This window comes from Marmota flaviventris, chromosome 6 (genome assembly GCF_047511675.1).
Source record: "Marmota flaviventris isolate mMarFla1 chromosome 6, mMarFla1.hap1, whole genome shotgun sequence".
Lineage (NCBI taxonomy): Eukaryota > Metazoa > Chordata > Mammalia > Rodentia > Sciuridae > Marmota > Marmota flaviventris.
In genome coordinates, this window is record NC_092503.1 from 120,798,250 (window position 1) to 120,870,338 (window position 72,089).

General features: G+C 40.2%; 2 protein-coding genes and 2 pseudogenes across 2 annotated transcripts; 1 reads left to right on the plus strand and 3 right to left on the minus strand.

The window, feature by feature from the left end:
• Positions 1-8,373: 8,373 nt before the first annotated feature.
• LOC114099317 (butyrophilin subfamily 1 member A1-like) lies at positions 8,374-21,787 on the minus strand. The gene is made up of 9 exons (XM_027943568.2): positions 21,724-21,787; positions 19,386-19,733; positions 16,296-16,577; positions 15,988-16,188; positions 15,694-15,714; positions 15,579-15,605; positions 14,396-14,422; positions 10,140-10,166; positions 8,374-9,784 (listed from the first exon to the last, which is right to left on the minus strand). The coding sequence occupies exons 1-9, from the start codon at positions 21,725-21,727 to the stop codon at positions 9,141-9,143; spliced, it is 1,581 nt and encodes a 526-aa protein (XP_027799369.2). The 5' UTR covers positions 21,728-21,787; the 3' UTR covers positions 8,374-9,140.
• A 5,606-nt stretch (positions 21,788-27,393) lies between these two features.
• Positions 27,394-28,030, plus strand: LOC139706129 (prothymosin alpha-like; annotated as a pseudogene).
• Positions 28,031-32,200: 4,170 nt separating this feature from the next.
• On the minus strand, positions 32,201-32,932 carry LOC114099318 (protein cornichon homolog 4 pseudogene; annotated as a pseudogene).
• A 2,244-nt stretch (positions 32,933-35,176) lies between these two features.
• LOC114099319 (butyrophilin-like protein 1) lies at positions 35,177-56,418 on the minus strand. The gene is made up of 6 exons (XM_071613825.1): positions 56,400-56,418; positions 55,297-55,435; positions 52,699-53,057; positions 52,511-52,590; positions 36,495-36,675; positions 35,177-35,400 (listed from the first exon to the last, which is right to left on the minus strand). Exons 1-6 carry the CDS (start codon positions 56,416-56,418, stop codon positions 35,177-35,179), a joined length of 1,002 nt encoding a protein of 333 aa, XP_071469926.1.
• Positions 56,419-72,089: the final 15,671 nt, after the last annotated feature.

Genomic DNA, 72,089 nt, shown 5'->3' on the forward strand with positions numbered 1-72,089 from the left:
AGAGCAGCCAATCTATGTGAACAGTGAAGTGGAGCTGGCCTGTGGGATTATGTTCACACTCCCTTCTGAAGTCTGGGGGACTTTGAAGAACCTGGGCCTGTACAGAAGCACCAAGAATCTTCTGGAGAAGTGATCTCTGCTTTAAAACAAAGAGAACAGGGTTTCAAGGATCTACACCATGGATTTGGATGTAATAAATGTAGCCAAAAAAAAGTCTTCCTCTATAAAATCAAACATGTCCCTACAACAAAACTAAAAAGCTCAGAAAAACACTTTGCAACCTTGATCAGTATAACTTTCCAAGAGAAATTCATTGCAAGATGTCTACCTAGGTAACTTATAAATCATAGCAATGTTAACAAAGCTTTACCAATAGTGAGGATGTTAAGCATTCTCTCTGGGATTGGGCAGCTGGTCTACTTGTTAGAAAGATTACTTCTATTTTGTATGGATAAAATCATGTTATCTGCATAGCATCCTTTCTGTTTCAAAGGAAGTGTGTCTGTAGCTCATTCAAAAATAATGTAGTTCATAAAGATAAAAGCTAAATGGAAGGGGGATATGACAAGTAATATTTTTTCTGTTGTTTTTTAAATACTTTATAAGGTAAAAATACTATCTTGTTCAAATACTAAATTATATACTGTTATGGTCATGGTTCTCAGGATGATGTAGGTAGTCACTGACTCTCAATTGTTCACTGTAGTGTATCATTTTTTAAAAATTTTGATTAGGTGTATGACAGCAAAATGCATTTTGATTCGTTGTACACATTGCAGCACAACTTTTCATTTCTCTGGTTCTACACAATGTAGCATCACACCCTAAGTGCAGTCTTACATGTACCTAGGTTAATGATGTCCATCTCATTCCACCATCTTTCCTGCCTCCATAACCCCTCCCCACCCTCCCTTCCCTTTGCCCAATCAAATTTCACCATTCTCCCCATGCCTTCCCCCTCCTTGTTTTAGATTAGCATTCACTTATCAGAGAGAACATTTGGCCTTTGGTTTTTAGGGACTGGCTTACTTCACTTAGCACAATATTCTCCAACTCCATCCATTTACTTCAAATATATGATTTTATTCCCTTTTAATCCTGAGTGATATTCCATTGTGTGTATATACCACAGTTTATTCATCCATTCATCTTCTGAAGGGCATCTAGGTTTCCTCCATAGTTTAGTTATAAATTGAGCTGCTAATGAACATTGATATGGCTGTGTCACTGTAGTGTGCTGATTTTAAGTCTTTGGGGTATAGACTGAGAAGTGGCATAGCTGGGTCAAATGATGGTCCCATTCCATGTTTTCTAAGGAATCTACACACTGCTTTCCATAGTGGTTGCACCAATTTGCAGTCCCACCAGCAATGTATGAGTGTGCCTTTCCCCCGACATCCTCATCAACATTTATTGTTGTCTGTATACTTGACAATTGCCACTCTGACTGGTGTGAAATGAAATCTTAGAGTAATTTTGATTTTCATTTCTCTAATTACTACAGATGTTGAACATTTTTTTTACATATTTGCTCATTGAAGGTATATCTTCTTCTGAGAAGTGCCTGTTAAGCTCCAGCCCATTTGTTGATTTGGTTTTTTGGTTGTTTGTTTTTTTGTTTTGTTTTGTTTTGTATTAAGTTTTTTGAGTTCTTTATGTATCCTGGAGATTAGTGTTCTATCTGACATGTGTGTGGGAATAATTTGGTTCCAAATTGAAAGCTCTTTGTTCACCTCATTGATTATTTCTTTTTCTGAGAAGAAGGTTTTTCATTTGAGTTCATCTCATTTATTAAATCTTGATTTTATTTTTTGCACTTTAGGACTCGTTTTAAGGAAGTCAGAGCCTAATCCATCCTGATTAAGATTTGGGCCTACTTTTTTTTCCATTAGGCGCAGGGTTACTGTACTAATTCCTAGGTCCTTGATCCACTTTGAGTTGATTTTTGTGCATGGTGAGAGAGAGGAGTTTATTTTCATTTTGCTGCATATGAAATTCCAGTTCTCCAGTACCATTTGTTGAAGAGGGTATCTTTTATACAATGTTTTTTTATGATACTTTTGTCTAGTATAAAATAACTGTATTTTTATGGGTTTGTCTCTGTGTCTTCTATCCTTTGCCAGTGGTCTACATGTCTATTTTAGTGCCAATGCCATTCCATTTTTGTTACTATAGCTTTGTAGTATAGTTTAAGGTCTATTATTGTGATGCCTCCTGCTTCACTCTTCTTGATAAGGATTGCTTTGTCAATTCTGGGTCTCTTATTTTTCCAAATGAATTTTATGATTGCTTTTTCTATGTCTATAAGAAATGATGTTGGGATTTTAATTGGAATTGCATTGTATCTGTATAGCTCTTTGGGAAGTATGGCCATTTTGACAATATTAATTTTGCCTATCCAAGAACATAGAAGATCTTTCCATCCTCTAAGGTCTTCTTCAATTTCTTTCTTTAGTGTTCTGTAGTTTTCATTGTAGAGGTCTTTCACCTTTTATTAAGTTAAATCCCAAGCATATATTTTTGAGGCTATTGTGAATGGGGTAGTTTTCCTAATTTCTCTGTCAGGATTCATCACTGATATATAGAAATGCATTTGATATATGGTGTTGATTTTATATCCTGCTACTTTGCTCAATTAATTAATGAATTCTACAAGTTTTCTGGTGGAGTTTTTGGATTCTCTAAGTATAAAATCATGTCACAAATAAATAATAATTGAATTCTTCATTTTCTATTTGTATCCTTTTAATTCCTTTCATCTGTCTAATTGCTCTGGGCAGAGTTTTTCAAGGACTATATTGAATAGAAGTGGTGAAAGAGGGCATCCCTGTCTTGTTCCAACTTTTTGCCATTTAGAATGATGTTGGTCTTCAGTTTAGCATATATAGCTTTTACAATGTTGAAGTATGTTCCTACTATTCCTCAGTTTTCTAGTGTTTTGAACATGAAAGTGTGCTGTATTTTGTCAAATGTTTTCTCAGCATCAAGTGATATAATCATATGATTCTTATCTTTAAGTGTATTGATGTGATGAATTATATTTATTGATTTCCGTATGTTGAAACAACTTTGCAATCCTGGAATAAACACCACTTGATCATGGTGCACTATTTTTTAAATACGTTTTTGTATGCAATTTGCCAAAATTTTATTGAACTTTTTTAAATACTTTTCATTGTTGATGGACACAATACCTTTATTTTTTGTCTATTTTTATGTGGTGCCAGGGGTCAAACCCAGTACACCACACATGCTAGGCAAGTGCTCTACCACTGAATCACAACCCCGGTCCCATTTTTGAGAATTTTTGCACCAATGTTCATCACGGATATTGATCTGAAGCTTTCTTTCCTTGATGTGTCTCTGCCTGGTTTTGGTAACAGGATGATACCACCTTTGTAGAATGAGTTTGAAAGAGTTCCTTCCTTTTCTATTTCATGGAATTATTTGAGTAGTGTTGGTGTTAATTATTCCTTTTAGGTCCTGTAGAACTCAGCTGTGAATCAGTCTGGTCCTGGGATTTTCTTGGTTAGTAGGCTTTTGATGGTATCTTATATTTCCTTGCTTGAAATTGATCTGTATAAATTGTGTATGTCCTCTTGACTCAGTTTGGGTTGATCATATGCCACTGTAGTGTATCTTAACCCCAACCACAGTTTCTCTGCCTTCAGATATTTATCAAAGCTAAAAATCATACTTTAAAGATACATAAAAAACAAAACAAATGGAAACTGTTGCATTTCATGAATAAACATTTAGGGTCACTCCAGGTGAACTGGGCTGCATGAAATAATCACACAGAGACAGAGAAATACCTTAGGTCTTGTGACAGCTCCTCCAACCTTAGGGGGTCCATGGAGAGAGAGAGAGAGAGAGAGAGAGAGAGAGAGAGAGAGAGAGAGAGAGAAAGAGAGAGAGAGAGGGAGAGAGAGAGAGAGAGCACATGCTGAACACTTTTATTGGGAAGAAGCCATTCAAATGAGGCAAGGGGTCAGATTTCAGGGATTGAGTCTACCTATGTGATGTCTGCTGTCAGCAGGTTGATTGACATCTGGGCAGGTCATGCCCATCTCATGAGCTGTATAGGGATCATGGCAGAGCAAGCAAAAAGACCACAGTGAGGTCAGCCCAAACAGCTGGGCAATGTTGGTTCAGTACACTTTGTGTGCTCAGTGCTCATAGTTCACACACACACAGCCCATGGCTGGCTTGCCACATCTCCACATTCTCATCATTCAAGGTCAAGGGGCACTCAATTCCTAAATGGTAGCTCCCAAGAGAAAGCCAAGCTTGATCAAGGCTTCTTTCATGAACAACTTCAGTTGCCCTCAATTTTGTATTTCTGTTGAATCAAACACCCCCATATTGCCATTTGGCACCATAATGAACCAATCTGTATTCCAAGTAGTAACAGGTTAGTTGAAAAGGAAGATGAAGCAGTTAAATGAAATAAGAAAAATACAGTGACAATGGTATGGCCAAGCAATTCTGAGCAACATGATCTAGCATTAATGTCATCACATTCTAAGTCAGACAATATAATTCTGAAGCAAACTGACAATTAATATATTTACATGTAGAAAATACTTTAAAAACCACCAAAAAATCAACATATTTATATAACATTATTGTTAGAGTTAAGCATTTGCTAAGTTGATTAATTTCTCAATTACTCTTTCTGACATGCTGTGAGCAATTCAGCACCCTCCTTTAACAAGTACTAAGTTATTGTAGTTTAGATGCTTCTCTCAAAGTCTAGAAACCACATAAATCATTTAAACAAGGAAAATTTAACATAGACCTACTCATGGCTGAGGCCCTGAATTTAATCCCCAGCACAGAGAAAAAAGAAAAAGAATCGAATAAAAAAAAAAAGGAGTTAACTACTAAAAGAAATAAAAGAAGCCTCAAAAGAATGCAGAAATGGCATATATAGGGAAAAGATAGTAGTACCTCTGGATTGAGGCAGAGTAGCCAAGGAAGGAAAAAAATGTATGACAAGGTCGCCAATGAGACTGAGGTGCAGAATTCATTGGGGAAGATGGAACCATGGCCCACTGGAAGGTTGAAATGGATCTGTAATGCTCCAACTCACCAGGTGTCCTCTTTCATAATACCCCCGCTCCAACATTTGTGACACCAAATGTTTGGAGGTTTCCACACCAATTCTCTGCATATATCACGGTGTCCTATAATTCAATTAAGGAATTACAAGAGAGTCCTACAGGTTAAGTGGAACCCACAGTCTTAAAAGTATGCCCCCCATGTCTTCAGATGACAATCACAAGATGGCTCCTCAAGTTACCCACCTGTTTCTGAAGTTCCTGTCACTGTAAGGAGGTCCAATGTAGTCTCTCCAGTGGCAAAGAAAACCTATACTCAGGACTTTCAGACCCTTGCCCATACCACAGAAAAGAATGTAAGGATGTGTTTGGCTTTAGTAATGAGAGGAAGAGCATCATTAGAAAGTGAAAAGTGAATATAGAAACCCTCAGAGAATAATGTGGGCAATCTCAAGAGGAAGAAGAACCACACCACCAGGGATTAAGGTCAGATTATTTTATAGGGTACAAAGGTAGAATATATGATCCAAAGGGACAGGACTTCCCTGGAGACTGGGAAATATTGAGTAACATGGTTTCCCATTAGGAAATCTAGTCTGCTATGTTGTTTTCATCTGATATTTGATCAGGTATTTGATCCAATCAAATGTTAGCCCCTATCTTTATGAGGTTAGTAGTGTCTTTCTTTTGAAAACTTTTTCCTGCTTTGCTGCATTCCAGAAAATCTATACAGAACTGAAAACTTACAAAGTAATTTTTGAGATTGTTTGGTACATTTTTACCTTTGGTCTCTTTCCTTCCCTTAATATTCTTTGTCCAGGTCAGGAGCAGTACACAAGTTATTGTTCCACATCCCAACAGGCACATTTCTCCTTTAGAGCCTTTTTTAGTATCCTAAATTTCTATCTCATTCCAAATAATCATCTTCCATTCCCATGATCCATTCTTAGATTGGGTGATTTTCTACATACATTTTCTATACAGGCTCAGAAAATCAACAGAAACAACTTTGTTTACTAACCAATTTATTATAAAAGATCTTGTAAAGGATACAGTGAATAGCCAGATGAAATGCACATAGGGTGAGGCCCAGAAAAGCCTGGAGCACAGGAATACCTATCCTGTGGTGGAGTTTGAGAGGCAGCACCCCCAGAAACATGAATACATTGTTGTTCATCAACTCAGAAGCTCCCTCAATATTTTATGGATATTTCATTGTGTCATTATGATTGATCAAATCATTGACTGCTTGCAATTAATTAACTCAACCTTCAGCTCTATTTTTGTCCCCTCTTTCACTTTTTATTCATAAAATTTGTTCCTTTGGTAACCTGCCCCCATCCTGAGGTGACCCAGGGGCTTTCTAAAAATTGTCTTATTAACATAAACTCAGATGGCTGAAAGGGGCTTATTATTAAAAACAATAGACTCTCCCTTCATCTAAACAGAAAATTCCAAGGTTTTTAAGAGATGTTTTCAGGAATCAGGGAGAGAAATCACTTTTTAGGAACCTAGGACAGAGACTAAAAATACAGATAAATACATCAATATAGACATTTCTTACTATGTCACCAAAAGGTGGGCCTTCTGTACACCACCGGAAGTTGCAACAAAAATGGTGGCCCATGCCTGTAATCCCAGCATTTTTTAGCCTGAGGCAGGAGTATCACAAGTTCAAAGCCAGCCTCAGCAACTTATCCATGCCCTAAGCAACATAGGAAATGTAGGATAAGATTGTCTCAAATTTTTAAAGGCGGGGGTTGGGTGCTGGGATTGTAGCTCACTGTTGATGCAAGTGTACAGAATGGGCTTTAATCCTCAGCACCACATTTAAAAATAAACTAAATAAAGGTATTGTGTTCATCCACTACTAAAGAAAACTATTTTTAAACAATATAGTTTTGGGATTGTTGCTAAATGATTAAGCATCCCTGGTAACAAAAAAGAAAAAAAGGAAAGGAAAGAGAAGGGAAAAAAGGGAAGGGAAGAAAAGAAAAGAAAAAAGAAATTAAGAAAGAAATTATGAAAGAAAGAATTAACGTGCCTTGCAGTGGCCCTTCCAGTGCATTGTACCAACAATCTCACATTGTGTCAGATGGCAAAGAAGTGTTTACAAGATCCAGTTCCAAGAACACAAAGAAGACCCACATGGAGTAGATTTGGAACACAAATGCAATGAAATGATACTGGACTCTGTCCACACCTTTGACTTTATTTTTGCATACATTTTACACCATATTACAAACATTTGAACTTCCATAAGACAACAAATCTACATGACAAAGCCACCTGACAAATGAAGAGGTTCTCATCTGTTCCCCTACATGAAGAAAGAAGCACTATCAGTCACTGTACACTACACTGTTATATTATCTACTCTTCAGATTCAGTCAGTCTCAATGAATATACTGTTACCTAAAAGATAACAATTTGTATAGAAAATCATGAATATAAGAAGAGAGAAAGCAAATGGTCAATATTCACAAATATACACATATATGCCACAAGCAAAGAGAAAATACAGAAAGCTATTAAAGTCCTTGTTTCTAGAAGGACTGTGTAATTATATGTACTTTCTATATATCTTTCAAATCCCAAACTGTGTTGTCTCTTCCCCAGTCAGAACAACTGGTCATGATTGTTCACTTGGTAGAGTGAACACATCTTTATTCTTGCAGTTGTAGTATAGACACAAAGTGAGAATGTAAGGAAAAGTCAAAGAGGGTAGCAGGAAGGGGGATATGATCAAAGTACAATATATGCATGTATGAAATTGTCACAATAAGAACCAATATTTTATACAATGAATATATACTAATAGCTTTTTAAGGAGGGGGCCCATTGTCTTATCCTGAATTAACATATCACAACACTCTCAGTGGTACCAGAAATTTACTGAATTATGGAAAAATAGGCATGTTATATTCATCTCAGAATAGGAAGCAGATAACATAAAATGTTGGACTCTTCTCTTAAAACTCCATCATTCATTGTAGTTTGGAACTGAAATATCCCCCAAAGGCTCATGTGTTAAAAGTTTGGTCCCCAGCTCGTGGCCCTTTGGGAGGTGGTAGAAATTTCAATAGGTGGGGACTAGGAAAGAGGAAGGAAGTAGGTAACTGTGACTGTGTCCTTGAAGACTATGTCTTGGCCCCTCATCTATATATTACTCTCTCTCTCTCTCTCTCTCTCTCTCTCTCTCTCTCTCTCTCTATCTCTCTCTCTCTCTCTCTTCTCTCTCATTCTTTCTCCTCTCCTTCTCCTTCCCTCCCCTCTCTCCCCCTCACTCTCTCTCTCTCTCCCTCTCTTGCCTTCTCTCTGCCATAAGGTGAGCCACTCACTCCACCACCTGCTCCCATACATTCTACCTCAGAAATAATGCAGCCAGGTGACTATGGGCTGAAACCTCTAAAACTGTGAGGAAAATAAATCTCTCCTCCTTTAGGTTGATTTTCTCTGTATTTTGTCACAGAGACAAAAAAAAATGAATAACACACCTTTCCATTTCACTGGAAATTTTTGGATAATGAACTGTCATCTGATAGTCCAAATATGCAAAAATAGAACTGAGGACCACGCTCAACCTCAAGGTTCCTCTACACACATGCAGGTGCAGTAATGTAATCTCTCCTTTGTTTGAATTTTTTATTTTGTTTTGTTTTGTTTTTGGAAACAGAGTATCATTATGTTGGCCAGGCTGGTCTCAAACATGTGGGATAAATTGATCCACGTGCCTTAGCCTCCACAGTAGATGGGACTATAGGTATATGCTGCCACAGCTGCTTGAAATACTTATTAATACCAAAAAAATAGGGTGCCTCAGTTAAATTGCACATTCTCTAAACCAGTTACAAAATAGCCAAATTTTATCTTCTGCTATCTGAATATAAGATATGAACTGAACTCTCATAACCACACATCTATCTAAAGTCTTAACACAGAGCAGAAGGACAAGCCCACTGAACAGTCCAAGTCTCATATCACAGGCTTTTTACACAGGGAGTCTATAGCCCCAGAAGTGCCACAGTAAGGGATCACAGACAGCAAGGGATCCTATGTGGACAAAACCTGAGAGTGTCAGGGAAGTAACAGAGATTCAGCCTCTGGGGGAGCTCCATCAACACCACAACCTGAGCTGAACCCCTCCATTGGGGTATTCAGGATTTCCTCCAAAGGAGGAAAATTGTTAAGGGGTACAGGGAGCCCTTCAGACCCACTTTCCATGGAGCAGACGGTCATGGACACAGCTCCATACATAATCATTAAGTATGGAAACAGAGCTCCAGAAAAGGAGGCTGGAGGGAAAGAGAAAATGTGGGACCCATCAATCATGTTATAGAAGGAGACATCCCCTTCACTGTAGTCCAGGAAAACCCCCACCCTGAAAAGATCCTTCATAGAAGATAACCAAGTCTCAGGATTAGTTAGGGCAAAATAACTCTTGTTAACTTTCCCCATGACCCAAAATCCCCTTTGTGGTGATTCCAGGTAGTTGCCTTTTCTCCGCACATCTTTCCTACAGACTCCCAGAGTCCACTTGCTGTGTAATTCATTCTCTATCTCCACTTCCCAGTACCATCTTCCTGATGTGATGCCCTCAAGACCCAACACACTGCATTTTTCATCACAGTACACACAGGGGTCCTTCCAGGTCAGACGCATCTTTTCATGACAAACAGAAAGCCTGTGGTGAGCAGAGTCTGGATCCAGAGTGACAGGCCCTGTTGAGAGAATTATCAGTCATGCAAGGTCCTCTCCCACCCCAAAACAAAGCACACAGCCACCCACCACCTCACAGCCATATAGCTGCCTGAGCAGAGGAGGGGATAATTCTCCTGAGATATGAGTCTTGTAACTCAAGCCCACATCAACAACCAGGAGAAGGAGCCAGAGGCTGATTTGGGGGGCAGACTTGTGACAGGACCCTTGAAAACCAGTACCAGTGTTGTGACCACCACTTCTGCCACAGCAACACCATTGGTGATGCCAGCACCTGAATCACCACAGAGAACTTAAGGAGAAGCCAGAAGCCATGAGGGCAACAGGAGGAACTTCTAGAAGCACACAGTCACTCACAGGCTTGGAACCGTTCCTTCCGCCAATCTACAAAAGAACACACATCTCATGTCAGGGATTTGCAGAGTCCTTACACATCAGGGTCAGCACCCAGTCTTCTGAAACACAGCAATGTGGGAGGAAGAAGGGAAAAATATGTTTGAAAACACTCAGCTGCTGTATTTGTTTCTTACACACACACACACACACACACACACACACACACAACACCCACACTTCCCATGAAGACTAAGCCTAAAGCTTAACACCTCAGGATCAAAATGCGGGAATCAATATGAAAAGTCACTGTTCAGATTTAGCTACCAAATAATGCTTTCTCAAGACAAAGACACACAACAATCCTGAAAACTGGGTTATCTTGAGATACAATTAAGGTTATAAAATTTCAAAGACCTCCATTTACTTATAAAGAACTGACTTGCTGAACTTGTAAGGTTAATTCTAAGCCATGAGTAGAGAATTACATCTAGCTAAGCTGAACTTGGAGGATGACAATAAATCATGAGTGCAGGGAACTCAGAGAAATCTTACCCATTTAGGTGGCAATGGAGAGGGTTTTAAGATGGGAGAGAAAGAAGTTCAAAGCAGGAAACAAATATATCCAGTGAGAGGTCAATACTAGTGACTTTTCTTCCACTTCGCAAAGACCAATAAGAGAAAAACATCCTTACATATGTGGGAGAACCCCAAAATATTGGACCTACTCATTTGCCTCCCAAAAGAATTGCCTGAAGAGTTTCAAAACTTCCAGCTATAATAGAACCCATAATCCTAAACTCCAGAGTGTGTGAATGTGTGAAATCCATGACTAGGCCACTTTAAAAATGTGACTAAGATTCAGGTTCTTGAGCAGGGGAGATTATTCTGGATTCTCTGGGGCAGTCCAAACTAATCTCATGAACCCTTGTGAATAGAGAGAGACCTGTATTGGCTGTATCAGAGAAGCAGATAAAATCACAGAAACAAGGTCAAATCCATGCTGTGCTGCTGGATTTGAAGATGGAAGAACAGGCTCCCAAATGAGAGAATACAGATGGCCTCTACAAATGCACAAGACAACAGCCTCCACAAAGGAACACAGCCTTGTGCACACCTTCTTGGATTTTCTGGCCTACAAACATGTAAGATAATATATTTGTGTTGGTTTAAGATACTAACTGTTTTTAATATTTATTTTTTAGTTGTAATTGTCAATACCTTTATTTTTTTTAATGTGGTGCTGAGAATCAAACCCAGAGCCTCGCACATGCTCGGCGAGCACTCTACCACTGAGCCACAACCCAGACTCAAGCTACTAATTTTGTAGTAACTTGGCAGCAAATAGAAAACTAATATGCCCACATAGATAACACACCCCTTGTGGAACAAAGCACTGGCAGAGAAATGTGCTGACAGAAACCATGAACCTCCCTGTCTCCTGCACTTAGGAAGCTGAGTACCAGGAAAATCTCACATTCTCTGCTAGATGGTGAAAAGACAGGGGCCCAGTGAGCCAGTAAACCAGAAAAGGTCTAAAGATCAGAGGAAAAAGTCCAGTGGCAACCAAGAATCAGTGACACCGACCTTGGACTTTACCTCAGGGTCAGGGGAAGGGGGACCAAGCAATGTGATGAGAACTGCCTTTTCTCAGGAGACACCAACCCAAGAGTCTTATGAACCAGTTCAGACTAGCCTCCTGATGGAGAGGACCTGAAATACCTAGGAGAAAACACATTGTCCCTCTTCCCCCAGCGTCCCAAGGCCACATCAGTCTCCTAAAACCACCATACTCCCTTTTGGGAAGAGGTCAGGAAGGTAGTTGAACAAAGCAAAGTCTACATATGTCGTACACTCCAAAATGTCTTCAACTGGAAAGCTTTTGCCTCCAACATGGCAGAGCCTTAGGAACAAGATTAGAATGATTAACATAATAACTAAACAACATTTTTCTTTCTTAAAGATTTTTGTTTAAATTTGTTCTCCCCATTTCCACTAATATATGTTCAATCACCTACATGGGTATTTCCATCTTTGTTGAGTTGCTTGATAGAATCTAGATCATATAAAATGGCTGAGCAGGCCCAGATGACCCTTGGAGAAAAGTAAACTTTGCTCATTTTTTACTAAGACATTAGTTGAAATTCAATTATAATTTTCTATATAATAACTGACTGAGATTATCAAAGAAGAAGAAAAGAGAGGAAAAGGAAGCAGACGAGGGAGAAAAGGAGAAGGACTGAAAGAGAAAAGAAAACCTTTTGAGACTCTCCAGTGTGTCAAGTACCATGCTATGCACCTTAATGCAGCCTTCATATAATTACAACAGAAAATTTTAATTTATAACTCATTGTTACAATTTCATGAACAAGATGAAATAGAGATTTGTCCACCTCACACTATGCACCTGTCAATATGACAGTGTTGATTCTAGTATACCAATGGTGTTTATCCTTACAAAATAAAAGAGTATGCAAGTGTTACATGAAAACTTATAGACATTAATACAACAGAAAATGGGGAGATGGTTAAAAAAAAGACTACGTGATCCTTCTTTTTAAATAAACATGTCCTCAGGAAAATCATTAAAATTCTCAAAGAGTGTTCCTCAGATATTTGAATTCAAAGCCTCCTTGATGCCATGACTCATCCTTCTCTGTCTCTCACAGTCTATATCCCTGATGCCAAAAGAAACATCCAGAGCAGGAAAAGGGCATATTATAAAATTTAGATGGCAGAGGTACTAAACTCACCCCCAGAGTTAAAGAGTCCTCTGGATTATCTTTCATTGCATAGGAAACTACCTTAGCATATGCCTGTCCTAACTGCTACTGGAAGGTGGAGGTGGTCTCATTATCACAAACTCAATGAGATGATTAGTTAGAAATGGCTTAATGGAATTCACACACACACACACACACACACACAAAATGTATTCACTGAAAACTCTCAAAGATGTATCAAGGAGTTGGTTACATTTCAGGCACACAAAAAACCCACAAATCCTCTTCACACTCAACTCTAACCACCTTGGATGGGATTTTCCATCTCTCACTGCTTCAGCACACCCAAAATGTCTATGTGAATCTTGGGCACTCTACTTTCTTTCTCACCTCCTCTCTCCTCCCACCTCATCCTTTCTTTTCTGATTTGTTCCAACCCTTTCTCAGGTAAACAATATGAAACTCTCCAGGTTTCTCTTTTTATGATCTTCACACATTTAAAAAAATCAAAGACCAACACACAAATGAAAAATTTCTTAAAAGCAAAGAAATAGTGAACATCATAAATTGCATTGTGTTCCTTATATACAAACACAGGTTTTGAATATAATTTCAAATGGTTCACAGATCCCCTAAACATCCTGGACCCAAAATTCAGAACACCAGAAACTCATTTCTCAGAAACCAAGGTGCTTGGAAGAAACCCAGCTAGGACAGCGAGTCAGAGTAGGAGGTGGCTGAGAGAAGATCAATATCCAGAGGACCAGAAAACAAAAACAAAAACAAAAACAAGAAAACCAAACCTGGAGCCAAACAATAGGAATTTGGGGTAAAGGGAATAGAGAACCAAGGCCCCACATTATGAAGATGAAATTCCTAAACTGTCAAATATGATTTCTGAAGAGTTTTGGAGACCAGCAATTCCTATCCCTAGTTCCAACCCTGTTCCATCCAGTCTCTGCTCACAACTGAACTCTCCAGTGTCACTGTACCAACAGTTAAACGCGATTGAAGAACTAAAATCAAAATTTAAAAAGACATTTGGGAAATTACAAAAAATGAAGAATAATAGGGCTGAGGTTGTGGCTCAGAAGTAGAGTGCTCACCTACCATGCATGAGGCACTGGGTTCATTCCTCAGCACCACATAAAAATAAAATAAAGGTATTGTGTCCATCTACAACTAAAAAAAATGTTTAAAAAACTGAAGAGTGTTTAAAAGATAGGAATATGAGGTAACTTCTTTGATCCAAACAGAAGAAGTCCCTGTGGTCTTCCAATGCAAGTTACAATCATTTTTCTCTCCATTTAGGAGAATTTTGCTTTCCTATTGTGCTTGGCTTTAGTTAGTTTGGGCAGGGGGCAGATTAATGTGTGATGATTATGAAAGAAAAAAAAAAACAAGAGAAGTTAAAAGTGTTAACTGGGAGGGGTGGAAAACAAATTAAAGAAGAGAGAGCAGGAAACCTCATCCCATCCTGGGTGGAGGACACTGATAAGGAAGGTCAGAGGTGGATCCAGGAGGAGGGAAGGCCAAGGAAACATCAGAGTTACTTACCTGCATACAGTGGGGCCTTCCTCCAGGCTGAAAGGGAACACACGGTGGTGAGACCACAGCTAAAACAAGCCTGCTCAGCATGAATGTACCTGCCCTGGCCTCCCTCCATTCTAAAGATGAGACTACCCACAGGAGGAGAGAGTCAGAAAGAGATGGCCTCATGCAGTATACAGGGACTGCAGGGTGTTGTGGGAAATCCCCTGGACCATAGATGAAGACAGCAGCTTTACAGGCCAATTGCTGCCATTGCCCCACTGATTTCTATCTGTCAGAAAACCATCTGCCTCAAAACTCATAAAAGTCCATATTCTATTTGTCTTTATTCAGTTTTGCCACTAAGGATAAAAATTATGCTATGTATGAAAATATTTGAGAGAATGAAATATAATTCACTCTGCAATTGTCAGGGGTATTATTATTATATCCAGGATTTTTCTGGCAAAGATATATTTGAAAAGGGGTGGGGATGTACACCGTGGTAGAGGGCTTGTCAAGCATGCACGAGGCTCCAGGTGCATGCCTCAGCACCACAAAATGAAAAAAATAAAATTTAAATTTGAAAAGACACTTGGGAGATTACCAAATATGAAGAATGATTTAGAGACAGCAATGAGTTCTGGGGTAAAACTGCCCAATTTTTCACTTTGGTAAATATTTCTAGACAATAAGAACCAGTTTTCAGGAAGTACTTGGTTCACTCTACCACATTTCCACCTGTGATGAGCAGCCCCCTTGAATTAGCACCTTCAGGAGCTAGAGAAAACATAATCCCTCACTGGCAATTTGTAGGGACACAAACAGACGGTCACACTTCTAAACTTAATGACACCATGTACTTATATAGATCATTTAATAAAATCATACTATATGCCTTTAATCTTTTAGGTGGAGTCCAACAGCTAGATGCATTGAAGGAAAAAAAAAACAAAATAATGGGCAATCCAGGGTTGAAATAAGATGCAGAATTCATGACACACCATGGGTCACCATCACACCCAGGTTTCGAAGCACTAGGTAGGAAATAGCAGCCAAGGTCTAAGAAAGTCCAGGGACCAGTGTTCTGGCTTCCACTAGCTTCCCAGGGATGGGGCCCCACATGTCTGTGCCTAGACAGAAACAAGTACAGGGGACACCAGGACACGGGTAAGATAAGGAAACAAGCATTATCTGGAGAGTCACTTACCAGACAGATAAGCTTCTTTCCTCTGATCTGAAAAACAACAAGAAAGAAGGGAGCTTGGAACTAGAATATGTGCTACCAAGGAAACAGAAAACTCAGAAAGGAAAGAAGAACTTACAGAGGTCTGCCTTGAGTTCATCTAAAAAAAAAAAATGAAAAAAAGTATGAACACCCATCCCCAAGAAAAGGAAAGACTGTGCCTGGAAAAACCTAGGAATAATGTTTCTGTTCACTAGAATTTCTAACTACAAAACCACCCAACCCCACCAGTCTCTAGCTCTCCACTCTGATCTACTCAGTTACCTCCTCTGGGCCCAGGACCATGGGTCTCCCTAGAGAGCTGGACCCCAGACTCTGGCCCCTGTCAGCTGTCCCTCACCACCAGGTCTGCACTTGCCCTTTGCGGTCTTACCAATGGTCTTCAGCACCTCTTCCTTTGCCTGCTGTTCCTGCTTCTTAAGCCACTGCTGATGCTCCTTTTCCTGCCTCACCTGCATCCTTTTAGAATGTGCTTTTCTGATACAATAGCAAGCCCCCAAGAGTAGGAGCCCCAGCATGGTCAGGATCACAGCAAATGCTGGCTTCCAGGGAGAGGCCTGAGGGAAGAAGGGCTCTGTGGCCCAGGCAGACAGCAGGTCAGGGGCACACCCAGGAGACCAGCACACTCAGAGAGGCCAGCCCCTCCCCACAGCTCTGCTGGGAGTGGGAAGCAGCACTGACCTGGGATGTAAATAGCCATGGCCTTCTCCTGGTCCAGGACAGGGTTGAGGACAGAGCAGGTCACATTCCCCACAGAACTGTCTCTCACCACCAGAGTGGCCTCCACACTAAACAGCTCCTCAGTGTCTTGGGTGTGGGCCTCAGAAAGCGCTGGGAACTTCTTTCCACTGAGGTCTCTCCACTGCACCTGGGGCTTTGGGAACCATCCTGAGGCTTTGCACACCACGCGGACTCCATCCTCTTCTGGCCCTTCTATGTGCACTTGGGGATCAGAGCCCATCCCTGGAAGGAAGGAAGCTGTGGAGCCCCAGGAGGCCACCTTGGGCCCTGAGACCCCAGAGTTGCCTAGATATCACAAAACTTCAGAGGGAAGGATTCATGTTGAATTCTGAGAATTCTATGGGAAGAGGGAAGAAAAGGAAGGAGCACAGGGACCCCCACAGGGCAGTGGGCTCTTCTCCCCAATTGTGAGGCCAAGGTAAACAGGAAGAATTTGGTCCCAGGGCTCCCTCCTTGAATCTCACTCTTCTCACTTCACACACTCTCCTGAGACATCTGCCTCTCTGTATATCATGTCCAAAATTATATTGACTGACCACCTTGACTCCTGAATTCTCTTCTCCTACACCCATCTTCCCATGAGTTATCTTTACCCAGTTTCCTCACATACACTTCAAACTCAAAACTCCAAACTGAATTCATAAACGTGGACCACTTGTGATAAAACAAAAATTAAAATCTCCCTAATTCCTCACCCTTCTTTATACCTAGTTCTCCCACTTGCACACACTTTTTACAGCCTTTATCTTCTGCCTCTGGGCCCAGGCATGGGATTTTATTTAGCCAATAAGAAATTAGCTAATGTGACTAGTGCAGAGGTTTGAAAAGCACTTGCACCTTGGTTTTACCCTCTGCCATTTCCACAGGAAGACAATCCTAGGCTACCCAGTGGAGAATGGACTCATGTGACATTGCCTGGTCAACCTGCTACAGCTTCCCTAGTTCAGCCAAATGACCACCTAAAACATAAGCACACCCAATCAATACGCACCTGGTGAACTTTTCAGCTGACTTAAGAATAAAAATTACAAGTAAAAAGCTTAATTCTCCCTGTTGAATAAAAGATTTTATTCTTTTTTCTTACACCATTTGCTTTAGGAAATGTCAATTACAAATAGGTACTTTCTCCTCTTTTGAAATGTTTATATATGATTTTGAAAAGTGGTTAGGTTTCTGCCAGCTTTGTGGCTCAGGAATTCCTTTCTCAAGGACCTGGGAGCCATTTCTTTGAAATGTACACATCAGGGAAGATAGCAACACTTTGCCCCCTTTTTGTGGAAAGATAGGAGCCTAACTTATGTGGGTATCTTGCTCTAAGTTATAAAACTGCTTCCTGTCATAAAGCTGGAGGAGTTTATTTTGCTTCCAGATAAAGCCTATTAGATGACACATATGGTCTCCCAAACAACCAGGTAAATTTAGGATGAGTTTTATGGAACAAGAGTGCTTTGAGCCATCTTAGTTGAGGATTACTCATTGTTCATCTTGAAAACAAATATACAGGAGATTATATATGATTGGCTCTAAAGAGAATGATGAAATTATTTTTCTGGTTGTGTAATACATTCACAGATCACCATACTATGTATCACACTCTGGTTTGATGCTTATTCAGTAATAAAAGTGTTTTCTCCTAGCATGGAAGGGATATCCTGGTTGTAATTATGTTTCTGAAATATGACCAAAGATGTGAGTAAACCCAGGTGAGATAAGCCAAGTTCAGCCCCAATTAGTTGAACTCACTTAGTGCCTGAATTAAATACATTTTTATTGCCAAATGCACCCAAGATTGGGGCTGTTTGTTACACAGCATTATCAGAGCAGTAGAACTGACACATAATTATCAATAGTCCTGCCACGAAACAACAAATGGTTCAAATAAAATCCTGGAAGTCTCTGAACTCTTCTTCTCCCCTTCCAAACTCTGTGCCCACAAATCTACTCAGTTGACTCTAGTTTCTAAACCTGTCTGACCCCTCCTCTCCCATTCCACTGCCATGCCTCAGGTCAGGCACTCATTTTCTCCACATCGTAACTGCACTCCATGCCTCCTTCTTGCTCACCTCCAATCCTCCCATTCACAGCTGCCAACATGAGCATACCCAGCATGGCTCCATTTAGGATTCCCCCTACTCTGCATCCAAACTCCATAACACAGCACACAAAGCCTTTACTGATCTGGTATCTGTCTTCCTCTCCAACACTTGTCCCCAAACTCCACCATCTGAGACACTCAGGGCCCACATACTCAGTTCCAAGAACTATCTGCTCAAATGCAAGTAGCCACCATCACCATGTTGTCTGCCCTCTGCCTTTTCACCTTCCATCCCATCAACTTCCAGGGCTTTTGTGCCAGCCCGGGTGTCCACTCCTAATGATCTCATCCTGACACCTGTGACTGGTGTTAATACACGACCATCTCTTTATTCCAGTATTGCCACTTCTTACCATCCTCCTCCTCACTCCTCCTACCAACCATGATGGCCTCATTATACCCAGAATAATCAACCATACTCCTACTTCAAAGGTTTCATACCAGGTGCTCCCTCTGCATTAAACTCTGGCCCCACAGATATCCACCTGGCTAAATACCGACTTCCTTTGAGCCTTGCTCAGACTGTCAATAAGGCTCTGCCTGAGTCCCTATGTAACACTACAGCTTGTCCTAACTTCTCAGCCCACATCCTGTGCCCCTTTCTTAATTCTATTTGGTCTTTTGTCTTAAATACTTATCACCTTATAACATATTATACTGAGTTATTTATTATAATTTTTCTTCCTTTGTCTCTTGAAAGTAAACTCCTCACAGCTGGGATCTCTGTTACACTGATATATCTCTGGGCACAGGATAAGTCCTGACATATTTTAGATGCCCCTAAACAGTGCTTGTATTGAATCAATGAATAAAAGATGAGTCACTTTTTTCTTTCATTTCACCTATAAAATGTGAGGCTTAATTTGGATGATTCTTAATGTTCCCACCAAACCCAGTACTCCCAAGGTCTCTAGAATAGACATCAAGAAACTAACCTGCCACCTTCACTTCCAAATCAGCCTCTTCATAGAAGCCTCCATGTCTGAAGAAGCAGGTGTACATTCCATTGTCAGAAACCTGGACCTTGTGGATGTGCACAGAAGCCTGCCCTTCTAAAAGGAAGTCCCTCACCAGTGAGGTCCGCCCTCTGTACTCATCCATCTGCTCTTCAGTCTGTTCTTGTTGGTTCCAGTAGATGAACACTGCCTGTGAGAGTGTGGTGCGGAACCACCCCAGTTCCATGTTCTCTGCATTCATGGCTGGGAGTAGGGCACAGGGCAGTATGGCATCCTTGCCCAGCACTGCCACAATGGGGTACTGAGGGCCAATGACCTGGAACTGCTCTGTGGACACAGACATAGGGGGAAGGAAGCTAGAGAGACAGACCAAAAAACAGAGAACACACACCACCAGGTGGGAAGGCTAGGAAAGCTGGGACAGGGGCCACATGAGATGAGCCCTCCAGTCTGATAGATTTGGAAGAGGTCTTCTGATCATAATGATGTGGACAGAAATGATGTCAAGGACAATCCCTCATTGTCTTCTGCTCCTGGTCCCAGGCCCTTCCATGAAGTAATCTCTAATTCAGTGGTTCTCAAGCTTTCAAGCTCCTGAACCACTAGGATGCCTAACAGAGCACACATAACTGGACCCCACTCCAGAGCATCTCATTCACTAGATCTGGGGTGGGCCAATGAATGTGCATGTACAAGAAGTTCCAAGGGTGGTCTGGGGAGCACACATTGGGAACCCCAGGATTAACTTGTCCTGTCTCAGGACAAACCTCAAAACTGACAAAGAGCACACCTGACAAAAGGTCAGCACTCTTTGATCATTCAGTCACACCCTGGAAATTCCCCTCTTCCAATTCTAAATTTTTTACTTCAGTCTATATTTTTCTCCTCCACTGAGGGAGGAGAGAAATACATATGCACTTTAAAACACAGAGTCAAATGCTACTTACTGCTGTGAAAATCCTGCTCTCGTCATTCACAGAAACCCCCATCACTTCATGTTCAAGAAGCAGTTCACCTCACTCTCCACCCCCTTGGTGCTCTTGGGCTTCTGAGGCTACCACATGACTCCTCTGCAGGACATGCTGCAATGGGCCTCCAAAGAGCAACTCTCAAACCCTGTGTCTCTCCACTCTGGTCTCAGCCACTTTTTTTTTTTTTTTTGGTCTGATCTTTTTTTTTTTTTTATTGGTTGTTCAAAACATTACAAAGCTCTTGACATATCATATTTCATACATTAGATTCAAGTTGGTTATGAACTCCCAATTTTATCCAAAATACAGATTGCAGAATCACATCGGTTACACATCCACATTTTTACATAATGCCCTATTAGTAACTGTTGTATTCTGCTACCTTTCCTATCCTCTACTATCCCCCATCCCCTCCCCTCCCATCTTCTCTCTCTACCCCATCTACTGTAATTCATTTCTCTCCTTGTTTATTGTCCCATTCCCCTCACAACCTCTTATATGTAATTTTGTATAACAATGAGGGTCTCCCTCCATTACCATGCAATTTCCCTTTTCTCTCCCTTTCCCTCCCACCTCATGTCTCTGTTTAATGTTAATATTTTCTTCCTGCTCTTCCTCCCTGCTCTGTTCTTAGTTGCTCTCTCAGCCACTTTTAAATCTCAACTGGAGAATGACTAAGATTCCTGATCTCAGTGATCCTTTTAACATGTGAGCTAATCCATGTTGCTGCTCTGCTCAAAGCCTCCACATGGCTTCCCACTTCTCCCCAGGCCTGACAAGGTGGACCCTCTTCCCAAGACCCCTCTGAACTCACCTGCTGCTTCTCTCCCCATGGAATCTAGTCCAACAACACTGGCCTCTGTGCTTCCTCACACCTCAGCACACTGCCAGCTCTGCATGGGCTCCTCCTGCAGGAATCCTTCTTCTAAATGGTACTACAACTCATTCCTCCTTCTCCAGGGTTATGTTCCCATCTACACACCACCTCACTGAACACTGCTGCCTGCCACACCTGCCTCCCATGCTCCTGACTGCCCACACCCTGCCCTGCTGCATTTCCCATCCTGGTCATCTCCTCCAATAAACTTAGGCCTCTCTACCTACTATTACTCACTCTCTCCAACTAGAAGGCAAACTTTATGACAGAATTTCTGTCTGATTCTTTCATAGAATTCCACCTAACAATCAACATTTCATTAATAGTTCAGGAATAAAATGAAAGAATTAATGCTTGCAGCACACACACACAAAAAGGCAAGAAAACAAAAATTGAGGGAAAATATACTTTCAAATGTTTTATATCCTGCTGTTTAAAACCACAAAGTAAGACCAATGGGGACACTCACCCATGGACAGCTGGACAAGGAGAAGCAGGGAAGTGAGACAGCAGAGCAAGGAGCGACTGCAGCACCCTTCCATATCTTTAGAGCTGGGGAGAGAGATGTGGATGAGGGCCAAGACCTGCAGGCAGGAGGCAGGTCCAGCCCAGAGCTCCAGCACCTCAGCATAGAGAGCATGGCTCAGGGATGGACAGCAGTCCCCTGCTGGAGCAAAGCATTTCCTAGTGGCACATCATACTAAGAAGATACTAGGCCCCCCACAACCCTGACACTGACAAACAGCTGAGCCCAGGATCCTTCCAGCTCTTCTGAGAAGATTGTGGTATCAGGAAACCATTAGAGTTCCCTGGTAAGAAAATGTTCCTTTCTTTCCCAGGCCAACTCAGGGCAGCTCTACTCATCCCAGAACACCAGGCTCTTCCATTCCCCATACCTGGGTCTCTGTGGTGGAAGCCATTCCTATATCTCTCTGTTATTCACACACCACTCATGACCCCCCAGAAAGGAGGGCCCAGATTCAGGGCTCTCATCAGGAAGGACATCCAGCTCCTGCTTCTCTCTTGTTCTGCCCCCTAGTTATGCCCAGGTTTGGCCTGGGCAGTGTCAGAGACACACACATCCTCAAGGAGGCTGTGGTGCCCATCACAGGAGCCCAGAACCCTGCCCTGCCTTTTTAGATGTGGAGTTCACCTAAACCTGAATCTCAGCCCAGTCCCTTCCACTGTGGGCTCAGGACATGGTGCTTCATTGGCCGCACATATCCCCACCAACAGGTTTCTCCTTTCCTTATGTTTCTTCAAGAAAGATTTCATCCTGAGAGGTAAGGGACCCTTCCTGGAGACAGAGCATAGAGCTAATGAGCCCTGGTCAGAGAAAAGACCCAAAATCACCTACTGTTTGGAAGTGGCAGGGAGAAGGCAGTCTGTGGTATTGGGAAGAACAAATTCTGGGAGCCAACTTCTAGGCTGCCCTCCAGACTCAGCCACTCTCCAAATGAACTTCTTGGCCTCCATTTCCTTATCTGTATGATGGGCATACTTACAACATCTACCCCCCAAGTTTGTAATGAAAATGAGGTGAATTTATAGTCACTACATGTAATTAGAACAGGGCCTGGGCCCAGAAAATGTTACAGAAATATCATTAAAACAAATGAATATAGGAACAACCCTCATTAAGCTTCTTCTGGTTCTTCCTAGAACAAGACTGTCTCACCTACGCACTCCCACTGCCTCTCACACCAGCTCATCCGTAGCTTCTTTCTGCCACCAGCTTCTCCCTGGTTTCCTCCTCTTAGGTCAGAGGTATCTTCAAAGCCAACTTACCTGCTTCTGTGTTCTCCCACCTATGAAAGGCTGTGACTTCCTGGAGCGTCCCTAAACACAGCAGCTGGAGATAGGTCAGAGTCACAAGGACCCCAGCAGGCCCCAAAGCTGCCCTCAGAATTTGCAGCTGCCCCAAACTGCACTTAGAGCCCTACCCTCTGCTTCCGAATCCAATGCTGGGGTCCCAAATTCCTCATTTCCAAAAGGCAGTTGGTCCCCAGGAATAGGGGGAAAAAGCAGAGCCAGACATAAGTTGCAGTGATCTCTGCAGAGTCTCTGACACGGGGACCCCACTAAGCCCTCCCAGTTAGAGGAGCAACCCCTCTCTGGTTCCTTCCACCATCTAAAGCGAAAGCTTGCAAAGGGAGCCTGGGCAGAGTGTGCCCTGCCCTCTGGACATTGCTCCCTTTACCAGGAAGAAAGCAGCACAGCAGAGCAGCAAAAAGAGGGTACCCACAATTTTCCTGGAACACTGCAGAACAACCCACTTAGAGGTGAAATGCCACAACCACCCCCACAATGCCACCACCAATCCCTGCCCTAAGGGCAAACTGTAACTTGGAAATGTTAGGGACATGATACAAAAAGAAGAAAACAAAATTATATGGAATCCCTACTAATTATCAAGAGCTGTGCTACATAAATTTTACTTATGGTTCTCATTATTACAATTGCAGAGATAAAGCCATGAGCACTGCCATCTGATAATATCAATCTAGTAACTTCCTAGAGGAGGGAGAGGCTAGATGTGCCAGGAGACTGCCTCCCACCACCACATCTCCAGCCCAGCCCAGCCCCCTGCCCCAGGTAACTCAAGTGAGCAAGATCCTGAAAGGGACCTTGGACTCTCAGTTGCCTCAATTACATGGCCAGAAAGCTTATCTCACCCTGACCTGAGCATTCTCCCTCCCAAGGTGCACTTTGCCTTCCATTTGAGGAGGAGGGGGTGGAAGTGGTGACAAAGTGCAGGTCAGGTCTCCTTAAAGAACACTGGCAGAATACCTGACCAGCACTGGCAGGGGACACCGAACATCAGCACTGTCCTCTCCCAGCTCGTCAGGATCGCCATTCACCTGCTTTGACAAGAAACACTATTCAGTAAACTACAAATAATTTTCTTGTATAAACTTAAATGATCCTAATACTAATGAGGTTAATATTAACTTTCTTTTATGACCAACATGTAATAAATACCTCTTATCTTTTCCCATATTAAATGTTTTCTAAATAGCTTCGGATAATAGCCAAAACCATAAAACAATGGTTAATGTAAAATGTATTAAATTCATTGAGATTCTAAAAATGTGACAGTTGATATAAAGTATTTAACTCTCCCATACCCCCAATTCAGTTCATACTGCGGATTGAACACATCCTGAAATATCCAACCACCAGTATCTGAGAGACCTCCTTATGCCTCTCTCTCTTAGTGGAGCCTGGCCCTGGCCCAGCCCCACCCTGAATTCAGCTACTGAGCCCTCCTGACTGGAGCACCTGCCCCATCACCTTCTGCATGAGCGATTCACCTGTTCCTCATCTGAGATTCCAGGGACATAAAGTATCCCTCCCACTAAAGCCCTGAGATAGAGAAGGGTAAGGGAGTGAGGCTAGAGGGAGAAAAATATACATGCCTATAGAGAATTGAGTGAAATGTATTAGACTAATGAAAAGCAAACAATAAATAAAAATTTAAAAGGAAAAGACAGCCAACTGAGAGAAAGCTACCATAAAAAGAAAGGAGCAGGGCTGTGTGTGTGGCTCAGTGGTGGAGCCCTTGGCCAGCACATGTGAGGCACTGGGTTTGATCCTCTGCACCACATAAAAGTAAATGAAATAAAGGTATTGTGTTCATCTACAACTAATTTTTTTTTTAAGAAAAGGGAGGCTGGAAGGTCAGACCTGGCATTTGGTCTGCCTATTAGGAGATGTGACACCAGAACGGACACATGGGCCCAGAGTATCTGAAACATGTTCTCCAGTTACTCCAAGTCAGATCAGTTGCAGAGAGCCAGCACAGGCACTGACCATATGTGTGACCCATCAGTGACCTGGAAAGAATTCACTGATGTTCCCAATCCCAGGTAGGTCAGGCCCATGTATGTTCAAGGGTGAAACAGGTGAGTCCCAGTGGAGGGATTTCAGAACTGGATCATGGAAAAAGGCCTAGAGGTCTCAAAGGTTGACCTCTGCCCCTCAGAGAAGTAGAGGGGGGCCCAGGGCAAGAGAGTCCCTGTCTAGCCCCAAGAGGCACATTCTAACACTCCCTAGAATGGTGCACACCTTGTTCCTGTCCTGTCACAGAGACTCCTCCTCTCAGGCACAGACAGGGCCTCTGCTCTCCAATAACCACCAAGAAATACTTCGGCACACCATTCACTGAGGGTCATTTTACCTTGAACATTTTATACCTCATTCCCATGATGATTTAGTACAATACCATGAGGTGGTTCTCACTGTCCTCATTCTAGAGCTGAAGGATGGTGTCTCTACAATAGTGGAAGATATCCAAGGTCACAGGGTCACATGGACAAACACTGACAGGGGCAGGTCTGTCCCAAGGCACAGTCTAAATCTGAAAGAGTTGGGGGCACCAGCACTTGGAATGCTCCAGGGACCTGGGGGGGGGGGGGGGGGGCAAAAGGGAAGGTAAAGAGTACATCAGAACTTCTATCATAAAAATTTTACCCTTATATCTATTTGTTCTTATACGCTGAATAATATGTGTACATATTTGTTAGCTGCATTTTCAAAATACATAACTTTTAAGGAGGGCATGTGAGGTTGGTGTTGTGGTTCAGTGGTAGAGCGCTTGCCTAGCATGTGTGAGGCACCTAGTCCAACTGTCAGCCCCACATATAAATAAATAAAATAAAAGTTCATTGACAAATAAAAAAATATTTTTTTTAAAAAAAGGAGGGCATGTCCAGAACCATTTGGAAACTCCCTCCCAGAGAGGAAGGAACGACAAGATCCAGCAAGAGGGTGCACCATGGATGCCAGATCACTCTTGGGCCAATGGAAAGGCCACCCAGGCAGTATCACCCGGTTTCCTCGGCTTCTGCTGCCCCCTTGTGGCTAGAATGTGGCAGAGAGAAAGGCAATTTCCAGAAGGAAGACAGAGAAGGTATGAAGGTGCAGACAAGAAATCTTAAAACTGTGGTGCTAGGGTTGTGACTCAGGGGTAGTGAGCTTACCTAGCATGTGCGAGGCATTAGGTTCAATCCTCAGCACCACATTAAAAAAAGCATGTGAATAAAATCAAGTTTTAAAAAAAGTAATCTTAAAAATGTGGAAGGGATTAAAGGAAACAAGACATAAATAAAATGCCAGATGCTGTAGGATTCCAAATATGTGAAGTTAAAGAATAGACAGATGGAAGCTGTGGTGACAGAGTCAGATGAGGAGCTCTCTGGCAGGCCGAGGAGGTAGTTAAGACAAGAAGAGGTATCAGGGTGCTTCCTGGGGTGAGGGAAGATTTCATATCTTAATTTGGGGTGCTTCTTCAGGTATACACACATGGAAACTGTGTAACTGGAAACTAAAGATCAGTGCATTTAAGAAAAAGAAAAAGCTGATCATAATGGCACACACATATAAATCCAGCAGCTCAAGAGGCTGAGACAAGAGGATTACAAATTGGAGGCCAGACTCAGCAATTTAGCAAGGATCTAGACAACTGAGTAAGACTCTGTCTCAAAATAAAAAATATAAATGGCTGGGAATGTGCCTCCGTGATTAAGCACCCCTTGGTTTCATCCCTACTAGAAAAATATTTCTACCTACCTAAAAACATTGTGTAAGGTGAATAGTTTTTTTCTCTTCTCTTCTCTCTCTCTCTCTCTCTCTCTCTCTCTATATATATATATATATATATATATATATATATATATATATATATATTTGAAGTAGAGATTGAACCCACGGGTGCTTAATCACAGAGGCACATTCCCAGTGATTTTATATATATATATATATATATATATATATATATATATATATATATATATATATATAAATAAAGTGTTTTGGGGACAGGATAAGAGAAAAAAAGCTATTCACCTTACACAAAGTTTTTAGGCAGGTAAAACTTATGTATGGTAAAAGTAACCCTGGAAAATCCTTTTAACACACATTAAGCATACATAAGCTTTTTCAGCTTACAGTTTTAGTCTTCATTATTTGATTGATGTCCAAATTTCCTCTGGAATATAAATTTCATGGTGGTGTGCATGTGTTCCCAAAGCCTGGGATTACTGAGCCTGTCATATCCTGGCTATTTAATAAATATTTGTTCAGTGAATATAACTGATCACATGGATTGCCCTGATGCTTTGGGGTGACTCAGCTCATCATGGGGGAGCATATGCTGGAGCAAAACCTCTCATCTCGACTGGCTGCTCTGAAAAGCCATCTTTGCATTGTTCCTGGGTACAGCTCCCCACTGCCACAACACTTCCACTCGCCTCCTCTGCAGCCACGGACTCCGGCAGCTTTATCGCCACAGTCCCTGCACTCTAGTTTCCTTTTTAACCCACTGTATGGGATCACTGGCACGCTCCACCATGTCAGACGTGGCCTGTGGACACTAGCTCTGAAATCACCACCAAGTACTTAAAGGAGAAGAAGGAAATTGTGGAGGAGGCAGAGAATGGAAGAGACCCCCTGCTAATGGGAATGTTAAAGAGGAAAATGGGGAGCAGGAGGCTGACAATGAGGTAGATGAAGAAGAGGAAGAGGGTGGTGAGGAAAAGAAGGAGGAGGAAGGTGATGGTGAGGAAGAGGATGCAGATGAAGATGAGGAGGCTGAGGCAGCTACGGGAAAACGGGCAGCTAATGATGATGAGGATGATATTGATACCAAGAAGAAGACCGATGAGGAAGACTAGACAGCAAAAAAGGAAAAGTTAAACTAAAAATAAAAGGCCACCGTGACCTATTCACCCTCCACTTCCCGTCTCAGAATCTAAACGTGGTCACCTTCCAGTAGAGAGGCCTGCCCACCCGCTGGCCCACCTCGAGCAGTGCCACCAGCAGATGACATGGGCTCTTCACCACCCAATGAAAATTACAACGTGAATTTGCAACAGGGGAGGAAAACAGAACCAATACTTCCAAGGCCCTGCTTTTTTTCTTAAAAGTACTTTGAAAAAGGAAAACTTGTTTATATGTTTTATTTGCATTTTATAATTTTGTTAGGGATCAGCCATTTTTAATGATCTCGGATGACCAAACCAGCCTTTGGAGCATTCTCTGTCCTAATTCTGACTTTACTTGTGATGTGACCATGTTCATTATCATCTCAAAGGAGAAAAAAAATTGTAAAAAAAAAAAAAAAAGCAAAAACAACAACAGCAAAAAAAAAAAATAAAAAAATCTTATTCTGAGCATTCCAGTAACTTTTTTGTGTGTATGTACTTTAGCTGTACTATAAGTAGTTGGTTTTATATGAGCTGGTCCACTTTTAAAAAGATTTATTTCTATTTTGTATGGATGAAATCATGTTATCTGCATACCATCTTTTCTGTTTCAAAAAAAGTGTGCCTGTAGCTCCTTCAAAAATAATATAGTTCATAAATGTACAGGCTAAATGGAAGGAAGGATATGACAAGTAATATTCTTCTGTTTTTTTTTAATACTTTATATGGTAAAAATACTATCTTGTTCAAATACAAAATTATATACTGCTATGATCATGGTTCTCAGGATGATGTAAGTAGTCACTATCTCCACAATTTTTCACTGTAGTGTATCTTTTTTTTAATTAGGTACATATGACAGCAAAATTAATTTTGATTCATTATACACATTGCAGGACAAATTTTCATTTCTCTGCTGTACACTATGTAGCCTCACACCCTATGTGCAGTCTTACATGTACCTAGGGTAATGATTTCCATCTCATTCCACCATCTTTCCTGCCCACATGGCCTTTCTCCACCCTCCCTCCCCTTTACCCAATCAAATTTCCTCCATTTTCCCCATGCCTCTCCCTCCCCATTTTGGACCAGAATCCACTTATCAGAGAGAACATTCGGCGTTTCGATTTTTGGAATTGGCTTATTTCGCTTATCATGATATTGTTCAACTCCATCCATTTACCTGCAAATGCCATGATTTTATTCTCTTCTAATGCTGAGTAATAGTCTTTTATGTGTATATACCATAGTTTATTCATCCATTCATCTACTGAAGGACATCTAGGTTGCTTCCACAATTGAACTATTGTGAATTGAGCTGCTATGAACATGATGTGGCTGTGTTACTACATCCTTTGGGTATAGACAAAGGATTGGGTCAAATGGTGGTTTCATCCCAAGTTTTCTAAGTAATCTCCATACTGCTTTCCATATTGATTGCACCATTTTTTTTAATTTAATTGATTTTATTTTTTAAATACACAACAGTGGAATGCATTACAATTCTTATTACACATATAGATCACACTTTTTCAAATCTTTGTATATAAAGTATGTTCATGCCAATTCATGTCTTTACATATGTACTTTGTTTTTTTTTTTTTTGCATTGCAATTCTTATTACACATATATACCACAATTTTAATATCTCTGTTTGTATATAAAGTAGATTGATACCCAATTCATGTCTTCATACATGTACTTTGGATAATGATGTCCATCACATTCCACCATCCTTGCTAATCCCCAGCCTCCTCTATTTCTCTCCCACACCTCTCCCCTATCTAGAATTCATCTGATCCTTCCATGCTCCCCCTTCCTACCCCACTACGAGTCAGCCTATTTATATCAGGGAAAACATTTGGCATTAGTTTTTTGGGGGGATTGGCTAACTTCACTTAACAATATCTTCTCCAACGCCATCCATTTACCTAAAAATGCCATGATTTATTCTCTTTTATTGCTGAGTAAAATTTCATTTAATTTTTATCCATTCATCCAATGAAGGGCATCTAGGTTGGCTCCACAGTTTAGCTATTGTGGAGTGGTTGTACCAATTTGCAGTCCCACCAGCAATGTATGAGTGTACCTTTCCCCCCCACATCCTCACCAACATTTATTATTGTCTGTTTCTTGATAACTGCCATTCTGACTGGTGTGAGATGAAATTTTAGAGTAGTTTTGATTCCCATTTCTCTAATTACTAGAAATGTTGAACATTTTTTATATATTTGTTGATTGAATGTATATCTTCTTCTGAAAAGTATCCATTCAGCTCCTTAGCCCATTTGTTGATTGGATTGTCTGGTTTGTTTGTTTTAATTTTTTGTAATTTAATTTTTGTAATTTAATTTTTTGTTCTTTATAAATCCTGGTGATTAGTGCTCTATCTGACTTGTGCATGGCAAAAATTTGCTCCAAAAACATAGGCTCTCTTCACCTCATTGATTGTTTCTTTTACTGAGAAGAAGCTTTTTAGTTTGAGTCCATCCCATTTATTAATTCTTGATTTTATTTCTTGTGCTTTAGGACTCTTTTTTAAGGAAATCAGGGCCTAATCTGACCTGATTAAGATTTGGGCCTACTTTTTTCTCTATTAGGCGCAGGGTCTCTGGACTAATTCCTAGGTTCTTGATCCACTTTGAGTTGAGTTTTGTGCATGGAGAGAGTTGGGGGTTTATTTTCATTTTGCTGCATATGGATTTCCAGTTCTCCCAGCACCATTTGTTGAAGAGGCTATCTATTCGGTACCATTGTCTAGTATAAGATAACTATATTTATTTGGGTTTGTCTCTGTGCCCTCTATTCTATACCATTGGTCTACATGTCTATATAGATGCTAATACCATGCTGTTTTTGATACTATAGCTTTGTAGTATAGTTTAAGGTCTGGTATTGTGATGCCTCCTGCTTCATTCTTCTTCATAAGGATTGCTTTGGCTATTCTGAGTCTCTTATTTTACCAAATAAATTTCATAATTGCCTTTTCTATTTCTATAAGGGATTACATTGGAATTTTAATTGGAATCACATTGAATCTGTATAGTGTTTTGGGTAGTGTGGCCATTTTGACAATATTAATTTTGCCTATCCAAGAGCATGGGAGATTTTTTTCATCTTCTAAGATCTCCTTCAATTTCATTTTTTAGTGTTCTGTAGTTTTCATTGTAGAGGTTTTTCACCTATTTGGATACGTTCATTCCCAAGGATTTTATATATTTTTTGAGGCCATTGCAAATGGGATAAGTTTCCTAATTTCTCTGTCAGAGTACATCATTGATGTACAGAAATGCATTTGATATATGGGTATTGATTTTATATCCTTCTACTTTGCTGAATTTATTCATTAATTCCACAAGTTTTCCGGGGGAAGTTTATTAGACCCTCTAAGTATAGAATCATGCCACCAACAAATAATAATTTGAGTTCTTTTTCTATTTGTATCCTTTTAATTTCCTTCATCTGTCTAATTGCTCTGGCCAGAGTTTTTCAAGGACTATATTGAATAGAAGTGGTGAAAGGGGGCATCCCTGTCTTGTTCCAGTTTTTAGAAACAATGCTTCCAAATTTTCGCCATTTAGAATGATGTTGGCCTAGGGTTTAGCATAGATAGCTTTTACAATGTTGAGGTATATTTCTACTGTTCCAAGTTTTTCTAGTGTTTTGAACATGAAAGGGTGCTGTATTTTGTCAAATGCTTTCTCTGTATCAATTGATAAAATCATATGATTCTTTAAGTCTATTGATGTGATCAATTATATTTATTGATTTCCATATGTTGAACCAACTCTGCATCCCTGGAAAGAACCCCACTTGATCATGGTGTACTACTTGTTTAATATGCTCTTGTATGCAGTTTGCCAGAATGTCATTGGGAATTATTGCCTCAATATTCATCAGGGATATTGGTCTGAAATTTTCTTTCCTTGATGTGTCTCAGCCTGGTTTTGGTATCAGGATGATACTGACTTTGTAGAGTGAGTTCAGAAGGACTACTTCCTATTCTATTTCATGGAATAATTTGAGGAGTATTTGGTATTAATTCTTCCTTGTAGGTCCTGTACAACTCAGCTGTGAATCTGCCTGGTCTCAGGATTTTATTTTTTTGATAGGCTTTTGATGCTGTCATCTAATTCCTTGCTTGAAATTGATATGTATAAATTGTGTATGTTCTATGACTCAGTTTGGGTTGATCATATGACACTGTAGTGTATATTAACTCCAACCACAGTTTCTCTGGCATCAGTCATTGATCACAGCTAAAATCATATTATAAAAATTCATGAGGAAATGAAGCAAGTGGAAACAAAGATTGGTCATGGGTTCTTTCATGTGTGACTTCAGTTGACCTTAATTTTGTAACCCCCCATGTTACCACTTGGCACCATAATGAGCGAATCTATATTCCAAGTACCAACAGGTAAGTTGAGAGGAAAGATGAAGCAGTTAAGTGAAACAAGCAAAACATGCTGAAAATGGTATGGCCAAGAAATTCTGAGCAACATGATCTAGCATTAATGTCATCACATTCTAAATCAGATGATATAATTCTGAAGTAGTGCCGCAGTCTGGCTGGGCACAAATCACGAGCCACTGAAGCAGGAACAAACTTTATTTTTAAACTGCAGGAAAACACTTCACACAGCTCCCGGGGAATCCTCCCGAACACGCCACGAGGCTTGTCCAGGAACCCCCAGCAGGAAATATCTCTCCCGGAAAATCCCTCCTCCTGCACTTCCCCAACCAATGGGAACTCTCGGGGAATCCCCGGAAATCCCCAGGAGAACTCCAAAATAGTGCGAGAACTCAAAAGTTGCGGCAGAGGCGGATAGTAATGCCTCGCCTGTCAATCAATACTGTTGGCAAAATGCCAGGGGCCATACAGACTCAGCCGTGGCTCTCAGCAAAGTAGACTGACAGGGAGATGAGGGTACAACAATTTTGGAGTGAAGAGATGAACACTATTGCTTCCATCCTCCTCCTTCTCCTTTCCTTATTGTAGGAGTTAACCATTTTACTAAATTGATTAATGCCTCAGTTACTCTTTCTCACATGCTCTGAGCAATTCAGCACCCTGCTTTAACAGGTACTAGGTTATTGTGGTTTAGATGATTCCATCAAAGTCCAGAAACCACATAAATCATTTGAATAAGGAAAACTTAATATAGACTTATTCATTCCTGAGGCCCTGGGTTTAATCCCTAGCACTGAAAAAGTAAAAAGAATTAACAATTAAAGGTGGTTTTCTACTAAAAGAAGTAAAAGAAGGCTCCAAAGAATGCAGAAATGGCATACAGAAAGCAGGTACTACCTCTTGGGATGAGGCAGAGTAGCAAAGGAAGGAAACAATGTACGATAGGGTCCCCAGTGAGACTGAGGTGCAGAACTCAATGGGGAAGATGGGACTATGGTCCACTGTAAGGTTGAAAGGTATCTGTAATGCTCCAACTAACCAGGTGTCCTCTTTCATAATACACTCCAGAACACTTCTGACACCAAATGTTTAGAGTTTTCCACACCAAGTTATTCTCCAACTCTCTGCACATATCTGGGTGTCCTATAATTCAATTAAGGAATGAGCAGAAACCCCACAGATTAAGTGCACCCCTTGGTCTTAAAAGTATGCCCACATGACTTACTGACAATCACAAGATGACTCCTCAATTTACTCACCTGTTTCTGAAATTCCTGTCACCGTAGGTAGAAAAACAGCCCACTATGGTGGCCCATGCCTGTAATCCCTGAGGCAGGAGTATCACAAGTTCCAAGCTTATGGTCAAAGCTTGCTGTAATTCATCTTGCATCTGAAAATTCTCTTTTTTATTTATGTTCACTCAAGTAATACTTCTCTTTTCTCAGTTGTAGTATTGACACAAAAGGGAAATGGAGAGAAAAGTCAAAGAGGGTAGCAGGAAGTGTGGATATGATCAAAGTACATTATATGCATGCATGGAATATATCAAAGTAAAACCCAATATTTTGTACGATGAATATGTACTAATAGCTTTTTTTTAAGGAGGGGGGGTCTATTGCCTTTTCTTTAATTCCCTGGATTAACATATCACAACATTCTCAATGGTACCAGAAATTTACCTTGTTATGGAATAAGAGGTATGTTTTATTCATCCGAAATAGGAAGCAGATAATATAGAATGTTGGACTCTTCTCTTAAAACTCCATCATTCATTGGAGTTTGGAACTGAAATATTCTCCAAAGGATCATCTGTTAAAAGCTTGGTCCCCAGCTGGTGGCCTTTTTAGGAGGTGGTAGAAACTTGAGGAGGTGGGGACTAGGAAACAGGAAGGAAGTAGGTAACTTGGCTGTGTCCTTGAAGACAGTCTTGTCCTGGGCCCCCTGTTTCTCTTGCTCTTGCCTCCCTGCACCCTTGCCTTCTATCTTCCATGAGGTGAGACACTTGCTCCATCACCTGTTCCCTGTCATCACATGACATTCTGCCTCAGAAACAATGGAGCCAGGTGACTATGAACTGAAACCTCTAAGACTGTGAGGATAATAAATCTCTTCTCCTTCAGGTTGATTTTCTCACAGAGAAAAAAAAAGGTGACTAACACATTATTCATTTCTCTGGAAATTTCTGGATGATAAACTTTCTATCATCTGCAGAAATAGAACAAGTGACCATTCTCAACCTCAAGGTTCCTCTACAAACATTCAAGTCCAGTAATGTGTGTCCCATTTGTTTGATTTTTTCTTGACATAGGGTACCACTATGCTGTCCAGGCTGGTCTCAAAATTATGGGCTAAAGTGATCCTCCTACTTTAGCCTCCCCAGTAGCTAGGACCACAGGTATGTGGTGCCACACCTGTCTTAAATACATTTTAACCAAAAAAAAAAAAAAATGGCTCCTCATAGTTAAATTCCACATTCCCTAAGCCAGTTCCAAAACAGTCAAATTTTTTCTTCTGCTATCTGAATATAGGACATGAATAGAACTCTCATAACCACACATATTAAGTCTGAACACAGAGCAGGAGGACAAGCCCAGTGAGCCTTCCAAGTATCATCTCAGGAGATTTTGCCACAGGGAGTCTGTAGCCAAAGGAAAGGCAACAGTGGGGGATCAAGGACAGCAATGGACCCTGTGGGAACAAAACCTGAAAGTTTCAGGGAAGTAATGGAGATTCAGCCTCTGGGTGAGCACCATCAACACCACAGCCAGCGTTGAACCCCTCCATTGAGGTGCTCAGGATTGCCTCTAAAGGAAATGAATTGTCAAGCTGTATAGGGAGCCCCTCAGACTCTCCATGGAGCAAATTGTCATGGACACATCTCCATACATAAACATGAAGTATGGAAAGAGAGTTCCACAGAAGGAAACTGGAGGGAAAGAGAAAATATGAAAACCATCCATCAAGTTATAGAAGGAGACATCCCCTTCACTGTAGTCCAGGAAAACCCCCACCCTGGCAGGGATTTTGCCTAGGAAATAACCAAGTCACAGGACCAGTCCAGGCACAACATCTATCCTTAAACTTCCCCATGACCTAAAACCCCCTATCTGGTAATTCCTCATGCCAATCTATTCTTTTCATATCTTTCCTTCAGACTCCCAGAGTCCACCTGCTGAACCATCCTTTCTCTATCACCACTTCCCAGTAACATCTTCCTGATATGATGCCCTCAAAATCCAACACACTGCATTTCTCATATGTGCATATGCATCTTTTCATTAGACAGAAAGCCTGTGGTGATCAGAGTCTGGATCCAGAGTGACAGGCCCTGTTGAGAGAGTTATCAATCATGCAAAGTCCTCCCCTGCCCCAATAAAAAGCACACAGACACCCACCACCTCATAGCCACAGAGTTGCCTGAACTGAGGAGGGGATAAGCTTCCTGCAATATGAGTCTTTTAACTCAAGGCCATGTTCTCAAACAGGAGAAAGAGCCAGAGGCTGATTTTAGGGGGGGTAGATTTGTGACAGGACCCTTGAGAACCAGTACCAGTGTTGTGACCATCACTTCTGCCATGGTAACACTGTTGGTGATGCCAGCATCTGAATCACCACAGAGAACTTAAGGAGAAGCCAGAAGCCATGAGGGCAACAGGAGGAACATCTAGAAGCACACAGTCACTCATAGGCTTGGAACCATTCCTTCCGTCAATCTATGAGAGAACACAGATCTCATATCAGGGATTTGCAGAGTCTCTACACATCAGGGTCAGCACCCAGTCTTCTGAAACACAGCAATGTGGAAGGAAGAAGGGAAAAGCTATGTGAAAACATTCTGCTGCTGTATATTTACACACACACACACACACACACACACACACCTCACACATTCTGCTGCAGCTTTCCCATGAAGACTAAGCCCAAAACCTTAACACCCCAGGATCAAAACAGTGGATATAAATCTGAAAGGTCACTGTTCAGATTTAACTACTAAATAATGCTTTTCTCAAGGCACAGACACACAACCATCCTGAAAACTGGGTTATCAAGAGATTTAATTGATGTTATCAAAATTTCCAAGACCTCCAATTACTTATAAAGAACGGACTGTGAGTAGACTACCATGGGAGATAAAGTCCAGAGGCCCAGATCCACCCACGCCAGCATCTGTGGGGCCCAGGGGCATAGCAGGCCTGGTCCACACCTTTCCTGGTGGGGCAGACACTCGCCAGAGCTGAGCCTCTGGTGAAGAACTGCCCCTTCTAACCAGTGGACTACCATGGGAAGCGAGAGCCATCCCAGACTGCCCACACCAGTCCACAAGGGATCCAGACTCTCAGTAGGCCCAGTCCACCCCTCCACAGGTGGGGCAGGCACTGGCAGAGCCTAGCCTTAGGAGCAGGAATGTCCCTTCTGACTGGCAGAAAACCTTGGGGGGTAAAGTCCAGTGGCCTATATCCACTCACTCCAACATATGCAGGACTCAGATCCAGGATGCAGTTGCATTCATTGAGGGACACCAGCAGGGTATGGAAGCCCAAAACCAAGGTAAGGTAAGACAATCTTCACAGGTACTACAAGAATATAGGGAAGAAACTTTAATATCTCAGATCCACACTGCAAGAAAGGAAGACACACAAGACAACATGAGAAAACAAGGGAGGAAGGTGCCCCCAAACAAACCAGGATACTATAATAACAGAACCCATGGACAGCAAAGTTCATGAAATGTGAGAGAAGGAGTTCAAAAGATTCATAATTAAAATGATCTGTGAAATACAGAATGACCTAAATGAGCAAACACAGGCAAAAATAGATCACTCCAACAATGAGATAAGAGAGAAAATACACGTAGCAAAAGATTACTTCAAGAGAGAGATACAGCCCATGAAAAAAACAGTCAGGAATCCTTGAAATGAAGGATACAATAAATCAAATAAAAAACTCAATAGAAAGCATAACAGACTAGATTACTTGGAAGAAAGAACATCAGATAATGAAGACAAAGTACACAATCTGGAAAATAAAGTTGATCACACAGTGAAGAAACTTAGAAACCATGAACAGAACATCCAAGAATCATGGAACAGCATCAAAAGACTAAATCTAAGAGTTATTGGGATAGAGGAAGGCACAGAGTTTCAAACCAAAGGAATGCACATTCTCTTTAATGAGATAATATCAGAAAATTTTCCAAACATGAAGAATGAATTGGAAAACCAAATACAAGAGGCTTACAAGACATCAAATGTACAAAATTACAACAGATCTGGTCATTTGGATAATATTAATTCTGCCTATTCAAGAGCAAGGTAGATCCAATCCAACACCTAGATAATAAATAATATGGTACTGAATGAACAATGGTTTACAGAAGACATCATGGAAGAGATTTTTAAAAAAATTTAGAGGTAAATGAGAACAGATACAACATATCAAAATCTCTGCGACACTATGAAAGCAGTTTTAAAAGGAAAATTCATTGCATGGAGTTCATACCTTAAAAGAATGAAAACTCAACAATAAATTACTTAACATTACATCTCAAAGCCCTAGAAAAAGAACAACAAATCAAAACCAAAATCAGCAGAAGACAGGAAATAATTAAAATCAGAGCTGAAAGCAATAAAATTTTAACAAAAGAAATAATTGAAAAAATTGACAGAACAAAAAGTTGGTTCTTTGAAAAAATAAATAATATTGACAGTCCCTTAGCCATGCTAACAAAGAGGAGAAGAGAGAAAATTCAAATCACTAACATACATGATGAAAAAGGAAATATCACAACAGACAACACATAAATACAGAAGATAATCAGAAATTATTTTGAAATCTTTTACTCCAATAAATAGAAACTATCAAAGGCATTGACAAATTTGTAGATTCATATAATTTGCCCAAATTAAATCAGGATGATATACACAATTTAAACAAATCAATTTCAAGTGACAAAATGCAGATGCCATCAAAAGTCTACCAACCATGAAATGCCTAGGACCAGATACACAGTCAAGTCCTACAAGACCTTTAAAGAATAACTAATACCAGTACTCTTCAATTTATTTCAGAAATAGAAAAAAAGGCAGCATTTCCAAACTCACTCTACAAGACTCATCTTATAGAAAAAGACATATCCCTCTGATTCCAAAACAAAGCAAAGACACAACAAAAAAAGAAAACTTCTGACCAATATCTCTAATGAACATATATTCCAAAATTCTCAATAAAATTCTGGAAAATCAAATACAAAAAACATATCAAAAAAATCATGCACCATGATCAAGTGGGATTCATCCCATTAATACAAGGTTAGTTAAACATACAAAAATCAATAAATGTAATTCATTACATCAATAGACTTAAAGAATCATCTCCATAGACATAGAAAAAGCATTTGACAAAATATAGAGTTCAAAAACTCTATAAAAACTAGGGATAACAGAAACATATATCAACATCATAAAGGCTACCTATGCTAAGTCCCAGGCCAACATCATTCTAAATGGAGAAAACTTGAAGGCATTCCCTCTACAAATTGGAACAAGGAAGATCGAAGATGGCGGAGTACAAGAGATACCGTTTTCTGGATGCTGTGTGCCGCAGCTGTGTGTAGCTTCTCCATAGGCACTCGCCTTGACAGAATACAGCATCTCAGAGTGTGTGACAGGACCACATACAGTGTATTTTCACAGAATCCACCAGTGCTGCTAACACCACACAGAACTCAGAGACTCTGTCTTCCGGTAAGATTTAGACTCCATTTCCAAATCCCACAGTTTGAGCACATGAGCAGCTCTCAAGCAGTGAAGTAAAAACATTAAATAAGGACCTGTGCAGAGCTACAGAACTCCAGACTACACTCTTCTCCAAAGCAGGTCACCAGACAACTTTCTAGCAACAGCACAAGGACATCCCAGCTACCCACACCAGACACCCCTGTGCATGAAACATACGTGGCTTCATCTTGAAAAATATTTCTCGCCATCTTTTGGTGGTCATGGCTACCAGTCTGGATGAATATGCGACTGAACAGGTATCTGGATTCCAACTCTCAATCCCCTCAGCTGTGATGATTTGGCACAGTTACTTTCCAACACAAAAACAGCTCTCATTTGACAGGTGTGCAGTATGACCAGGGTACTGCCCACCTGGTGCAAACCAAGGGCGAAGAGCAAGAAATCCCACAGTTGAGACCTGATAAGCAATAGAGAGGAGGGGTCTAAAAACTCAGAGCAACTCAGAGAAACCAAGATTAGGGAAGCTCCAGGCAAGAGAGGGAGAGCTCAAGTCTTCTCACACTGGTTACCAACACCACGGGGAGGGCAGAGACTCAAGCTTGGAATAGAGAGCTCCAACTACTGGAAGAAAAGAGAGGAAAACAGAATTCTAATAGTATTTTTGTTTGTTTGTTGGTTTGTTTGTATTTTTTTTTTTTGTTTTATGTTTGTTTGTTTTCTTCTCTTCCATTTTATCCTTTTTCTTTCTCCTCTACCTTTCCTACTCTGGTCCTCACAACCTCCGTATATGTGAAACCAAGAATATTGCATGAAATAGAACTTTAAGAATTGAGTCACCAGAATGATATAATATAGAGGAATTGCATAAGCACCCCCCTTTTTTTCTTTCTCTCCCTCTCTCTTTTCTCTTTCCTTCTTTCCTTTTTATTTTTCTTCCTTCTCTTTTCCTCTTTCAACCTACTAATTTTTATTATTTTTACTTCTTGTAATTTTCTAAATACATATATGTGTTTGTTTTTATGCATTCTACTGTGCTCCAACGTACATGTCTACCCTCCTCTTCATTAGAGTTCTCCTCCAAATTTCCTACATTATATTAATCCCATACCCTCATATCTTTCCCCCTTAATATAACGTCATAAGCCCAACCCCCAGTTCTCTGTCTGCCACCAGAAACTGTACAACTTTTATAAAACTACTGATTATATTTTAAATAATAATTGAATCCAAAATTTCTAGATATTGAGACTAACTAAAATGTCTTAATAACAATAATTTGTTCATAGGTGATGTACTGTTGATATTGGGAACTGTCAACATTGTCCTTCCCCACAAAGGAAGGATCTTGGAACTACAAGAGCACTACAAGTCTATAGAATATGAAGCAAAAACACCCCAGTTCCACAGAGCTGGAACGAAGCACAAGCAACATGAAAAGACAAGGGAAGAAAATAGCACAAATAATTTAAGACAACACAAAAAATTAACAGCTACAGCAGAAAAATTACAGAGAAAGATTTCAGGATATACATGAATTAGATGATTTGGAATCTTAAAGAAGACATTAGATAATACAGACAATGAAAAATCACTTTGCCAATGAGCTACATAAACAGATCCAAGAAGCAAAGGTCACCTCTATAGGGAGATAGAGGTTATACCAAAACCAAAACAGAAATGCTTAAAATATAAGAAATAATAAACCAAATTAAAAATTCAAATGAGAGCATTACAAGCAGAGTAGACCACTTAGAAGACAGGACATCAGACAGCAAAGACAAAGTATAACATCTTGAAAAGAATGCAGACAGCACAGTGAAAATAATAAGAAACCACAAGCAGAATATCCAAGAAATAAGGGATAGCATAAAAAGACAAAATTTAAGTTATTGGAATAGAGGAAGGCATGGAGGTCCAAACCAAAGAAATGAGCAATCTGTTCAATGAAATAATATCAGAAAACTTTTCAGACATGAAGAATGAAATGGAAATCCAAATCCAAGAAGCCTACAGGATGCCAAATGTGCAAAATCAAAACATATCCACACCAAGACACATTATAATGAAAATGCCCAACTTCTGTATTATTCAGAATAAAGAGAGAATTTTAAAAGTCACAAGAGAAGGGAAACACATTACATATATAGGTAAACCAATTAGGATAAAGGCAGATTTTCAGTACAGATCCTGAAGGTTAGAAGATCTTGGAACAAGATATAGCAAGCTCTGAAAGATAATGGGTGCCAACCAAGAATCTTGTATCCAGTAAAACTAAGCTTCAGATTTCAAGATTAAATTAAAACTTCCCACAATAAACAAAAGTTAAAAGAATTTACAGCTAGAAACCTGGCACTGTAAAACATCCTTGGCAAAATATTTCATGAAGGGGAAATAAAACACAACAATGAAAATCAGCAGATGGTAGGCAGTAACCTAAAGGAAAAACTAATCAAAGAAGAAAACCAGTTCAAGTAAAATAACAAAAATAAACAAATATGGCTGGAAATACAAACCATGTCTCAATAGTAACTCTAAATTAAATTAACGGCTCTAACTCACCAATCAAAAGACATAGGCTAGAAGATTGTATTTAAAAAAAAATATCCAACAATATTCTCCTCCAGGAAACTCATCTGATAGGAAAAGACATACACAGACTGAAGGTGAAAGGTTTGGAAAAATGATACCATTCACATGGATTGCAGAAGCAAGCAGGAATCTCCATACTCATATCAAATAAAACAGACTTCAGCCAAAGTTAATCAAAAGGGATAAAGATGGACATCACATACTGCTCAAGGGAATCATACACCAACAAGACAGGACAATCATAAATATATATGCTCTAAACAATGGTGCCATCTATATTCATCAAACAAACTCTTCTCAAGGTCAAGAGTCAAATTGACCACAACACAATAATCATGTGTGCCTTGAACACATCTCTCTTACCACTGGACAGATCTTCCAAACAAAAGTTGAATAAAGAAACAATATAGCTCAATAACACAATAAATAACTTAGACTTAACTGACATATATAGAAATATATTAACCAGCATCAAGCAGATACATTTTCTTCTCAGCACCACATGGATCCTTCTCAAAAATAGACCATATACTATACCACAGGGCAACTCTTAGCAAATACCAAGGAGTAGAGATACTACCATGCATTTTATCAGATCATAATGGAATGAAGTTGGAAATCAATGACAAAATAAAGAATGAAATTTCTGCATCACATGGAGCCAGAACAATCTGCTACTGAATGAACAATGGGTTACAGAAGACATCAAGGAGGAGATTAAATAATTCTTAGAGGTAAATGAGAACACAGACACAACATATACAAATCTCTGGGACACTATGAAAACAGTACTAAGAGGAAAATTCATTGCATGGAGTTCATTCCTTAAAAGAAGAAAAAGTCAACAAATAAATGACCTCACACTACATCTCAAAGCCCTAGAAAAAGAAAAAAAAAACATCAGTAGCAAAAGTAGTAGAAGGCAAGAAATAATTAAAATCAGAGCTGAAATGAAATCAAAATAAAAGAAACAATTGAAAAAATTGACAAAAATTAAGTTGGTTCTTTGAAAAAATAAATAAAATTGACAGATCCTTAGCCATGCTAACGAAGAGAAGGAGAGAGAGAGAGCTCAAATCACCAGCATATGTGATGAAAAAGGCAATATCACAACAGACACTACAGAAATATAGAGAATAATTAGAAATTATTTTGAAACATTATACTCTAATATAATAGAAGACAGTGAAGGTATTGATATATTTCTTAAGTCATATGATCTGCCCAGATTGAGTCAGGAAGATATACACAACTTAAACAGACCAATATCAAGTGAGAAAATAGAAGAAGCCATCAAAAGACTACCAACCAAGAAAAGCCCAGGACCGAATGGATACATAGCCGAGTTCTATCAGACCTTCAAAAAAGAACTAATACCAATACTCTTCAATTTATTTCAGGAAATCAAAAAAGAGAGAGTACTTCCAAACTCATTCTATGAGACCAATATCACCCTGATTCGAAAACCAGACAAAGACACTTCAAAGAAAGAATACTTCAGAACAACATTTCTAATGAACATAGATGCAAACATCCTCAATAAAATTCTGACAAATTATATAGAAAAACATATCAAAAAGATTGTGCACCATGATCAAGTGGGATTCATCCCAGGGATGCAAGGTTATTTCAACATATGGAAATCAATAAATGCAATTCATCACACCAATAGACTTAAAGATAAGAATCATATGATCATCTTGATAGATGCATAAAAAGCATTTGACAAAATACAAACACTGCTTTATGTTCAAAACACTAGAAAAACTAGGGATAACAGGAACATGTCTCAACATGCTAAAGGCTATCTACACTAAGCCAACATCATTCTAAACAGAGAAAAATTGAAGGCATTCCCTCTAAAATCTGGAACAAGAAATGGATGCCCTCTTTCACCACTTCTATTCAAGATAGTTCTTGAAACACTGACCAGAGCAATTAGATGAAAGAAATTAAAGGAATAAGTATAGGAAAAGAAGAACTTGGAACTAGCACTATTTGTTGATGATATGGTTCTATACCTAGAGGACCCAATAAACTCCAACAGAAAACTTCTAGAACTAGTAAATGAATTTAGCAGAGTAGCAGGATATAAAATCAACACCCATAAATCAAATGCATTTCTGTATGTCAGTGACAAAGTCTCTGAGAAGGAAATAAGAAAAACTACCCCATTCACAATATCCTCAAAAAAAAAAGATTCTTGGGAATCAACTTAACAAAAGAGGTGAAAGATCTGTACAATGAAAACTACAGAAGCCTAAAGAGAGAAATCAAAGAAGATCTTAGAAGATGGAAAGATCTACCTTGCTCATGTATAGGCAGAATTAAATTATCAAAATGATTATACTACCAAATCACTATACAGGCTTAATGCAATTCCTATCAAAATCCCAATGGCATTCCTCATAGAAATAGAAAAAAGCAATCATGAAATTCATCTGGAAAAATAAGAGACCCAGAATAGATAAATCAATTGTAATCAGGAAGAGAAAAGCAGGTGGTATTGCTATACCAGACCTTACTACAGATCAATAGTAACAAAAACAGCATGGTATTGGCACCAAAAACAAGCCAGTAGATCAATGGTACAGAATAGAGGACACAGAGACTGATCCACAAAATTACAATTACCTTATATTAGAAAAAGGTGGCAAAAAAACATGCACTGAAGAAAAGATAGCATCTTCAACAAATGGTGCTGGGAAAACTGGAAATCCATACACAACAAAATGAAATTAAACCCCTACCTCTCATCATGCACAAAACTTAACTCAAGATGAATCAAGGATCTAGGAATGAAACCAGAGACTCTGCATCTAATAGAAGAAAAATTTGGCCCTAATTTTCATCATGTGGGATTAGGCCACAACTTCCTTAATAAGACTCCTATAGCACAAGAATTAAAAACAAGAATCAATAAATGAGATGAATTCAAACTAAAAAGTTTTTTCTCAGCAAAAGAAACAATAGGTGAGGTGAACAGAGAGCCCAAATCCTGGGATCAAATTTTTACCCCTCACAAATCATATAGAGCACTAATCTCTAGGGTATATAAAGGGAAGGGGAAGGGGATTAGCAAGGATGGTGGAATGTGATGGTCATCATTATACAAAGTACATGTATGAAGACTTGAATTGGTGGCCACATACCTTATATACAAACAGAGATATAAAAAATTTGATTTATATGTGTATTAAGAATTGTAATGCAAAAAAAGAAAAAAGTACATGTATAATGGTATAAATTGTTGTGCACATATTTAAATACAGAGATACAAAAAATGGTGCTCTATATGTGTAATAAGGATTACAATGCATTCCACTGGTGTCGTGTACTTTAAAAAATAATAAAATCAATTTAAACAAATAAAAAATAAAAACTGGAACAAAGCAGGGATGCCCTCTCTCACCACTTCTATTTAACATAGTTCTTGAAACGCTGGACAGAACAATTAGGCGAAAGAAATTAAAGGGGTACAAAAAAAACGAAGAATCAAATTGGCAGTATTTGCTGATGATATGATTCTATACTTGGAAAACCCTAAAAGTTCCACCAGAAAACTTCTAGAACTAGTAAATGAATTCACCAAAGTAGGATATAAAATCAACACCCATGAATCAAAGGCATTTCTGTATATCAGTGACAAATCCACAGAAAGGGAAACGAGGAAAACTACACCATTTTATATAACCTCCAAAAAATTAATTACCTGGGAATCAATTTAAAGAAAGAGGTGAAAGATCTATATAATGAAAATTAAAGAACCCTAAAGAAATCAAAGAAGACCTTAGAAGATGGAAAAATCTATCTTGCTCTTGGATAGGCAGAATTAATATTATCAAAATGACCATACTACCAAAAGCACTACACAGATTTAATACAATTCTGATCAAAATTCCAATGACATTCCTCATATAAATAAAAAAAGCAATTTTGAAATTCATCTGGAAAAATAAGAGACCCAAAATAGCTAAATCAATCCTTAGCAGGAACAGTGAAGCAGATGGCATCACTATACCATTTTAGAAAACTTTTGGTTTACAGCTAGCAGCTACGGGCAGCTCAGAGTGCTAGGAAGACCTATGCTTTTACAGAAACACCTGCAGGAGGGGGCGGCTCTGCTCTAGCAAGCTGTCAGTGAAACCATATCCTCAGTGCTTGATGTCAGCATTGCCAAGCTACAAGGCCAGGAAACCATGAGTTAGGTGCATCGGGGCATGAAACCCCTAAAAAGGTCCCCTCCCCTAGGGACAATGATCCTTCCAGTCTGCCTTCCATCATATAGCAATATTTACAGCTTCCTCATAGTGTGGCTACATTAATCATAAGATGATTAGTTTCTACATGTTATATAACCTGATTGCTTAAGTATGATTGGAAGATGTATTCTATAGCAATTGTAATCACTTCCACATTAAACGAGATTGCCTGGAGTTCAACAATGGTTGTCACCTGCCAGCTCTCACCAGCTCCTGGTATCTGTGTGTTGACTCTGCTGCTGTTACTCACATGATTGAGGTAGCAGAGAGACCAACTGATCACACCAGTAACCAGAACACACACAATACCAGACCTTAAACTATATCTACTACAGAGCAATAGTAACAAAAACAGCATGGTATTGGCACCAAAACAGACTGGTAGGCCAATGGTACAGAATAGAGGACACAAAGAATAACCCACAAAATTACAATTATCTTAGACAAAGGTGCAAGAACATGCATTGGAGAAAAGATAGCCTCTTCAACAAATGGTGCTGGGAAAACTGGAAATGAAATTAAACCCCTATCTCTCACCATGCACAAAACTCAACTCAAAATGGATCAGGGACTTAGAAATGAAACCAGAGACCCTGTGTTTAATAGAAGAAGAAATAGGCCCTAATCTCCATAATGTGGGGTTAGACAGAACTTCTTAATACGACTCCTGTGGCACAAGAATTAAAATCAAGAATCAATAAATAGGATGAACTCAAACTAAAAAGTTTCTTCTCAGCACAAGAAGCAATCTGTGAGGTGAATAGAGAGACTACATCTTGGGAGCAAATCTTTACCCCTCAAACATAAGAAGAACACTAATCTCTAGGGTTTATAAAGAACTCAAAAACCTAAGCACACAAAAAAAAAAACAAATAAGCCAATCAATAAATGGGCCAAGGACATGAACAAACACTTCTCAGAAGATGATGTACAATCAATCATGAAAAAAAAATACATGAAAAAATATTCAACATCAGTAGCAATTAGAGAAATAAAAGTCAAACCACTCTAAGATTTCATCTCACTCCTGTCAGAATAGCAGCTATTTTGAAGACAAACAACAATAAATGTTGGTGAGAACATGGGGAAAATGATACATACACTGCTGGTGGGACTGAAAATTGGTGCAGCCAATATGGAAAGCAGTATGGAAACTTCTTGGAAAATTGGAAATGGAACCACCATTTAATCCAGCTATCCCTCTCCTTGGTCTACACCTAAAGGATGTAAAAACAGAATACCACAGGAACACAGCCACATCAATGTTCATAGCAGCAGAATTCACCATAGCTAACCTGTGGAACCAACATAGATGCCCTTCAATAGATGAATAGATAAAAAAATTGTGGCATGTATACATAATGGAATATTACCCAGCAATAAAATATAATAAAATCATGGCATTTGCAGGTAGATGGATGAAGTTAGAGAAGATAATGCTAAGTGAAGTTAGCCAATCTCCCCAAAAAAACAAATACTGAATGTTTTCTTTGATATAAGGAGGCTGATTCACAGTGGAATAGGGAGAGAGAGCATGGGAGGAATAGAGAAACTCTAGATAAGGCAGAGGGGTTGGAGGGGAAGGGAGGGGACACGGGGTTATAAATGGTGGTGGAATGTGATGATCATTATTATCCAAAGTACAGGTATGAAGACACGAATTGGAGTGAATATACTTTGTATACAACCAGAGATATGAAAAATTGTGCTCTATATGTGTAATAAGAATTGTAATGCATTCTGCTATCATATATAAACTTTTTAAAATGTCCTTATAATTAGTCAAAAACTTACTATTGCAATATAATATTAAATTTTTAAAAAAATAATAAATGAACAAGATTTTTTCTTTCTTAAAGATTAGTATCTAAATTTGTGCCCCCCATTTGCACTAATACAGGTTCAATCACATACATTGGTACTTCCATCTTTGTTGAGTTGATTCATAGAAACTAGATCATATAAAATGGCTGAGCAGACCCAGATAACCCTTGGAGAAAAGTAAATTTTGCTCATTTTTCACCAAGACATTAGTTGGAATAAAATTATAATTTTATATATAATAACTGACTGAGATATAAAGGAGAAGAAAAGTGAGAAGGAAGCAGATAGGGAGAAAAAGAGAAAGAGTGAAAGAAAAAAACTTTTGAGACTTTCTGGTGTGTCAAGTACCATGCTATGCACCTTAATGCACCCTTCCCATAATTCCTGAAGATAATTTTAATTTATAACTCATTGTTATAATTTCATGAACAAGATGAGATCAGACATTAGTTAACCTCACACTATGGACCTGTTAATATGAAAGTGTGGATTCTAGTATGCATAGGTGTTTATTCTTATAAAATAAAAGAGTATGCAAGTTATATATAGAAACTTGTAGATGGTAATTCAGCAGATAATGTGGAGATGAAAAAAACAGACTATTTGATCCTTCTTTTTTAATAAACATGTCCCCAGGAAAATCATTAAGATTCTCAAAGAGTGTTCCTCATACATCTGAATCCAAAGCCTCCTTGATACAATGGCTCACTCTCCTCTGACTCTCACAGTCTATATCCCTGATGTGAAAAAGAAACACCCAGAGCAGGAAAAGGGCATATTATACAAATTCAGATGGCACAGGTCCTAAACTCACGCCCAGAGTTCAAGAGTCCTCTGGATAATCTTTCATTGTATTGGAAACTGCCTTAGCATATGCCTTTCCTAACTGCTACTGGAAGGGGGAAGTGGTCTCATTACCACAGGCAAACTCAATGAAATGATTACTTAGAAATGGCTTAATGGAATTCACATACACACACGTGTGTGCGTGCGCACACACACACACAATAAATTTACTGAAAACTCTCAAAGATGTATCAAGGAGTTGGTTACATTTCATGCATACAAAGAACCCACAAATCCTCTTCACTCTCAACTCTAACCACCTTGGATGTGATCTTCCAGCTCTCACTGCTTCAGCACACCCAAAATGTCTATGTGAATCTTGGGCACTCTACTTTCCTTCTGATCCCCTCTCTTCTCCCATCTCATCCTTTCTTCATTGATTTGTTCCATACCCTTTCTCAGGTAAACACTTTTAAACTCCCCAGGTTCCTTATTTTATGATCCCTACATTAAAAAATATCAAAGACCAAGCCCAACAGGCAAAACAAAATTCTCTTAAAAGCAGAGAAAATTGTTGTGAACATTAACTTGCATTTTGTTCCTGAGAATAGTTTGCATATAGTTTCATGTGTTTCACATACCCCCCTTAGCATCCTGGGCCCCAAATTTAGAACACCAGAAACTCATTTCTCAGCAACCAAGTTGCTTCTAAGGTGCTTAGAAGCAATCCCACTAGGATAGCAAGTCAGAGTATGAGGGGGCTGGGAGAAGACCAATATCCAGAGGACCAGGAAGAAACAACACAACCAAACCTGGACACAAAGGGTAGGAATCTGAGGTAAAAGGAATATAAAACTAAGGCCCCACATTAGGAATATGCAAGTAATAAACTGTCAAATACGATTTCTAAAATTTTTTGGAGACCAGCAATTCCTATCCACAGTTACAACCCTGGTCCATCTAGGCTGTCCTCACAACCGAACTCTCCAGTGTTATTGCACCAACAACAAACAGCAGTTGAACTCAATGTTTTCAGGGGGTACAGATAACCCTAACCTGCAGTAGAGGATAAGCCTAGAAAGGGTTCACTCCTCACCCCCACAAAATGAAAAGCTAAAATCAGAATTTTAAAAAAGACATTTGGGAAATTAATTGAAGAATGTTTTAGGGCCGAGGTTGCGGCTCAGAAGTAGAGTGCTCACCTAGCATGCATGAGGCACTGGGTTCCATCTTCAGCACCACATAAAAATAAAATAAAGGTATTGTGTCCACCTACAACTTAAAAAAATGTTTAAAAAATGAATAATGATTTAAATACAGTAATGTAAGTTCTGTGGTCCAATCCCAAGGAGAAGTCCCTGTAGTCTTCTAATGCAAATGACAATCATTTTTCTCTCCTTTTAGGAGAATTTTGCTTTTCTGTTGTGCTTGCTTTGGTTAGTTTGGGCGAGGGGCAGATTAATGTGCATGGACTATGAAAAAAAAGACCCAAGAGAAATTAAAAATGTTTACTGGGAAGGTTGGAAATAAATTAGAGAAGAGAGAGCAGGAAAACCCATCCCATCCTGGGGAGGAGGCCACTGATACAGAAGGGCAGAGGAGGACCCTGGAGGAGGGAAGGCCAAGGAAACATCGGAGTCACTTATCTGAAACAGGGGGCCTTCCTCCAGGTTAAAAGGGATCACACAGTGGTGAGACCACAGCTAAAACAAGCCCAATCAGCATGAGTTATGGGGTAAAACTGCCCAACTTTTCACATGTGAAATATTTCTAGAGAATAATAACCACTCTTTAGGAAGTACTTGGTTCACTCCACTGCCCTGGCCTCCGCTCCATTCTAAAGATGAGACTACCCACAGGAGGACAGAAACCAGAAAGGAGATGGCCTCTTGCAGTATGCAGGGTCCACCAGGTGTTGTGGGAAATCCCCTGGACCACAGATCAAGCCAGTTGCTTTACAGGCCAACTTCTGCCACTGTCCCACTGCTTTCTCTCTGTCAGGAAAACATCTGCCTCAAAACTCATAAAAATCCATATTCTATCTGTCTTTATTCAGTTTTGCTGCTAAGGATAAAAATTATACTCTGTGTGAAAATATTTGAGAGAATAAAATATAAATCATTCCACAATTGTCAGAAGGCATATATATTATATACATATGCCAGGCTTTTACTGGCAATGATATATTTGGGAAAGGAGAAGGGATGTAGCCCGTGGTAGAAGGCTTGCAGAGCATGCCTGAAGCACCAGGGTCACAACTCAGGACCACAAATGAAAAAACAAAATTAAAAAAGATATTTGGGAAATTACCAAAAATGAAGAATGATTCAAAGACAGAAATGAGTTATGGGGTAAAACTGCCCAACTTTTCACATGTGAAATATTTCTAGAGAATAATAACCACTCTTTAGGAAGTACTTGGTTCACTCCACTACATTCCCACATGTGGTGAGTAGCCCACTTGAATTAGCACCTTTGGGAGTTGGAGAAAATATAATCCCTGGATGATGATTTGTTGGGAGATGAATAGAAAGCCACATTCCTAAAATTAATTACTCCCTTTACTTATATAGATCATTTAACAAATTTTTAGTATCTGCCTTTAAACTTCCAGGTGCAGACCAACAGCTAGATGCATTGAAGGCTAAAAATTGATATTCTCACATGAGACCCACGCAGGTGATGGTAATGTGGTTCCCACCAATGGAATAAGCTGGCTGCAAAATAAAAGATAAGAAAAATAAAACAATGAAACAAACCACAGGACACAGAAAATATTTTCAGAAATCAGGAGTGGGACAGGGCAGTCAATCATACAGATTGAGCTTCTATACTAAACATGCAAAATGGAGCCCATGCTTGCTTTTTTATATCAGGGAACATCAGAGGACTTCCATAGAATGTCCTACACCAAAAAAAGGTTATAGGTTGGCTGTCCAGTTCCCAATGGGTTACACCCAATTCCACAGCTACTATGAAGTATCTTTCTAGTAGAGAGTAAGGTTATTTGTCTTGGGCAATCTATTGCATGGTAGAGCCAGAGATAGTTTCCAAAGTTAAACCTAAAACCTCCCTGGCTGCCAAAACTAAAGAAGACCCTCAAGTAATTCATGGATGGCTTTTTGCACAATATAAGGTGGGCAAGCCAAGGTTGAAATAAGATGCAGAATACTAGACAGAAAAATGTCTGTCTGTATAGTATTCTGCATCTTATTACACACCCAAGTTTCCAAGCTGTAGGTAGGAAATAGCAGCCCAGATCTAGGAAAGCTCAGGGATCAGGGTTCTGATTTCCACTAGCTTCCAAATGAGCCTCCCAGGGATGGAGACCCACATGACTGTTCCTAGATAGAGACAGGAGAAGGGACACCAGGACACAGATAGAAAAAGGAAATCAGAGATACCCGGAAAGTCAGTTACCAGATAGATATGCAGTTTTCCTCTAATCTGAAAAAAGAAGAAATAGGGGAGCTAGGAACTAAAACATCTGCTACCAAGAAAACATACAAAATTCAGGAGGGAAAGCAGAACTTACTGAGATCTGCTTGGAGTTCATGTGAAAGAAAATGGAAAACAGCGTGAACCCCCATCTCCAAAAAAAAAAAAAGACTGTGTACCTAGAAAACAACAGAAAAACTTTTTTGTTTACTAGAATTTCTAACTACAAACCCACCCAATACCACCAGTCTCTAGCTGTCCTCTCTGATCTTCTCAGATACTTCCACGGGTCCCAGGATCTCCCTAGAGAGCTGGACCCCAGATTCTGGCCCCTGTCAGCTGTCCTTCACCACCAGGTCTGCACTTGCCTTGTGCGGTCTTACCAATGGCCTTCAGCACCTCTTCTTTGCCTGCTGTTCCTCCTCCTTAAGCCGCCACAGATGATCCTTTTCCTGACTCATCTGTATCCTTTTGGAAAGTGCTTTTCTGATAAAATAGCTACCCCCAAGAGTAGGAGCCCCAGCATGGTCAGGATCACAGCAAATGCTGGCTTCCAGGGTGAAGCCTGAGGGAAGAAGGGCTCTGTGGCCCAGGCAGACAGCAGGTCAGGGGCACACCCAGGAGAGCCAGCACACTCAGAGAGGCCAGCCCCTCCCCACAGCTCTGCTGGGAGTGGGAAGCAGCACTGACCTGGGATGTAAATAGCCATGGCCTTCTCCTGGCCCAGGACAGGGTTGAGGACAGAGCAGGTCACATTCCCCACAGAACTGTCTCTCACCACCAGAGTGGCCTCCACGCTAAATAGCTCCTCAGTGTCTTGGGTGTGAGCCTCAGAAAGCGCTGGGAACTTGTTTCCACTGAGGTCTCTCCACTGCACCTGGGGCTTTGGGAACCATCCTGAGGCTTTGCACACCATGCGCACTCCATCCTCTTCTGGCCCTTCTATGTGCATTTGGGGGTCAGAGCCCATCCCTCTGGGAAAGAAGCGATGGAGCCCCAGAAGGCCGCCTTGGGCCCTGAGACCCCAGAGTTGCCTACATGTTACACATCTAGAGGGGGAATTTTCATGTTGAATTCTGGGAGTTCTATGGGAAGATAGAAGAAAAGGAAGGAGTACAGGGACCCACAAAGGGCACTAGGCGCTTCTTCCCAATCATGAGGCCCAAAGGAAACAGGAAGAATTTGGTCCCAGGGCTCCCTCCTTGAATCTCCTCTCTTCTCACCTCACACACTCTCCTGGGACATCTTCCTCTCTGTGTGATCACCTTGTTTCCTGAATTCTCTTCCCCTACACCCATGTTTCCATGAGTTATCTTTACAAGGTTTCCTCACATACAATTCAAACTCAAAACTTCAGAACTGAATTCATAAATTTGCACCACTTGTAATAAAATGATTATTAAAATATCCCCAATTCCTCAACCTTCTTCAAAGCCAGTTCTCTCACTTCCACAAACTTTTTATTGCCTTTACATTCTGCCTCTGGGCCCAGTCAAGGGATTTGATTTACCCAATGAGAAATTAGCTAATGTGACTAGTGCAGATGTTTGAAAAGCCCTTGCATCTTGGTTTTACTCTCTGCCATTTCCATAGCAGGACATCCTGGGCTACTCAATGGAGGATGGACTCATGTGACATTGCCTGGTCAACCTACTACAGCTGCCCTAGGTCAGCCACATGACCACCTGAAGTGTCAGCACCCACAACCAAGATGCACCTGATGAACTTTTCTGTTGACTTAAAAACAAATAAAAATTACAAGTAAAAAGCTTAATTCTCCATGTTGAAAAAAAGAAGATGCTATTCCTTTTTCTTATACCATTTGCTTTAGGAACTTTCAATTACAGATCTGCACTTTCTCCTCTTTGGAAATGTTTATATATGATTTTGAAAACTGCTTAGGTTTATTGCAGATTTGTGGCTCAGGAATGCCTTTCTCAAGGACCTGGGAACCAATTCTTTGAAATGTAAAAATCAGGGAAGATAGAAACCCTTTACCTCCTTTTCTGTGGAAAGATAAGAGCCTAACTTATGTGGACATCTTGCTCCAAGTTGTAAAACTACTCCCTGTCATAAAGCTGGAGGAGTTTCTTTTGCTTCTTGATAAATCCTACTAGATGACACAGATGATCTCTAAAACTACCATGTAAATTTAGGATGAGTTATGTGAAACAAATACAGCTTTGAGCCCTCTTAGTTCAGGATTTGTTATTCTTCATCTTCAAAATAAGTATTCAGGAGATTATATATGCTTGGCTATTAAAAGAAAGATGAAATTCCTTTTTGGTTGTGTGATCCATTCACAAATCATCATAATATGTTTCACACTCTGGTTTGATGCTTACTCAGTAATAAAAGTGTTTTCTCCTAGCATGGGAGATTTTGTTTTTAATTATATTTCTGAAACATGACCAAAAATGTATGAGTAAACCCAGGTGAGAATAGTGAAATTCAGCCCCAATTAGTTGAATTTGGTTAGTGCCTAAATTAAATACATTTTTCTTACCAGATGCACCTGAGATTGTGGCTGTTTGTTACACAGCATTATCACAGCAGTACAACTGACACATAGTTATCAATAGTCCTGCCACAAACAACAAATAGTTCAAATAAAACCCGGGCAGTCTCTGAAGTCTTCTCCTGGCCTCCCAAAGTTTGTGCCCACAAATCTACTCAGTTGACTCTAGTTTCTAAACCTGTCTGACCCCTCCTCTCCCACCCCACTGCCATGCCTCAGGTCAGGCACTCATTCTCTCCACATCATAACTGCACTCCAGGCCTCCTTCTTGCTCACCTCCCATCCATCCATTCACAGCTGCCAACATGAGAATTCCCAGCATGACTGTGTTTAGGATTCCCCCTACTCTGCATCCAAACTCCATAACAAAGCACACAAAGCCTTTAGTGATCTGGTAACTGCCTTCCTCTCCAACACTTCTCCCCAAACTCCACCATCTGAGACACTCAGGGCCCACACACACAACCCCAAGAACTATCTGGTCAAATGCAAGTAGCCACCATCACCATGTGTCTGCCCTCTGCCTTTTCACCTTCCAGCCCATCAACATCCAGGGCTCTTGTGCCACCCCAGGTGTCCACTCCTAATGATCTCATCCTGACACAGGAGAGTGGTGTTAATACAGGACCATCTCTTTATTCTAGTGTTGCCACTTCTTACCATCCTCCCCCTCACTCCTCCTACCAACCATGATGGCCTCATTATACCCAGAATAATCAATCATAACAGGTGCTCCCTCAGCTTTAAACTCTGGCCCCCCACATACTCACCTGGCTAAATACCTACTCCCTTTGGGCCTTGCATTCATGTTCTCTGCATTCATGCCTGGGACTAGGGAGGAGGGCAGTATGGTATCCTTGCCAAGCACTGCCACAATGGGATGTCGAGGGCCAAAAACCTGGAACTGCTCTGTAGACAGAGACATAGTGGATAGAAAGCTAGAGAGACACAGACAAAAAAACAAGAACACACACCATCAAGTGGGAAGGCCAGGAAAGCTGGGACAGGAGCCAGAAATCTGATGGATTTGGAATAGATCTTCTGATCATAATGATGTGGCCAGAAATGATGTCAGACACTCCCTCATTGGCTTCTGCTCCTGGTCCCAGGCCCTTCCATGAAGAAATCTCTAATTCAGTGATTCTCAAACTCTCATGAAGCAGAGCTCCTAGGATGCCTTATGGAGCACACATCACTGTACCCCACTCCAGAGCATCTCATTCACTAGATCTGGGGTAGGCCAATGAATGTGCATTTTCAAGGAGTTCCAAGGGTGGTCTGGGGAGCACACATTGGGAACTCAGTTCTAACTAACCCCTGACTCAGAACAAACCTGAAACTGACAAAGAGCACACCTGAGGCCTAGGTCAGCACTCTTTGGTCATTCAGCCACACCCAGGAAATTCCCCTCTTCTTATTCTAAATTATTTACTTCAGTCTATTTTTTTCTCCTCCACTGATTGAGGAGAGAAATACATATGCACTTTCAAACATAGAGTCAAATGCTACTTACTGCTGTGAAGATCCTGCTCTCATCATTCACAGAAACCCCCATCACTGCACGTTCAAGAAGCAGTTCACCTCACTCTCCACCCTTGGTGCTCTTGGGCTTCTGAGGCTACCACATGACTCCTCTGCAGGACACACTGCAATGGGCCTCAAAGAGCTACTCTCAAACCCTTTGCCACTCCACTCTGGTCTCAGTCACCATTAAATCTCAACTGGAGGATGACTAGGATTCCTGACCTCAGTGATCCTTTTAACATGTGAGCTGATCCATGTTGCTGCTCTGCTCAAAGCCTCCACATGGTTCCCCACTTGTCCCCAGGCCTGACAAGGTGGACCCTCCTTCCCAAGACCCCTCTGAACTCACCTGCTGCTTCTCTCTCCATGGGCTCTAGTCCAGCAACACTGGCCTCTGTGCTTCCTCACACCTCAGCACACTGCCAGCTCTGCAAGGCTCCTCCCCCTGCAGGAACCCTCCTTCCAAATGGTCCTACAGCTCACTCCCCCTTCTCCAGGGTTATGTTCCCATCTACACACCACCTCACTGAACACTGCTGCCTGCCCACACCTGCCTCCCATAACCCTGACTGCCCACACCCTGCCCTGATGCATTTCCCATCATGGTCATCTCCTCCAACACACTTAGGGCTCTCTGCCTAGTTGCAATTATTACTCACTCTCTCCCGCTAGAAGGTAAACTGTATGACAGAATTCCTGTATGATTCTTTCATAGAATAGCACCTAACAATCAACATTTCATTAATATTTCAGGAATAAAATGAATGAATGAAAGCTTGCAACACAAAAAAAAAAAAGACAAGAAAATAAAAAATAAGAGAAAATAGACTTTCAAATGTTTGTATATCCTGCAGTTTACAACCACAAAGGAAAACAGATGGGGACACTCACCCATGGACAGTTGAACAAGGAGAAGCAGGGAAGTGAGACAGCAGAGCAAGGAGTGACTGCAGCAGCCTTCCATATCTTTAGAGATGGGGAGAGAGATGGGGATGAGGGCCAAGACCTGCAGGCAGGAGGCAGGTCCAGCCCAGAGCTCCAGCACCTCAGCATAGAGGCAGGGCTCAGGGCTGGACAGCAGACCCCTGCTGGAGCAAAACATTTCCTATTGTTTCATCATACTAACAGGGTGCTGGGCCTCCCAACCCTGACACTGACAAACAGCTGAGCCCAGGATTCTTCCAGCTCTTCTGGGAAAACTGTGGTATCAGAAAACCATTAGAGTTACCTGGTAAGAAACTGTTCCTTACTTTCCCACCCCAACCACAGGGCAGCTCTACTTAGTCCAGAACACCAGGCTCTTTCCTTCCCCATACCTGGAGCTCTGTGGTGAAGGCCATTCTATCTCTCTATTATTCACACACCAATCATGACCCCCAGAAAGGAGGGCCCAGATTCAGGGCCCCCATCAGGAAGGACATTTAGCTCTTGTTTCCCTCTTGTTCTGCCCCCTAATTATGCCCAGGTTTGGCCTGGGCAGTGTCATTGACAGACACATCCTCAAGGAGGCTGTGGTGCCCATCACAGGAGCCCAGAACCCTGTCCTGCTTTTTTAGATGTGGAGTTCACCTAAACCTGAATCTCAGCCCAGTCCCTTCCACTGTGGGCTCAGGACATGGTGCTGCACTTGGCAGGTACCAAGCAATACCCCACCAACATGTTTGTCCTTGCCTTCTTTTTCTTTGAGAAAGAATTCTGCCTGAGAGGTAAGGGACCCTTCCTGGTGACAGAGCATAGAGATAATGAGGCCACCTACTATTTGGAAGGAACATGGAGAAGGCAGTCTGTGCTATTGGGAAGGGCAAGTTCAGAGAGCCAACTTGTAGGCTGCCATCTAGGCTCAGTCACTCTCACCATGACCTTCTTTTCCAGAGTTTCCTTATCTGCATGATGGACATAGTCACACCATCTATCCCCCAGGTTTTTAATGAAAATGATGTGAATTTATAGTTATTACATGTAATTAGAACAGGGCCTGGTCCCATAAAATGTTATAGAAATACCACTAAAACAAATGAGTCAAGGAACAACCCTGATTAAGCTCCTCCTGGGTCTTCCTAGAACAAGACTGTCCCATCTACCTACCCCCAAAGCCTCTTGCACCACCCCATCCTCAGCTCCTTTCTGCCACAAGTTTCTCCCCAGTTTCCTCCTCTTAGGTGACAGGTGTAATTAATGCCAACTTACCTGCTCCTCTGTTCTCCCACCCATGAAAGGCTGTGATTTCCTGGAGCATCTCTAAACACAGCAGCTGGAGAAAGGTTAGAGTCACAATCACCCCAGTAGGCCCCAAATCTGCCCTCAGAATTTGCACCTGCCCCAAACTGCTCTCAGAGCCAAATTATCTGCTTCTGAGTCCAATGCTAGGGGCCCAAATTCCTCATTGCCAAAAGGCAGTTGGTCCCCAGGAAGAGGGGGAAAAGCAGAGCCACACATAAGTTGCAGTGATCTCTGTAAAGTCTCTGAAATGGGGACCCCACTAAGCCCTCCCAGCCAGAGGAGTAACCCCTCTCTGGCTCCTTCCATCATCTAAAGCAAAAGCTTGCAAAAGGAGCCTGAGAAGAGTGTGCCCTCCCCTCTGTACATCGCTCCCTTTACCAGGAAGAAGGTAGCAGAGCAGGGCAGCAAGAAAGAGTACCACAATTCTCCTGGAACACTGCAGAAAAACCACACTTAGAGGTGAAATGCCACCACCACCCCACAATCCCACCACCAATCACTGCCCCAAGGGCAGACTCCCCAAGGCCTAGAATTGTAAGGGAAATCTGACAAAAAGAAAAAAACAAAATTATATTTAATCCCTACTAAGTATCAAGAACTATGCTACATAAATTTTACTTATGCCATCTCATTATCACAGTTGCAGAGATAAAGCCATGAGCCCTGCCATCTGGCAACATCAATCTAGTAACTTCATGGACCAGGGAGAGGCTAGATATGCCAGAAGACTGCCTCCCACCATCAGACCAGTCCAGCCCCCTGCCCCAGGTAACTCAAGTGAGCAAGATCCTGCAAGGGACCTTGTCATTTTCATTACAAACCTGGGGGATAGATGTTGTGACTATGTCCATGAGGACTCCCAAGTGCCTCAATTACATGGTCAGAAAGTTTATCTCACCCTGTCCTGAGCATTCTCCCTCCCAAGGTTGCCCTTTGCCCTGAATTTGGGGAGGAGGGGGTGGAAGCAGGTCAGGTCTCCTTAAAGAACACTGCCAGAATCCATGAACAGCACTGTCAGGGTACACGGAACTTCAGCACTGTCCTCTCCCAGCTCAGCAGGATCACCATTAAGCTGCTTTGAAAAGAAACACTATTCACTGAACCACAAATATTTTTTCATGTATAAACTTAAATGATCCTAATACTAATGAGGTTAATATTAACTTTCTTTTATGACCAACATGTAATAAATACCTCTTCTTTTTCTGATATTAGTGTTTTTAAAATAGCGTTGGATAAATGCCTAAACCACAAAACAATGGTTAATGTTGATATAAAGTACTGAATCCCCCAGACTCCCAATTCTATTCATACTGTGGATTGAACACATCCTGAATTATCCAATCAAAAGTGTCTGAGAGACCTCCTTATGCCTCTCACTCTTAGTGGAGCCAGGCCCTGGCCCAGCCCCATGCTGAATTCAGCTACTGAGCCCTCCTGGATGGAGCACCTGCCCCACCACCCTCTGCAAGAGCATCCAACCCCTTCCTCATCTGAGATTCCAGGGGAGGTGTAGTATCCCTCCCACTCAAGCCCTGAGATAGAACAGTGAGGCCAGAGGGAAAAATATACATGCCTATAGAAAGTTGAGTGAAATGTATTAGACTAATGCAAAGCAAACAACAACTAAATGTAAAAGGGAAGACAGCAGACTGAGAGAAAGCTGCCATAAAAAGGAAGGAGCAGGGCTGGGGGTGTGACTCAGTGGTGAAGCTCTTACCCAGCACATGTGAGGGACTGGGTTCAATCCTCTGAACCACATAAAAATACACAAAATAAAGGTATTGGGTCCATATACAACTGAAAGTATTTTTTAAGAAAAGGGAGGCTGGAGGGCCTGGCATTTGGTCTGACCTATCAGAAGATGAGACATCAGAATGCACACATTGGCCCAGAGTATCTGAAACATGTTCCCCAGTTACTGCAATGTCAGATCAGTTGCAGAGAGCCAGCACAGGCACTGACCATATGTGTGACCCATCAATGACCCAGGAAAAATTTACTGACCCTCCCAATCCCAGGTAGATCAGGCCCATGTATGGTCAAGGGTGAAACAGGTGAGTCCCAGTGGAGGGATTTCAGAACTGGGTCATAGAAAAAGGCCTAGAGGTCTCAAAGGTGGACCTATGTCCCTCAGAAAAAATAGAGGGGGGCCTAGGGCAGGAGAGGCCCTGTCCAGCCCCAAGAGGCACATTCTAAAAGTCCCTGGGATGCTGCACATCCTGTTCCTCTCCTGTCACAGAGACTCCTCCCCCCAGGCACAGCCAGGGCCTCTGCTCTCTAATAACCACCAAGAAATACTTAGGCACACCATTCACTGAGGGTCATTTTACCTGGAACATTTTATACTTCGTTCCCATGATGATTTAGTAAAATACCATGCGGTGGTTTTCACTGTCCTCATTCTAGAGCTGAGGGATGGAGCCTTTACAACATGTGGAAGCTATCCAAGGTCATAGGGTCACTCGGACAAACACTGACAGGAGCAGGTCTGCCCCACAGCACAGTCTAAATCTAAAAGAGTTGGGGGCACCAGCACTTGGTGTGTTCCAGGGATCTGTAAGGCAAAAGAGGAAGCAAAGAGTATATTATAACTTTCATCATAAAAATTTTACTCTTACATCAATTTGTTTTTAGCTGAATAGTATGTGTACATATTTGTTAGCTGCGTGTTCAAAATACATGACTTAGGACAGGCATGTGGGGCTGGGGTTGTGGCTCAGTGGTAGAGCACTTTCCTAGCATGTGTGAGGCACCTGGCTCAATTCTCAGCACCACATAAAAATAAATAAAATAAAAGTTCATTGACAACTAAAAAATATTTTTAAAAAAGGAGGGCCTGTCTGCAAACATTTGGAAACTCCCTCCCAGAGAGGAAGGAACAACAACACCCAGCAAGAGGATGCTCCATGGATGCCAGATCACTCTTGGGCCTATGGAAAGGTCACACAGGCAGTCTTGCCGGGTTTCCTTGGCCTCTTCTGCCCCCTTGTGACTAGAATATTGCAGACAGAAAGGGCAGTTCCCAGAAGGAAGACAGAGAGGGTATGGAGGTGCAGACAAGAAATCTTAAAACTGTAGGGAGCTAGGGTTGTGACTCAGCAGTAGAGAGCTTACCTAGCATGTGTGAGGCACTGGCTTCTATCCTCAGCACTCTATAAAAAATATATGAATAAAATCAAGTTGTTTTTTTTTAAAAAAGGAATCTTAAAAATGTGGAAGGGAATCACATGGAGTCAGACCCCAAATTCCTTAACAAGACACCTTTAGCACAAGAGTTAAAATCAAGAATCAACAAATGGGATGAATTCAAACTAAAAAGTTTCTTCTCAGCAAGAGAAATAATATGGGAGGTGAATAGGGAGTCTACATCCTGGGAACAAATTTTTACCCCTCACACATCAGATAGAGCTCTAATCTCTAGATAATACAAAGAACTCAAAAAGATAAATAACAAAAAAAAAAAAAACAATCAACAAATGTGTCAAGGACCTGAACAGCCACTTCTCAGAAGAGGATATACAATCAATCAACAAATACAAGAAAAAAATATTCACCATCTTTAGCAATCAGAGAAATGCAAATTAAAACTACTCTAAGATACCATCTCACTCCAGTAATAATGGCAGACTTTATGAAGTCAAACAACAACAAGTGCTGGCGAGGATGCAGGGGAAAAGGTACATTCATACATTGCTGGTGATACTGCAAATTGGTGCAGCCAGTTTGGAAAGCAGTACGGAGATTCCTTGGAAATCTGGGAATAGAACCACCATTTGACACAGCTATTCCTCTTCTCGGACTATACCCAAAAGACCTAAAAAAAGCATACTACAGGGACACAGCCATATCAATGTTTATAGAAGCACAATTCACAATAGCTACACTGTGGAACCAACCTAGATGCCCTTCAATGGATAAATGGATAAAAAAATGTGGCATATATACACTATGGAATATTACTCAGCACTAAAAAATAGCAAGATCATGGCATTTTCAGGGAAATGGATGGCATTAGAGCAGATTATGCTAAGTGAAGTTAGCCAATCCAAAAAAAAAATGTAAAATGTCTTCTCTGATATAAGGTGGGTGACTCAAAATGGGGTAGGGAGGAAGAGCATGAGAAGAAGATTACCTCTAGATAGGGAAAAGAGGTAGAAATGGCAATGGAGGGAGAAGTGGAATTGCACGGAAGATGGAAGGAGGCTCTCATCATTATACAGAATACAAGTATGACGAAGTGAGGAAAAAGAAAAAAAGAAGTGTGCCATATTAGATTGGGTAGAGAGAAGATGGGAGGGGAGAGGTGGGGAGGGGATGGGGGAAAAGGAAGGACAGCAGAAATAAATAGACTTTATTATTGCTGTATGTATATACGTGACTGCATGACCAATGTGATTCTGCAACCTGTGCACTCAGAAAAATGGAAATTATGCCCCATCTGATTCAAATGTATTATATGTCAAGACCATTGTACTGTCATGTATAACTAATTAAAACAAATTTTAAAAATGTGGAAGGGATCGAAGGAAACCAGATATAAAATATCAGATACTGTATGTTTCCAAATATGTGATGTTAAAGAATAGACAGACGGAAGCTGTGGTAACAGAAGTCATATGAGGAGATCTCTGGCAGGCTGAGGAGGTAGTTAATACAGGAAGAGAGAGCAGGGAGCCTCCTGGGGTGAAGGAAGGATTCATATCTTCATCTGGGGTGCTTCCTCAGATATACACAAATGAAGATCAGTGCATTCATTCACTTTAACATTAAAAAGAAAAAGAAACAGCTGATCACAGTGGCACACACCTGGAATCCCAGAAGCTCGGGAGGCTGAGAAACAAGGATCCCAAGCTGGAGGCCAGACTCAGCAATTTAGTGAGGATCTAAGCAACTGAGCAAGAGTATCTCAAAATAAAAAATGAAAAGGACTGAGAATGTGCCTTGGTGATTAAGTACCCCTGGGTTCAATCCCTACTATATATATATATATATATATATATATATATATATATAGAGAGAGAGAGAGAGAGAGAGAGAGAGAGAGAGAGAGAGTATTATGGAGGGGAAGAGAAAAAACTATTCGCCTTACACAAAGGTTTTAGGCAGGTAAAACTTATGTATGGTAAAATAACCCTGGAAGATCCTTATAACACACATCAAGCATACATAAGGTTTTTCAGTTTACAATTAGTATTCATTACTTGATTGATGTCCAAGTTTCCTCTAGAATATAAATTTCATGGTGGTGTGCATGTGTTCCCAAAGCCTGGGATTACTAAGCCTGTCTTATCATAGCTACTTAATAAATATTTTTTCATTGACTGTAACTGATCACATGATTGCCCTAATGCTTTGGGGTGACTCAGCTCATCATGGTGGGAGCACATGCAGCAACAAAACCTCTCATCTCATGGCCAAGAAGTGAGAGAAACAATGAGAAAAGAATCCTAAAATCTCCTCCAAGGGGACACCCACAATGACCTAATGACCTCCAGTTGGCCCCACCTCCTAAAGGCTCCACCACTTCTCACTGGCAACAAGCTGAGAGGGAAAACATTTAAATGTGGGGACGTTGGAGACCCAAATGATAGTAGCCTGGTACTACTTCATTGTTTACTGGTACTAAGACCAAAGAGATCCCACACTGTTGTCCCTCAGAAAAAAAAGACAAACCACTTAATAGAGCAAGCAAAATCCCCACAATACATTTATTCAACAGTGAGTACAGTCAGATCATCCTTTGTAACATTTCCTGGTGTGGACCAGGGAAAAGTGCCAAAGCCCAGGTTAAAGGAACAATCTCCAGGGGTAATGAGAATAGGTGGACCAGGGACCCCGTTTTCTGCTGCCCTTGCTCCTTCAGAGGTAAGTTGATAAAGGAACAGGTGGGCTGTGTGCCCTTGGTCATGGTGTCAGCTCAGGGAAGCTTTGTAAAGTATCCTGCTGGTACTGGAGAGGATGATGGACATGGATAATAGTCTTGATCATGATAGGATTATTAGAGCATCCCTCCTACCCCACTGGAAAGACCATGTGGCTAGTCAACGTAGAACAGTAAAGGAAAGAAAGAAGAAAAGAATAAAGAACCCAGTGGAAGTGAAAGATTAATGAACTACCTCAGAACCAATGATGAGACATCTGGTCTGGGCTTCACCCAAGAGACTCTGATGTTTCTCCAGAGCTTTCTGTGGTGGGAGGACACATAAGGTGCCAAAGAAGGAAACAAAAGCCATTTGGGGAAAATGACTCTTGAGGAGAGAAACTAACTCTCTCAAACTTCCCTTGGCCATTCTGAGAGTCCCTCTCCTTCTGGTAAAGAACTCTGCTTCCCATCAGATGTCCCCCTCACTGAGGCAGAGAGAGTCATAAAGGTGAGTGGAAAAGGTGACAGACAACAAGCAAAGGTTCATACAGAGAATGAGGCAAAGAAAACATTAGCCAAGGACTTTGTGATGAAGTGGAAACTGGAAGGTACCCAGCTATGGGGAAGACCAAGGTAAGGGAAGGAGAAAGAGGTCCACGGTTATGAGATGAGAAGCTTACAAGTTAGAATAGAGGATCTGAGTTCCAGTCCTGTGGGGAATGATCCAGAGAAGTCTCTTGCTCTCTTTACTCTTCTTGTCAATTCTGCAGCGGAAAAAAATATTTGGGTATGTTGCAACTTATATTTCAAAGTTTCATCTTTCCAAATTAATAAAAAGGATATTTTGTTACGTGTTTATCATAAAAATTGCCTAATATAAAAATGTTTTATATACAACTAATATAAATTTTTTTATAAAATCAATCCATTGAAAGCAACAAAATACTGTATAGTTTTCATAGTCAGCAAATATCTTTCTTACTGAGGAGCAAAATTGACCAAGTATTATATCACACACAATTAGGAATATGTAACAAAATTCCCACAGTTATGTATAATTAAATGCACAAATTAAAAATTGGAAAAAAGAAAATTATATACATATTTTTTTCTCAAACAAATCACGTTCACTCATTCTGATGTTTTTCTTTCTTTCTTTCTTTCTTTCTCCCTCCAGTTTCAATGAATGCAACTTCAGTATTACTTACTACACCAGTTAGAGGCAACAAAATTTTTTATAAGTCTTTTCTGATACAAAAATAGTAAATGAATATATAAGATTCTGGGACAAATATAGAAATCAAAAACCTTATTTAATTAATTAATCAGTATTAGAATTGGTATTACTGTAGGCTGATTCACAGAGTATTTTAAGAAACAGGATGCTTATTATGCAGCAAGAAATACAATTTAAATTAAAGATGCTAAGATTCAGCAGTCCCAAGACTAGTACTATACCCAAAGGAAAGGAAATCAGTGTGGCAAAGAGATGTTTGCACTACCATATTTATTGCAACATGATTCACAATTGCCAAGATATGGAATCAACCTAGGTGTCCATGGATGGATGGATAGATAAAGAAAATATATGAACAAAACACACAAATACAAATGCACACATACACATATCTACAAGTAATACATATTTTTGTATTAGACTATTAATGCTCCAGTATGACACTGGAAGAACACAAAACCCAACTCTTTAACGTTAGTATGTTTTAAATAATTTTTCTTGGCAATATAGAGATTGGATGCCATGAATAATATTGAGGTAGTACTAAAAGAGGAATAAACCATGACAAAAACAACCAGAGACTGAGTAGAACTGCTAAAACAAGGCCCTACAGCAGCCATTCCATGTGGAGAGTGATAGTGGAACTGGCCTGAGGGGTTAAGTTCACACTCTTATGAAATCTGGGGGGCTTTGCAGAACCTGAGCCTGTAGAGAAGCATCAAAAATCTTTTAGAGAAGTGAGCTCTCTTGTTAAACAAAGAGAGTGGGATTTCAAGGATCTACATCATGGATTTGGATGTAATAAATGCAGCCAGGAAATAAAAGTCTTCCTTCTGTATAATCAAACATTTCCCTTTTTTTTCTTTCTTTTTTTTTATTGGTTGTTCAAAACATTACAAAGCTCTTGACATATCATATTTCATACATTGTATTCAAGTGGGTTATGAACTCCCATTCTTACCTCAAATAGAGATTGCAGAATCACATCAGTTACACATCCACATTTTTACATAACGCCATATTAGTAACTGTTGTATTCTGCTACCTTTCCTATCCTCTACTACCCCCCAATCCCTCCCCTCCCATCTTCTCTCTCTACCCCATCTACTGTAATTCATTTCTCTCCTTGTTTTTTTTTCCCATTCCCCTCACAACCTCTTATATGTAATTTTGTATAACAATGAGGGTCTGCTTCCATTTCCATGCAATTTCCCTTTTCTCTCCTTTCCCTCCCATCTCATGTCTCTGTTTAAAGTTATTTATTTCCTCCTACTCTTCCTCCCTGCTCTGTTCTTAGTTGCTCTCATTATATCAAAGAAGACATTTGGAATTTGTTTTTTAAGGATTGGCTAGCTTCACTTAGCATAATCTGCTCTAATGCCATCCATTTCCCTGCAAATTCCATGATTTTGTCATTTTTTAATGCAGAGTAATACTCCATTGTGTATAAATGCCACATTTTTTTTTTATCCATTCATCTATTGAAGGGTATCTGGGTTGGTTCCACAGTCTAGCTATTGTGAATTGTGCTGCTATGAACATCGATGTGGCAGTATCCCTGTAGTACGCTCTTTTAAGGTCTTCAAGGAATAGTCCGAGAAGGGGAATAGCTGGGTCAAATGGTGGTTCCATTCCCAGCTTTCCCAGGAATCTCCATACTGCTTTCCTAATTGGCCGCACCAATTTGCAGTCCCACCAGCAATGTACAAGAGTACCCTTTTCCCCACATCCTCGCCAGCACTTATTGTTGTTTGACTTCAGAATGGCTGCCAATCTTACTGGAGTGAGATGGTATGTTAGGGTGGTTTTGATTTGCATTTCTCTGACTGCTAGAGATGGTGAGCATTTTTTCATGTACTTGTTGATTGAGTGTATGTCCTCCACTGAGAAGTGTCTGTTCAGGTCCTTGGCCCGTTTGTTGATTGGGTTATTTGTTATCTTATTGTTTAATTTTTTGAGTTCTTTGTATACTATGGATATTAGGGCTCTATCTGAAGTGTGAGGAGTAAAAATTTGTTCCCATGATGTAAGCTCCCTATTTACCTCTCTTATTGTTTCTCTTGCTGAGAAAAAAAACTTTTTAGTTTAAGTAAGTCCCATTTGTTGATTCTTGTTATTAACTCTTGTGCTATGGGTGCCCTATTAAGGAATTTGGAGCCCGACCCCACAATATGTAGATGGAAGCCAACTTTTTTTTCTATCAGACGCAGAGTCTCTGATTTGATATCAAGCTCCTTGATCCATTTTGAGTTAACTTTTGTGCATGGCGAGAGAAGGGGATTCAGTTTCATTCTATTGCATATGGATTTCCAGTTTTCCCAGCACCATTTGTTGAAGAAGCTATCCTTCCTCCATTGCATGCTTTTAGTCCCTTTATCAAATATAAGATAGTTGTAACTTTATGGATTAGCCTCTGTGCCCTCTATTCTCTACTATTGGTCCACCTGCCCGTTTTGGTACCAGTACCATGCTGTTTTTGTTACTATTGCTCTGTAGTATAGTTTGAAATCTGGTATCGCTATGCCGCCTGATTCACACTTCCTGCTTAGAGTTGCTTTTGCTATTCTGGGTCTTTTATTTTTCCATATGAATTTCATGATTGCTTTATCTATTTCTACAAGAAATGCCATTGGGATTTTGATTGGCATTGCATTAAAACTATAGAGAACTTTGGGTAATATCGCCATTTTGATGATGTTAGTTCTGCCTATCCATGAACAGGGTATATTTTTCCATCTTCTAAGGTCTTCTTCTATTTCTCTCTTTAGGGTTCTGTAGTTTTCATTGTATAAATCTTTCACCTCTTTTGTTAGGTTGATTCCCAAGTATTTTATTTTTTTTGAGGATATTGTGAAGGGTGTGGTTGTCCTCATTTCCATTTCAGTAGTTTTGTTGCTGATTTACAGAAATGCCTTTGATTTATGCGTGTTGATTTTATATCCTGCCACTTTTCTGAATTCATTTATTAGTTCTAGTAGTTTCTTTGTAGACCCTGTTGGGTCTTCTAGGTATAGAATCATGTCTTCTGGAAATAGTGATAATTTAAGTTCTTCTTTTCCTATTTTTATGCCTTTAATTTCTTTCGTCTGTCTAATTGCTCGGGCCAGTGTTTCGAGAACTATATTGAATAGAAGTGGTGATAAAGGGCATCCCTGTCTTGTTCCAGATTTTAGAGGCAATGCCTTCAATTTTTGTCCATTAAGAATGATGCTAGCCTGAGGCTTAGCATAGATAGCTTTTACAATGTTGAGGTAAGTTCCTGTTATCCCTAGTTTTTCTAATGTTTTGAACATAAAGTGATGCTGTACTTTGTCGAATGCATTTTCTGTGTCTATCGAGATGATCATATGGTTCTTATCTTTAAGTCTATTGATGTGGTGAATAACATTTATTGATTTCCGTATATTGAACCATCCTTGCATCCAAGGGATAAATCCTACTTGATCATGGAGCACAATTTTTTTGATGTGTTTTTGTATCCGATTCACCAGAATTTTATTGAGGATTTTTGCATCTAGGCTCATTAGAGATATTGGTCTGTAGTTTTCTTTCTTTGAGGTGTCTTTGTCTGGTTTCGGAATCAGGGTGATTTTGGCCTCATAGAATGAATTTGGCAGAGCTCCCTCTTTTTCTATTTCCTGAAATAACTTGAAAAGTATTGGTATTAATTCTTCTTTAAAGGGTTTGGAAAACTCCTCTGTATACCCATCCGGTCCTGGGCTTTTCTTGGTTGGTAGTCTTTTGATTGCTTCTTCTATTTTATCCATTGATATTGGTCTTTTCAAATTGTGTGTATCCTCCTGAGTCTGGGCAAATCATATGACTTAAGAAATTTATTGATGTTTTCACTATCTTCTATTATATTGGAATATAGGTTTTCAAAATAATTTCTAATTGTCTTCTGTATTTCTGTAGCATCTGTTGTGACATTGCCTTTTTCAACCCGTATGCTAGTAATTTGAGTTCTCTCTCTTGTAATCTTCATTAGCATGGCTAAGGGTCTGTCGATCTTATTTATTTTTTTCGAAGAACCTACTTTTAGTTTTGTCAATTTTTTCAATAGTTTCTTTTGTTTCAATTTCGTTGATTTCCACTCTGATTTTAATTATTTTTTGCCTTCTGCTACATTTTCTGTTGTTTTGCTCTTCCTTTTCTAGGGCTTTGAGATGAAGTGTGAGCTCATTTATTTGTGTTTTTTTTTTTTCTTTTTTTGAGCAATGACCTTCAGGCGATGAATTTCCCTTTTAAAACTGCTTTCATTGTGTCCCATAGATTCCACTATGTTGTGTCTGTATTTTCATTTATCTCTAAGAATTTTTTGATTTCCTCCTTTATGTCTTCTGTAACCCATTGGTTATTCAGTAACATCTTGTTCATTTTCCATGTGATGTAGGATTTTTCCTTCCTTCTTTTATCATGGATTTCCAGTTTCATTCCATTATGATCAGATAAAATGCATGGTATATCTCCACCCCTTTATATTTACTAAGGGTTGCCCTATGGCATAACATATGGTCTATTTTTTAGAAGGATCCATGTGCTGCTGAGAAAAAAGTATATCCACTTGATGATGGTTGATATATTCTATATATGTCAGTTAAATCTAGGTTATTGATTGTGATATTGAGTTCTATAGTTTCTTTATTCAACTTTTGTTTGGAGGATCTGTCCAATAGTGAGAGAGGTGTGTTGAAGTCACCCATAATTATTGTGTTGTGGTCTATTTGATTCTTGAACTTGAGGAGAGTTTGTTTTATGAACGTCGCAGCACCCTTATTTGGTGCATAAATATTGATAACTGTTATGTCTTGTTGGTGAATGGTTTCTTTTAACAGTATATAATGTCCTTCCTTATCTATTTTGATTAACTTAGTCTTGAAGTCGATTTTATTTGATATGAGGATGGCCACTCCTGCTTGCTTACGAGGACCATGTGTGTGGTATATTTTTTCCCAACCTTTCAACTTCAGCCTGTGTATGTCTTATCCAATCTGATGTGTCTCCTGGAGGCAGCATATTGTTGGATTTGTTTTTTTTATTCCATGTTACCAGCCTATGTCGCTTTATTGGAGAGTTTAAGCAATTAACGTTTAGAGTTACTATTGATATATGGTTTGTACTTTCAGCCATGTTTGATTATTTATCTTTCTTTTTAATTTAGTTTGTTTCTCCATGATTAGCTTTCCCCCTACCCTCTGTCTTTACTGAGGTACTTCCCACTGTTGGTTTTGGTTATTGTTTTTCATTTCTTCCTCGTGTAGTGTTTTGCTCAAGATGCTTTGCAATGCTGGTTTTCTGGCTGCAAATTCTTTTAACTTTTGTTTATCATGAGAGATTTTTATTTTGTTGTTGCACCTGAAGCTTCATTTTTCTGGATACAGAATTCTTGTTTGGCATCCATTGTCTTTCAGTGTTTGAAATATGTTGTTCCAGGATCTTCTCTCTTTCAGCGTCTGTGATGAAAAATCCGTTGTTAACCTTATTGGTTTACCCCTGAATGTAATCTGCCTCCTTTCTCTTGTAGCTTTGAATATTTTCTCTTTGTTCTGTATATTGGATACCTTCATAACAATGTGTCTTGGCATTGGTCTACTGTGATTTTGTATGCTCGGTGTCCTGTATGCATCTAAAATTTGTATATCCGTTTCCTTTTTTATTTCTGGAAAGTTTTCTACAATTATTTCATTCAGCAGGTTACTCATTCCCTTGGTTTGAATCTCTATACCTTCCCTCTATCCCGATGACTCTTAAGTTTGTTTGTTTGTTTATGTTATCCCATATCTCTTGGATGTTTTTCTTGTGATTTTTTACCAGCCTTTCTGATTTGGCTAGACTCTTTTCAAGATGATATATTTTGTCTTCATTATCTGACGTTCTGGCTTCTACTTGCTCCACTCTGTTAGTGATACTCTCATTTGAGTTTTTAATTTGGTTTATAGTTTCCTTCATTTCCAGAATTATTGTTTATTTTTTTATAATCTCTATCTCCAAAAAGATGCTTATTTGCTTCTTTTATCTGTTTATGTAATTCATTTTCAATGTGTTCTTTCACTGTTTGAATTTGCTGTCTCATATCCTCTTTATGGTTCCATTCCATCTCTCTAAGGTATTCCTAGAGTTCTTTATTTGACCATTTTTCTGATTCCTCTAGGTCCTCCTGAATATTTAGGGTGTCCTGCATTTTTTGTACTCCTTTTCTTTCTTGCTTTTTCATGCTGCTCATGTTACTTCTTGTTCTGTTTGACTGCTGAGTTACTTTTTACTCCTATAAATTTATTTGATGCTTGGGAGGAAAGGTATTAGAAGGGAAGGGAAGAAATCACTAAAGAGAATGAGAGTACGCAGGTAGAATTCAAGGAAGGGGGAATAAGGAAATTGAAAAGACAAAAGAAAAAAATAATGAAAAAAATAAAAATTAAAAATCATAATAAAAAATATTTTAAAAAATTTTTAAAAAATTAAAAAAATGAAAATGAAAGAAAACAAATAAAAAATATTAAATGCAGTCTTAGAGTTTGATTAACTTCTCTTCCAGTAGGTGGAGCTGTGCCCACTGGGCCAAGCTTCTCCTCTCAATATGCAGGAGCCAATCACTGTGAAACAGCTCCTCCTCCCCGACTGGGCGGGTCTCCAATCCTAAGTGCCTAGGGCCTTCTCTTGTGTCTAGTCACTTCCCCACTTTTCCTCAAGCCAGGGCCTGCTCACCAGTGATGCTC

What these genes read in the sequence shown, in the direction of transcription:
- LOC114099319 (XM_071613825.1), bottom strand. An exon ending in CATGGCTATTTACATCCCAG is followed by an intron (nt 52,591 to 52,698) that starts GTCAGTGCTGCT and finishes CCTGGGCCACAG; the next exon opens with AGCCCTTCTTCCCTCAGGCT. An exon ending in TCTGGACTTTATCTCCCATG is followed by an intron (nt 35,401 to 36,494) that starts GTAGTCTACTCA and finishes GTTATTTCCTAG; the next exon opens with GCAAAATCCCTGCCAGGGTG.
- LOC114099317 (XM_027943568.2), bottom strand. An exon ending in TGAACTCAAGGCAGACCTCT is followed by an intron (nt 15,606 to 15,693) that starts GTAAGTTCTTCT and finishes GTTGTTTTTCAG; the next exon opens with ATCAGAGGAAAGAAGCTTAT. An exon ending in GAAGGAACGGTTCCAAGCCT is followed by an intron (nt 9,785 to 10,139) that starts GTGAGTGACTGT and finishes TTCTCTCAACAG; the next exon opens with GGCCTGTCACTCTGGATCCA.